At 44.7% G+C, this 70,192-nt stretch overlaps 5 protein-coding genes across 11 annotated transcripts; 4 read left to right on the top strand and 1 right to left on the bottom strand.

The window, feature by feature from the left end:
• On the top strand, positions 16,899-29,904 carry LOC8065535 (serine/threonine-protein kinase EDR1). 2 transcript variants are annotated; one of them, XM_021448701.1, is made up of 13 exons: positions 16,899-17,566; positions 18,224-18,661; positions 18,956-19,059; positions 19,234-20,597; positions 20,772-20,812; positions 21,835-21,903; positions 23,530-23,630; positions 24,874-24,952; positions 25,035-25,133; positions 25,222-25,290; positions 28,555-28,604; positions 28,678-28,854; positions 29,187-29,904. In XM_021448701.1, exons 1-13 carry the CDS (start codon positions 17,021-17,023, stop codon positions 29,299-29,301), a joined length of 3,252 nt encoding a protein of 1,083 aa, XP_021304376.1. In that variant the 5' UTR covers positions 16,899-17,020; the 3' UTR covers positions 29,302-29,904. The 2 variants fall into 2 exon arrangements, with proteins under 2 accessions (XP_021304376.1, XP_021304377.1); XM_021448702.1 differs by having other exon boundaries at positions 17,428-17,566; positions 18,205-18,661; positions 29,187-29,764.
• Positions 31,245-34,155, top strand: LOC8065534 (uncharacterized protein At5g39570). Its single transcript, XM_002438070.2, has 2 exons — positions 31,245-32,483; positions 33,755-34,155. The coding sequence occupies exons 1-2, from the start codon at positions 31,413-31,415 to the stop codon at positions 33,830-33,832; spliced, it is 1,149 nt and encodes a 382-aa protein (XP_002438115.1). The 5' UTR covers positions 31,245-31,412; the 3' UTR covers positions 33,833-34,155.
• Positions 35,386-46,912, top strand: LOC8065533 (aberrant root formation protein 4). Of its 5 annotated transcripts, XR_002448124.1 has the most exons (16): positions 35,386-35,604; positions 35,702-35,813; positions 35,915-36,106; positions 36,217-36,366; positions 37,352-37,424; positions 38,126-38,304; positions 38,420-38,476; positions 38,575-38,729; positions 38,825-38,892; positions 38,974-39,248; positions 39,326-39,397; positions 42,987-43,064; positions 43,303-43,497; positions 44,996-45,047; positions 45,638-45,773; positions 46,377-46,513. XR_002448124.1 is itself a non-coding variant. In XM_021448703.1 (15 exons), exons 2-15 carry the CDS (start codon positions 35,703-35,705, stop codon positions 46,589-46,591), a joined length of 1,872 nt encoding a protein of 623 aa, XP_021304378.1. In that variant the 5' UTR covers positions 35,390-35,604; position 35,702; the 3' UTR covers positions 46,592-46,912. The 5 variants fall into 5 exon arrangements, 4 of the variants coding, with proteins under 4 accessions (XP_021304380.1, XP_021304378.1, XP_021304379.1 ...); XM_021448703.1 differs by lacking the exon at positions 45,638-45,773 and having other exon boundaries at positions 35,390-35,604; positions 46,377-46,912; XM_021448706.1 differs by lacking the exons at positions 35,386-35,604; positions 45,638-45,773 and having other exon boundaries at positions 35,667-35,813; positions 35,915-35,988; positions 36,090-36,106; positions 46,377-46,805.
• LOC8057885 (NEP1-interacting protein-like 2) lies at positions 49,453-52,517 on the top strand. 2 transcript variants are annotated; one of them, XM_021448651.1, is made up of 5 exons: positions 49,453-49,945; positions 50,094-50,272; positions 50,854-50,937; positions 51,162-51,320; positions 51,452-51,761. In XM_021448651.1, exons 1-5 carry the CDS (start codon positions 49,819-49,821, stop codon positions 51,482-51,484), a joined length of 582 nt encoding a protein of 193 aa, XP_021304326.1. In that variant the 5' UTR covers positions 49,453-49,818; the 3' UTR covers positions 51,485-51,761. The 2 variants fall into 2 exon arrangements, with proteins under 2 accessions (XP_021304326.1, XP_002438113.1); XM_002438068.2 differs by lacking the exon at positions 51,452-51,761 and adding an exon at positions 52,178-52,517 and having other exon boundaries at positions 49,469-49,945.
• Positions 53,136-55,512, bottom strand: LOC110430743 (protein BOBBER 1-like). Its single transcript, XM_021448631.1, has 6 exons — positions 54,927-55,512; positions 54,161-54,333; positions 53,984-54,032; positions 53,684-53,850; positions 53,521-53,604; positions 53,136-53,432 (listed from the first exon to the last, which is right to left on the bottom strand). Exons 1-6 carry the CDS (start codon positions 55,348-55,350, stop codon positions 53,394-53,396), a joined length of 936 nt encoding a protein of 311 aa, XP_021304306.1. The 5' UTR covers positions 55,351-55,512; the 3' UTR covers positions 53,136-53,393.

The raw sequence follows: 70,192 nt of genomic DNA, 5'->3' as shown, positions 1-70,192 counted from the left end.
AATATAGGTATAAAGATAGATAGAAATATAGAAATACTTATCGAGATAAATGGGGGTGCTCTCCCCCAAGCTAAATTTTGACGTAATTTCTCTTGATGTAGGTAGCAGGTGGCAGAGGTGTATTTGAAAGTCAGCAGCATTCTGACAGCGATTAGAATGTCCTCCGTCTGCTAGTCTTCTTGATTCCTGATTTCTGTGGAGCTCAAATAGACAACAAAGCTTGTGGAACTGATTAAGTGTTAGCATAAATATCTAGCCTTCATCATGTTGAGACTCCTTAATAATTATTACTCCCTGTTTTTATATTTTTCATTTTTTATAAAGAAGAAAAGAAATATTTATTTTATTTTTATGCCACCACAGTGAATGTACTTATGGGTTTTATGCCACTCGTCTACTCACATGGGGCTTACTGTTTTTCATATTTTTTATTTTCTTTTTAGGATAGCATGAATATGATTAACTAAGTAAACTAGTTGAAATAATTGAAAGGAAAAAGATAACTACCAAGTTTACCTCTTGGCAATGCGTTCGGTATTTTTAAGTCCTCCGAACGGGACTCTCTATTTTCTCAATTGTCCTGAGGTTCGTTGGGTGGCGTAGTCGGTACTTCCGGCAGCGCCTCCTCTTCATGTATACTTATCTTCATTTTCCACACCTGACTTGGTGCTTCGATCTCCTCTGGATAATTCTGTTTAAACTCTACGTCTTCTGACCTTACAACTTCTCCTTCGTAGTCTGCCCATCCGTCCTTGATGATCTGCCTCCTCTGGTTGCGGTTGCGTCGTTTTCTTACCTGCTTAGATTCTTCAACGATATAGTTAGGGTCAGTAAAATAACGGCGTACCTTCTCTGAGGGGAAGTGCATATGGACTTCTCCGATTCCAATGTAGATAATTGCTTTAACGGTGCTGAGGAACGGTCTTCCAAGGATGATGGGTGGATCATACTCGTCTTCTCCCATGTCAATAACTTGAAAGTCTGTGTAGACAAAATGATCGTCTATCTTGACTGGAATATCAGTTATTGTTCCTTTAACTTCTCGAAATGTCTGATCTGCCATCTGGAGCTGAATGTATGTTGGTCTTAGGGGCATGGTTCCGAACAAGAGCCGATAGGTGACTGCGGCCATTATGTTGACGCCCGATCCGGTGTCACAAGTTGCCTTGTAGAAGTTGTATCCATTTATGGAGCAATAAATGCTTGGCATTCTTGGGTCATCCTTCTTGGTCAAAAACGGTGACTTAAGTTGGTGTTCTTGGCCTCCATGAACTACAGTGACCATCTTAGCTGACTCGGTCCACACTTGCTTGTTTTTATTCCTCCTGTTGGTCCTCTTCCTTGATTCACGTCTGGATTGCTCTGGAATTTGTGTAGTCTTGTTCTTGAAGAAAAATGTTTCCTTCTTCCCTCTGATGTAGAAACTGATCTTGGCAGCACTGGCGTAGATGATAGCTCCCGTGGTGTTCAAGAATGGCCTCCCTAAGATGATAGGTGCCCTCTCATCATTTCCGGTCTCTACCACTACGAAGTCGGCTAGAGCATATAAGGTACCAACTCGAACACAAAGGTCAAAGACGTAGGTCGTACCCTCGGCTCGCTTCTCGTTCTCCGCCGAGCTCCGATGCCAGCGGGCCACCTGACTCTGAGCAACAGCAAGGTCAGCCTGAGTCTGGTTCAGGGCAAGGTCTTTTTCGACGAGCAGAGCCTCAGGCCGAGCGACCTCGCCCTTGTACCTCTCAGCCGCCGCCCTCAGCTCCTCGGATTCCTAGGTAAGGTCACCGACCCTCTTCTCTAGGGGGCGACCTTTCCCAGGCCTCTCGAGCCTCAGAAACAAGGGCTGTGCACTTCTGCCGAAGCTCGGCAGAGATCTTGCAATCCTTCGTGAGCTCCCCCTCAGCCGCCTCCCTAGCAGCCCTCTCGTTCTCGCAGGTCGCCCAGGCGTCTCTTTCCCTGCGGAGAAAAACTGACTTCTCCAAGGATGTAGCCTTGAGCGCCTACAAAATCAGAAGTCGCACAGGGAGTCACTATTGCAAAACAGAACAAAAAAACACCTCACAACATGGGAAGAAGCCTTACCTGGGCCAGCTTGTACATGTCTCGGCTCACAAGCTCTGAAGCTCGGTTGATCGCCTCGACGCTGGCACGCCCGCACGCGTCCAGACCTTGCCAGAGGTAAGCCTCCGACGGATCGTCCAGAACAAATTTGGCCCCTCCCTCTGCGTCGTCGAGGTTAGGTAATGTGCTACATTTGGTGATAATGGCAAAGGGAAGGTCAAAGGGCTTGGTAAAATTGCTATATCCAATGACTTGAGCATTTCCAATGTGCTACTAGTAGAGAGCTTGAACTTCAACTTGCTATCCGTAGCTCAACTTTGTGATCTTGGTTTCAAATGCATATTTGGAGTTGATGATGTAGAGATCATAAGTGTAGATGGCTCTAACTTGATATTCAAAGGCTTTAGATATGAGAATCTATACTTGGTTGATTTAAATGCTAGAGAAGCTCAATTGTCAACATGCTTGCTCACTAAATCTAGCATGGGTTGGTTATGGCATAGAAGGCTTGGTCATGTTGGAATGAAACAATTAAACAAGTTAGTCAAGCATGATCTTGTTAGAGGCTTGAAAGATGTCACATTTGAGAAAGACAAGCTTTGTAGTGCATGTCAAGCCAGAAAGCAAGTTGGCAACACTCATCCAAAGAAGAGCATCATGAGTACATGCAAGGCATTTGAGTTGTTGCACATGGATTTATTTGGACCAACCACATACACAAGCATTGGTGGAAATAAATATGGATTTGTGATGGTGGATGATTTCACAAGATACACATGGGTATTCTTTCTTAGTGACAAGAGTGATGCTTTTGCAACTTTCAAATCATTTGTCAAGAGAATACACAATGAGTTTGAAACAACCATTAAGAAAGTGAGAAGTGACAATGGAAGTGAATTCAAGAATACAAGAGTTGATGAACTTTGTGATGAATTTGCCATTAGGCATCAATTCTCGGCCAAGTACACTCCACAATCAAATGGTCTTGTTGAGAGGAAGAATAGAACCTTGATTGACATGGCAAGATCAATGTTGAGTGAATACAATGTGAGTCATTCCTTTTGGGCCGAAGCAATCAACACGGCTTGCTACTATAGCAACCGACTCTATTGTCACCCAATGATGGAGAAGACTCCATATGAGCTCTTGAATGGAAGAAAGCCCAACATTGCATATTTTCGGGTTTTTGGTTGCAAGTGCTATATATTGAAGAAGGGCACTAGATTGAGTAAATTTGAGAAGAAATGTGATGAAGGATTCTTGCTTGGTTACTCAACTACTAGCAAAGCTTATAGAGTTTGGAATTTGGCTAGTGGTACTCTTGAAGAGGTGCATGATGTTGAATTTGATGAAACAAATGGTTCTCAAGAGGAAGAAGAGAATCTAGATGATGTGAGAGACACTCAATTGGCCGATGCAATGAAGAATATGGACATTGGTGATTTAAGGCCTAGAGAGGTGATTGATGTTGAAGATGACAAAGATCAAGTGCTTCCTACCTCTAATGTGCAAGCTAGTGGTTGTCATGATCAAAATCTAGCTAGTACAAGTGGTACACAAGTGCATGATCAACAAGCTAGTACATCATCTCATGATCAACCAAGTGCAAGCAATCAAGTGCAAATACTCCAACCAACAAATATTGCAAGAGATCATCCATTGGATCATATCATAGGTGATATTCAAAGAGGAGTGCAAACTAGATCAAGATTAGCATCATTTTGTGAGCATTTCTCCTTTGTGTCTCACATTGAGCCAAAAAAGATTGATGAAGCATTGAGAGATGTTGATTGGGTTAATGCTATGCATGAAGAGCTTAAAAATTTCAAGAGAAATCAAGTATGGGAATTAGTTGAGAGACCTAGTGATCACAATGTCATTGGCACTAGATGGGTCTTTCGCAACAAGCAAGATCAAGATGGGATAGTTGTAAGAAACAAAGCAAGATTGGTAGCACAAGGCTATACTCAAGTTGAAGGTCTTGACTTTGGTGAAACATATGCCCCGGTTGCAAGATTGGAAGCAATTAGGATCTTGTTGGCCTATGCTTGTGCTCATAACATCAAGCTATACCAAATGGATGTCAAGAGTGCATTTCTCAATGGCTATATCAATGAAGCATTTTATGTTGAGCAACCTCCCGGTTTTGAAGATGACAAGAAACCCAACCATGTTTACAAGCTAAGAAAGGCATTGTATGGTTTGAAGCAAGCACCAAGAGCATGGTATGAGAGATTGAGAGATTTCTTACTCTCTAAAGGTTTCAAGATGGGCAAGGTTGACACCACTCTCTTCACCAAAAAGATTGGCAAAGACTTGTTTGTGTTGCAAATATATGTTGATGATATCATATTTGGATCAACCAACCAAGAATTTTGTGAGGAGTTTGGCAACATGATGGCTAATGAGTTTGAGATGTCAATGATTGGAGAGCTTAGTTACTTCCTTGGTCTTCAAATCAAGCAATTGAAGAATGTCACATTTGTGAGTCAAGGCAAGTATATAAAAGACATGCTCAAGAAGTTTGGTATGGATGATGCAAAATCAATTAGCACTCCAATGGGAACAAATGGAAGCCTAGATAGTGATACAAGTGGAAATATGGTGGATCAAAAGTTGTATCGGTCCATGATTGGAAGCCTACTCTATGTGACCGCATCAAGACCGGATGTCATGTTTAGTGTATGCATGTGTGCAAGATTCCAAGCCTCACCAAGAGAAAGCCATTTGAAGGCAACAAAGAGAATATTGAGGTACTTGAAGCATACACAAAATGTTGGTTTGTGGTATCCCAAAGGTGCAAAGTTTGAACTTGTTGGATATTCCAACTCAGACTATGCGGGATGCAAAGTTGAGAGAAGAAGCACATCGGGCACATGTCAATTGTTGGGAAGATCACTTGTCTCATGGTCATCCAAGAAGCAAAATAGTGTTGCACTATCAACCACCGAAGCGGAGTACATTGCGGCTGGTAGTTGTTGTGCACAAATCCTATGGATGAAGGCAACATCGAAAGATTTTGGAATCAATTTCAAACAAGTGCCATTGCGATGTGACAATGAAAGTGCCGTGAAGCTCACCAACAATCCGGTTCAACACTCAAGAACAAAGCACATAGATGTCTGCCATCACTTCATAAGAGATCATCAACAAAAAGGGGACATTTGCATTGAGAGTATAGGCACCAATGATCAACTTGCCGATATATTCACCAAGCCACTTGATGAGAAGAGGTTTTGCAAGCTAAGGAATGAATTGAACATACTTGACTTCTCAAATATGTGTTGATGCACCCCCACTATATGACATGCATCTCCTTCAAGCAAAGCAAGGTAAAATTGTTTGACATGTCATCCATCCTATGCTAAGGACTTGTGTAGTGCATCTAGTCATTCCCTACATGTCGTAGGCTCATTCATGAAAATCAAATGAATTTGATGCTTTTATGGTACCACTATTGCTTTTATGCTTGACTTGATCTAGTGGTAGCATATGACCTGTTTGTGGGCTTGCAATCCTAGTGTTTGATCTAGAATATGAGCTATAAGTGTTTAACTCAACATGGTACAAGATAACCCTTATTTAGAGGTGTGAAGAAGCTTGTCCTTGGATCAAACCGAGTTAAATATCTTAGGCAAGTAATCTAGATTGAACCAATTTGGTAAAATGATCTCACTTCATATGGTTTCACACTAACTTATCTAAAATTTGAGCTCACCTTTTGTGGTCTTTGATGACAAAGGGGGAGAAAATTTCCCAAAGATTTAAGATAAGGGAGTAACATGATAAAAGAAGGGGATCAATTAAAATTTTGAAGCACACAAGTAGGGGGAGCAAGCTCATAAACTTGTATGTTGCATTTGTATGTGCATCACATATGGTTGCTTGCATTTGCATTAGCTTTAGAAGCTTTCTCTCCAATGCCTTATGAAAGGTCCAAATGGCTAGAGGGGGGGTGAATAGCCTATTTAAAATTTTCTACAAACTTCAACTAGACAAGTTGATTAGTAAAACAAAAGGCGAAGCTATTCTAGCACTAGCACAACTAAGCTAAGCAAGCCACCTATACAAGCCTAGCAAGAAGGCTAACCACACACAACAACAAGAGAAGGCTAGCTACACTCCTAAACAAGAAGATTAAACTAAAGAAACTAAACAACTAGCAAGGTTTACAAGTAAGTAAAGGAGTGGAGAGTGATTGTTATACCAACGTTGTAGAGTAGAGATATATCCAACCAATCACTCACAATCACAATCACAATAGATAAACCTCGGCAAGAGATGACACAAGATTTTTTACCGAGGTTCACTTGCTTCCCGGCAAGCTACTCCTCGTTGTGGCGATACACCCACTTGATGGATCACAAGCTAATTGGCAATCCAAAGTCAAACCCTTAGCGGGTGCCGCACATCCACTCAGAAGATGGGGATCCTCCAAGCCACGAGCAATCCACTAGAGTAGCCAATTGCAATCTCCCGCGGGGAAGGCTCAAGAACCCCTCACAAATCACTTGGTGAGGCTCGAAACAATCTCCAATCACGAGCTCAACACCACCGCTGCTCCAAGCCGTCTAGGGCGTCGGGAAACACCCAAGAGTAGCAAGAAATCCACAGCAAACTCAAGAATCAAGTGTCACTAAATGCAACTCTCAAAGCAATGCACTTGAATCTCACTCAATCTCACTAGGATTAGCAATCAAGCAAGGAGATGAGTAGAGGGAGTGTTCTCTAGCTCAATGTATGCCTCAAGTAATCAAAAGTGCAAGAGTTTTTCTCCCAAAGCCGGCCACCTTCTATTTATAGGCCCCTCAAAGAAACTAGTCGTTGGCTGTTTTCATTGGGCTGAAAATGGGGGCACCGGACGCTACTAAGTGGGCACCGGACGCTCGACCCCCTGCGTTCGGTGCACTGGAGATGGCCACGTGTTGAACTTGAATCTCGCGCGTCAGTTTCTAACGGCTACCTACAACACACCGGACGCTCTGCAAGTCCACACCGGACACGTCCGGTGCACACTGGACTCACGTGCAGAGAGTTTGTCAAACTCGCGACCTCACCGGACGCTGGGCACCGGACGGTCCGGTGCTCACCGGACTCGTGCGCAGAGAGGGTTGCAAAAACCCCTCACACCGGACGCTACCAGAGTGCGTCCGGTGCTCAACCCTAGCAGAGTCAAGCTCTGACAGTACACCAGACTCTCGGGCCAGCGTCCGGTGCCTCTGCACTGAGCGTCCGGTGAGTGTTTCCAACTGAGAAACACTCCCGCGACTTCTCCAAATTTCCCACCGGCACAATAGAAAAAATACACTTATTTTTCTCAAAAGTACCGGAGAGAGGAACCCACACCCCTCTCAACCCTAGGAACTCCACCTCCTTTGTAAAAGTGCTAACACCAACAAGTGTCCACCACCAAAGTGCATGTGTGTTAGCTTTTCACAAACATTTTAACCAAAGGAGTTAAGTTAGCACTTTACTAGATCCTAATGCATATGCTCAAGATGTAGACCTAGTAGCACTTGATTCGAGAGATGACCGTGATTTCCCCTCTTGATAGTCGGCTATCTATCCTAAACCCGGTCAATCACTTCTCTACTCATCTTAGACCGGCAAAAGTAAAACCCTATGTTTATACCTTTGCCTTGATAGCTTTTGCTCCTCGTCTATCACCATGATCTTCACTTCATGCTTTATCCCTTTGTGATCAAATGACCACCTTCCATACCACCTTGCACCTTCATCACTTGTGTTGCTATGCCTAACTCAAATCACTTAAATACAAGGCATTAGCAACTTGGTGTCATTAATTACCAAAACCAAACTTGGGCTTTTAATCTCCCCCTTTTTGGTAATTGATGACAACCACCACAAAGATAAGAAATGAAAACAAAAAGAACTTGAATTGCTTGTCCAAGGCATTTTAATCATGAGACAAGGTTGGACAAATATTTCAATTTCGGTTTTGGTAGTACTAACTCCCCCTACATATGTGCTTCCATGAGTTTGGTTCAAGTTTACACATATGCATGAATTAGAGTTTTGGGAGATTTATTACTACCAAAATGATGCTAAGGTATATAGAATGGACCTTTAAAGCGTGATACCAATCGGAGTTGCCAATATACCAACCTTAGCACCAATGTAGCTAGACATACATCAAAAACTCAAGATACCTCGTGAGATCACATTATATGTCTAGATACCACAAGAAAAATAAAACTCTATGCTAGAATTCAAAGCATCATTCATGTTCTATTTCTAGCAAACACCAATCAAACAAGAATAGTGAATTTAAACTTGCAATGCAACATCTCAATATGTTAGTGCACATTCAAATGCAACAAATGGTTCATGAGCTTGCTCCCCCTATTTGTGTGCTCAATCAATTTTGTGCTCAATCAATTTTCAAAAGTTATCTCTCCCCCTTAAGCACTTTTCTCCCCCTTTATGACTTTATCTTTGTTTCTCTCCCCCTTTGTCATCAATGACCACAAAGGTTCAAATTTTAGTGAGAATTAAGTCAATCAATGGGAGGGTCAAGTTATGGTTCAATCTAGATCACTTGCCTAGAATATGTAATTCGGTTTGATCCAAGGACAAGCTTTTTCACACCTTATGAAGTATAAGGGTTATCTTGACCATGTTGAATTACACATCATAAGCTCATATTCTAGATTCAACACTAGGCTCATAAGCTCACAAACATGTCATATGCTACCACTAGATCAATCAAACATAGAAGCAATAGTGGTACCATACATACATCAAAATCCTTTTGTTTGTCATGAATGAGCCTATTATCATGCAAACATGTCTATATGTTCTAAACATGTCCTTAGCAAAGTATGAATGCTATGTCAACCAACTTTACCTTGCTTTGTTGGAGGAGAGGCATGTCATATATAAATGTGGGGGTGCACTCATCTCAAGTTGGAGAAGTCAAGTATGTTCAATTCATTTAGCTAAGCGGGTTATCGAGTGCCACTAGGTGTCATTGTTCATGTGCATGCATTTAGAACCTAGTGAGCTAACTTAACTCCTTCGAAGAAAATGTTTGTGAAAATGCTAACACACGTGCACTTGTTGGTTCACACGTTGTGGTGTTGACACACTTTGAGAAGGAGGTGGAGCTTGAAGGGGGAGGGATTCGGCGCTTTTTGAGAAAATGAAGTGCATATTTTCTATTGCGCCGGTGGGAGTTTTGGAGAAGTCACAGGAGTGTTTCTCAGTAGGAAACACTCATCGGACGCTCTGCGCGGAGGCACCGGATGCTGGCTTTTAGCGTCCGGTGTGCTGTCAGGTGCAGCAGAGTGCACCGGACGCACCGGGGAGAGTCCGGTGCTCAGCGTCCGGTGTGCAGGCGGTTCGGCGACCCTCTCTGTGCATGAGTCCGGTGAGCACCAGACGCTTAGGGTGCGTCCGGTGGCTTGCGTCCGGTGACCCTGCAAGTTTGCGGTGCTCTCTGCGCACAGGTCCGGTGTGCACCGGACGCGTCCGGTGGAATCCTACTCAGTGCCCGATGCTCTACATGTTACCGTTAGACTCTGACATGCGGCTGACGTTGGAGCACCGGACGCGGGTGTTGAGCGTCTGGTGCCCCTTTAAGAGTGTCCGGTGACCCCGTTTTTCGCCCAGTGAAAGAGCCAACGACTCTATTTGTTTGAGGGGCTTATAAATAGTTGTTGGCCGGCTTAGGGCTTACACCCTTGGCACTCTAACATACTTGACATCCTTGTGAGCCTAAGCAAACACCTCCCATTCATCTCCTTCATAGATTATACATCTTTGTGAGATTGGGAGTGATTCTAAGTGCATTTGCTTGAGTGATTGCATCTAGTGGCACTTGGGGATCGTTCTAGCTGCGGTTTTCTTGTTACTCTTGGTGGTTGCCGCCACCTAGACGGCTCGGAGCAGCGGAGGAGGATTGCCACGAGTTGGTGATTGTTCGTGGCCATCTCTCGGTGATTGTGAGGGGTCTTGTACCTTCCCCGGTGGAGAGCCGAAAGGTAACTCTAGTAAAGTGCTCGTGTCATTGAGTTACCTCACTTGTGGGTGGGTTCTTGTGGTGTCCTAGTGAGGACGAGGTTCGTGCTACACCTCTTAGCCACCAAACCACCAAGTGTTTGTCGACACAACGGGGACGTAGCGTGCCGGCAAGCACGTGAACCTCGGGAGAAAAATCTTGTGTCTCCATTGTGTTTGTTGATTGGATTTCTCCCGGTGATTGGACTTCATAATATTGTGATTGGTTCATCCCCTCTACGTGGTGGTATAAAGATCAAACTCTCTCTCTTACTTTCTTGCAAACTAGAGTAGCTTACTTCTTGTATAGAAACTTTAGGTAGCTCTCTAGTGTAAGTAGAGACTTAGTTCTTGTGTGCATGGTGATCATAGCAACTAGAATTGTTGGGTAGGTGGCTTGCAAACACCCCATTAGAGCTAGAGCAAAAAGCTTTGCTTTATTATTTACTAACCTCTTGCTCTAGTGTTTTTGTAGAATTTTTAAATAGGCTATTCACCCCCCCTCTAGCCATATTAGGACCTTTCACCTTCTCCCCCTCCTGGGGACCCACGGGGACCGAGCCCTCTCGAGGGGCGCCGTCCTCGTCATCCATAATAATGTGGGGGACGGATTGGCCGCCCCTCGGTGCTTGAGACCCCTCGGGGGCCTCCGACCCCCCTCGGGCCCTTGACCCCTCTGGGATCTCGATCCCCCCACTGACAGGGGGGATCACGTCGTCCTCCTCCGCCAGCTCGTCGAGCCAGTCCACATTGCTTCCCCCGCCCTCAATCTCCGAGACCGAAGTCTCAGGAGAATCGGGCGGGGCAACCCCTGCCTTCTCGGCCTTGCGGTGGTTCTTGGCGGAGATTTCTCGCCGCTGCGCCTTCCTCGCAGCCTTCGCCTTCTGGTCCTCCTTGGCCTTCTTCTGCTCTTCGTTCCGGGCCCGATTCTTGGCCCGAATCTCCTTGTCCTCTGGGACAGGGGGCAGGGAATCCCTGATGATCCCCATCCTCTGCAAACAAGCAATAATCAAGAAAAAAGCAGGGAGAAAAAGGAAGCAGGCGCAGAGGTCAAGACAAAAACATCTTCTTACCAGTGAAATGTAGCCCTTTTCAGGGCGCATCGGCACCACCCGGGAGTTCTTCATATCCGGGTGCATTGTCTTCTCAACCTGGGCGGCGATGTCCGACGCCGATATCGGCTCGGCCAACATCTTCGTCCTGACCCAGGGGATGTCCCGGGTCATCTCGAACATGAACGCCCGCCGCTGCGCTAGCGGGAGCAAACTCTTCTTGTGGAATTTTGTCGCCACCGTAGCTGCGGTGACCCGGGCGTCGCGCAGCTTCTCAAGACCCGCAAGAAGCGGGGCGAGCCTCTTCTGCTCCTCTGTAGGAGCGCCCCACGCCCACTTCTGGGGGCTCTCTGTCACCATCTTCCCAGTATACGCCGGGAGCAGCCCACCGTCATTCCGAAGCCCGAAGGTAGAACCATCCGTTCTGCCATCCCCGGTTCGACGAGGGCATCGCACTCCAGATGTACTGGGAAGACCGCTGCTGGCGGAGCTGCAGCGTGCAACCACCGACTCGCAGGGGGAACTTCTCCCCTCCCACGTAACGGGCAGACATCTCCGCCTTGAAAAGTTGAAGCCAGAGGTTCCAATGGGGAGGAACCCCCAGGAACCCCTCGCATACCGGGGCGAAAACGGCTGCCTGCATCACCGAATTGGGGTTAAGGTTGTGCAGCTCCACCTCGTAGTAGTGGAGGATCGCCCGGATCAAGCGACCGGCCGGAGTTCCGAACCCCCGGTCTAAGAACGTCAGAAAGCAAACCACATAGCCCGGAGGCGGGTTTGGCTCCCTGTCATTCGCCGAGGGGACGATCCACTCCGGCAACTCGACGTCCTTGAGGGGACGGACAATCCCGGCCTTCACGTGGGCGTCCAGCGCAGACCTGGTCATGTTGCAGGGCGGCCACGCGTCGTCGCCGACCATAGCTTTGAGTGGAAGAAGGGCGTCTGCGCGGCGGAAGCAGAAAAGATGGCAGCATGAGAGAAGGCAGGAGGCAAGAGCTTTTTTGCGCAGGAGCAGGAGGAAAGAAACCAAGTCCCCCGCGGCTGCTTTTATAAAGGGAGTACGCCACGGCCGCACCGCCTGCGCAGAAGACCAAGGGGGAAAAAGAGCAACCGTCGCCCACTTCTCACCAGGTGAAAAATTCAAAGCGCCAACTCCCTCCGATTCTCACGCCCGCCGCACGCGCGCATTAATTTCGCAGGTGAAACGTCACGTCCGGTCAGAGCACAACGGCACAGCCGTTTCGACTCCCCACGCGCCGCGCCTCAAAAGCAGCGCTCTGAAAAGTTATGTCAGGGCGGTTCCTTCCAGGGCAAGCGGCGCTCGACCACCCGCTGACTAATGTCGTAGGGCGGTCTCCGTCGGGCACGGTCTCCGTCTCACCCGACCCCATGCTAACCCCGAGCAAAAATCGTAAGGCGGTTCCCGTTGGGCGCAGACCCTGTCTCGCCCGACCTCGATACTACAAACAAATCTAAGAAAAAGCCTTTCGAGGCCGAAAATCCCTAGGCCATGGCCACCTACGTTCCAGAGGTTGCGAGACTGACCTGCAAAACAGGTTCGAACAGTCACCTTAGGATAACTGAGCGAGGGATGATTGAAGATGAGCACAATAGAGGCCAAGGTCCGAGCCCCATAGGGGGTCGGCGCATCTTTACCAGTCATATCCGAGACCCATGCGGGTGTCGCGCGAGTGGGATCCCATCGAAGGAGGCACCGAGCCCTCGGAACCTAGCAAACGGTTCCGACATCCACCGTGACTGCCCTCGGGTATTTTAAGATGTGCCCATAAGGCCATTAGCCGACCCTTATCGAATAGGGCTCGGACATCCACTTGGATTTGCCCACTTGCAGCTCTCGGGGAACGTCGATACTCGCCCATCGAGGGTAGTACGGCGTGACCCACCCCTCCTCCGAGCGAAAGGATGAATGAGGGACGTAATTACTAAGACGAGAAAGAACCTGATCGACCCTTGCGAGGAAAGGGCTCGGGGGCTTCCTTGCACCATGGGAACAGGCACTACGTGTAAAGAGCACGCAACCTATCCCTCAAATACTCCCGAGTGTATCACTCAGGGAAAAAGCCTTTGAAGGAATAACACCATTCCTCCAAAAGGCTCGGGGGCTACAACCGGCGGGTGCGCTCGCGCGCACCCTCTGGAAAAAAGGAAAAAAAAAAGTTTCCGGTCAACAATGGTCCCTTAGAAGAGAAACTTTGAAGAGGTGACCTCACCCCTTCAAAGGCTCGGGGGCTACTGTTGGGTACCATAAAAAGGGATACCCAGATCAGAGCAATAAAAAATCGCAAAAGACAAAGCAAGCCCTCCATAATCACCAGGACGCGGGCTCCAGCCCATCTGCTTCCTCGATCTCGGGCCCAAAACACGCCTCGCCCGACCCCACTGGCCTCGGATGAAAGTTCCGTCTCGCCCGACCCTCCGGGGCTCGGACGCAGACACCGCCTCGCCCGACCCCCTGGGCCTTGGGCGTAAGTTCCGTCTCGCCCGACCCCTCCAGGGCTCGGGCGCCAAACGCCGCTCCGCCGGATCAGGGCAAGACTTCCAACGCGCGGCGCCCGTACCCACGACGTGACAGGCGCGGTTATAGTTGAAAACGGACGGAAACGAACGGAAAATCACTCTATCGTTTTCATTTTCATATTTTTAGACGAAAACGGGAGCGGAAACCGAACAGCCGGGAGCGAAAACGGTAGCGGGATAAACGGTAATACGAAAACGGGTAAATACGATCGAAAAATAAACGGAAACGAACCGGAACATGTAAGCCGCATATGAGAGCTCAAATATGAATTATCCATACATCATATGCTCATAAGTAGCTGCCCCTTTACAATGCTATGTGATGACTTTAGATGGTTCCTGATCCAGTAGTGCCATTGCTACACTCAGCTCTATACTTTGTATTGCAATTTGGGAAGTTGCAGAAACCCATAGCTGCTCATATTTCTTTCCATTCACCTCGACTACCACTGTTTTCTTGGTAAAAATAGTTCCACACATCTGATGTGCACTTTTTCTGCCTCTTCCCTTTACTATACTAGGGCCTTGTTTAGTTCACAAAATTTTTCATTTTTAGCTACTGTAGCACTTTCGTATTTATTTGACAAACATTGTCCAATCACGGAGTAACTAGGCTCAAAAGATTCATCTCATAAATTACAGATAAATTGTGTAATTAGTTTTTATTTTCAACTATATTTAATACTTCATGCATGCGACCAAAGATTCAATGTGACGAGGAATCTTGAAAATTTTTGAGAACTAAACAAGGCATAGGAGTAACTTCATCGGCCTCGTCACCATCATCATCAACAGAAACAATATCTGCAGCACGTTCCTGTGTCTGCACGTCGCTGCCCTGTCCCTGTGCTTCTGCTGGTGTCCCAGTGCCACTATCAGTGCCAGTGCCACTGCCACTAAGTGGAATTTCATGAATACTTTTTGCTGCTGAAGATGCAGATCCAGACATAACAAGTGCCCCTTACTAGCAACGTCAGTTGTTTTCCTCTTGGACCCTATCGATTCGTTAAACTTATATTAATTTCTACTGCAAGTCTGTAACCAAAATAACCTAGAGTAAAGACTAGATATAGATCCGGTCGTGCTCCCTTTGATAGAGGAAGGTGGCACTGGTGCCGGCGGTTCTGGAAGGTGAAGATAGCTCGACAGGCCCAGGTGCTTTTCAGGTGGCATGGAGCCACCACGGTCTTCTCCTCCAGCCCACGACATCAGCCAGCAGCTCGCTGTCGTGCCGCGTGGCGGCGCAGGGAGCCGTGCGCCCGTGCGCGAACGACCGAGCTCGCGGAGTCGCGGTCCTCTGCTGCGCGTCAGCGCGTCAGCGCGTGGGCGTGTCCACGCGTGTGCCTCCCTTGATGCAACGCCACGGCCAGGGGACGAGGGGAGCCGGGAGGACTGCTCACCGGTGCAGGCGTGCAGCGGGCGCGCGGCAAGGGAACGGGACAGCGGCAGCCGGCAGCCAGAGGATGAGAGGAAACAGGAAAGGGAGCGGCGGCCAGGGGGAGTCGAGTGTCGACTGGGGTGCTCAGGAGGATTGGAGGAGCAGACAGGGTTTGGTATTTTGGGCTGTATTGGGCTTATGGGCCATGCTGGGCTAGTTTTCCGGATTTATTACAAACGGGATGAAAACGGGATATCCTGGTTAAATACGGGATTTCGTAAAAACGGACGGAAAAATGCGTTACCCTTTTCGATCCCGCTCCCGTTTCACTCCGTCCCGTTTTCGGTCCCGTTTCCGTTTATCCCGTAAAAAACGAAAACGAACGGGAAAATACGGTATACGGAAGCGGACGGAACGGGATTTGTCCCGTCCGTTTTCAACTTTAGGCGCGGTGACTCCCATAGCGCAGCAGGGCAGGGTGGCGACTATTCCAACCACCCTGGTCACTGCAGCCTTACCTCCTTCACTGTGCGACTTTACCTTTTTCACTATGGTGTACCGCCTCACAGTGAAAAGGGAATGGGGGAGGTCATCAATATTTGCTGTCTTCTCCCCCTATTGACAGGACATACAGCAGTATCACCGATCCGACCCCCACGACTCCAACAAGGCTCGGTAACCCTCCACAGGAGCAGCCATGCTGTCAGCCATGCTTCAAGGACGAGATGGGCAAGCCCCTACAGGGTCGGGACTGTTACTCCTCCACTCGGCAGAAGGAAATCCCCAAGCCCTCATGTAAATACCTTACCTCCCCTTAGGGCTATAAAAGGGGGGCCAGGCCTCACGACCAAAGGAGAGGGCGACAAGTTCAATCACACAACATTTGTGCACTTCGTAGCCAGCTCACTCATAGAGTAGCAACTAGCATTCTGTCCACCACAAAACCGAGACTTGGGACTTAGCCCTCTCTTGCAACCTGCTTGTACCCCCTACTACAAGCACCTTTGGGTGCAAGGCAATACAGACCTTCGGTCTCACTGGACGTAGGGCATTCCCGGCCCGAACCAGTATAAATTCTCTGTGTTCCACTTGCATCACCATCTAGACTTAGGTAGTCACGTATACTTATACTCGTTTGTGTCTAGACCACGAGTCTAGACGCCGACAAGGGTGTTTGGCACTGCTCCACGAACTCTGCTCCCCAAACTCCACCATGAAGCAGCTCCATAAAAAACTAGAGTTCGTGGAGTACCTCTTTAGGTGCTCTCACAACTCCACCATTTTTTCTCGAACTGAGTGCGTAGCTGAAACTGTTTGGCTAAAAAACGTGGAGCGGAGCTGAAAAACGTGGAATAGAGAGTAGTCCAAACACCCCCTCAGCTCCAGCTTGACCGCAGCGCAGGGCCGGCCGGGGCATGGGACTGTTCGATGGCGCTCGGGTCCCACGGGCGCAGCGCGATCCCAAACCGCACATGGTGGTGGGCGCGCAGCTTACGAGGGGGCCTCTGGCTCTGGGCAAAAGCCACGCCAGTACTACGCCACACCAGTGGCCATTGGCCAACTTGCGCTGCCTGCTTGCAGAGCGACAGGCTGCAGGCCACCCGACGACGGCAAGTGGGCTGGGTTTCTGGTCCCACCAGCATGAGCCGAGCCGGCTTGGGGGAGTGGTGGGTTTCTGGTCCCACCAGCATGAGCCGAACAGGAGAAGCAGGCGCGACGCAACTGGCGACCAGGCAAGTTTTTTTTTTACATGAAACACATATATTATAGTATTATTATCACAGCAGCCAAATTACAAACAGATCCTAAAAAAGAGACCATTTTACAATTTAATGCGGCTTCGGGTCCACGCGGGCAGGTCAATCCTCGCACTCCACCTCCTGCCCGCCCCCGCACCGCACCCATAGTAGCCATGTTGGATCCACCGCCGCACCACTGGTAGCTGCGGCGGCGGCGGTGGCGGCGCGGCAGAGGCATGAAGAACTTCCTCAGGAAGCTGCACATCGGCGACTCCGCCGCCGGGGACGGCGCGGCCTCGTCGCCGTCGGCACCTCCCGCGCCGCCAACGAAGAAGGGCGGTAGCATCGAGCACAGACACTCCTCCGGCAGGTTGTCTGGCTGGCTCAGCTCCGCGACCGGACGGCCGCAGCACCCACCGCCTCCGCCTCCGCCTCCTGCTTCTGCTGCAACGGCAGCGGCGGCGGTGCCGGAGGTGGAGGAGGAGTCAGCGTTGGCTTCGTCTGTCGAGGAGAGGAAGGCAGCAGCCGAGGAGGACGAGGAGAGGGCGAGGCGGGAGTCCTTGAAGGAGGAGGCGGAGCAGCAGGAGAGGAGACGGGAGGCGGAGATGGAGAAGAAGGAGAAGCAGGAGGCGGAGCTGGAGGACTATCACATGCAGCTGGCCCTCGAGATGAGCGTCAGGGAGGACTCGGAGGCGGTGCAGATCGAGGTGGCCAAGCAGATCAGCCTCGGCTCCTGCCCGGTCCAGAGCTCGCCCGCGGAGGTCGTCGCCTTCCGATACTGGGTACTCAGCATGTCCACTCCCCTCCTGCTATCTTCTAGATTGTTTTCTTACCTCGATGGGATCTCACTCGTGCTGTGTTCATGCAAATTGGACGTTAGAGCAGAAATGGGGTCTGTCATATGTTAGCTTGGTCAAAGGTATCCATCATGGTGATGTTCTTCTGATAGCCGTTGAATTATATTCTGTAATGGAATGGGTGTGTCATGGGGTAGTGTAATTATATATATATATATATATATATATATAGTAACGTACTTATCTCGATATGGCATATATGAAAATTCCTTTTCTGGTATCTCTGAAATTATGTTAGTTGGGAGTAGGACACCTTGGATTATCTATCCTTCGTGATCTAACCTTTTCTGTTTTGACTGAAAATTTAAAATACTCCATAATTTTGCAGTGAGTTCAATTGTTTTTGAGCATAATGAACATCTGCCTTGCTTTATAGTAGAAGCTACTGGCTGCCCATACTTTTATAGAAGCTGCATTTGCAATGCACTGAAATACTCATTCTATATCCTAGATATAGCCAGCGTCCGATAGCCACCATAAGATGTTCTCCATCAGAGATTGTTCAGAAGTTAAACCCCCTATATATTTGACTCTTACCATTTTCTCACTCCCTCATATGGTAGATTTGTTCGTGCTTCACAGAGTTTCAATGCCCTTAGCTACGACGACAAAATCTTGGATGGTTTCTATGACATTTGTGCCGCTGAGGATGAGCACGCATTATCAACCATACCCTCTTTGATGGAACTGCAAGCACTGCCTTTTTCACATGGAAACAAAACCGATGCTGTATTGGTCAACAGAGCACTAGATTCTGAACTCGTAGCTCTTGAGCAGAAGGCATTTATCATGGCTTTGGAATTTCGCTCGCAAGAATCAGAATTTGTTGGCCACTCTTTGGTTCAGGCTCTAGCTAATTTAGTTTCCAACTACATGGGTGGACCAGTCACTGATCCAGAAAGCATACTGTTGAAGTACTGGAATATGAGCAGTGCATTGAAAGCTAATATAAGAAGTGCAGTTATACCTCTTGGGCAGCTAACAGTTGGTTTGGCTCGTCACCGTGCACTGCTTTTTAAGGTCAGTAACAAATTGCAATATGGCCAGCAATCTGAGGCACATTAATTTTGTAACTATGAAGTTTGCCATGAACAATAAGCATGAAAAATTGCAGTCGTGGATGTCAATCATTTATGGTCGCTTTCTTTTTTTAGTCACTTTCTTGTTTAGTTATTAGCATAAAACCTGACTTATTTTTTGTTATATACTCAGGTGAACATGACATATCGGTTCAACCCATGCTAATGCTCACAAGACTTGTTCTTTTGTGGCCTTTCAGTATTTTAATTCTTTTCTCTGCATACTTGCATCTAGGTTTTAGCAGACAGCCTTGCTGTTCCTTGCCGACTAGTTAAAGGAAGGGAGTACACTGGATCAGATGATGGTGCTTTGAACATTGTGAAATTTAATGATGGAAGGTACTTTGCTTACCAGTTCCTTGACAGTACAAGCTGTCTCTTTCAGTACTTGGATATTAGGGACTAGAATAGTTTTGTCTACTTTTCTGATTTCAGCACCTTGTATTAGCAATGGGTAATGAAAGTTGGCATTGCATTAATACATCAACATTGTAACATACCACATGTTTGCAGGGAGTGCATTGTTGATCTCATGATAGATCCTGGTACTCTTATTTCATCAGATGGTGCCAACCTGGGTAGAGAATTGGAAGACAGCTTAGTCATAGATAATCAACATGTTAACAAAGATGACACTAGCACTCAGTTGGTTTCCTCTTTCAGTGAAGCTTCAAGTTCCATGCATGGTTCATTTGGAAATGAATCGCTTGAAAAAGGATTCATTTGCAATGGTGGGCATTTTGGTCCAGATGGAGCAACAACTGCCCAGAGTGACAATGATGTACCTGGGTCTGGGGTATCAAGTTCATTTGAGGAGCTATCGGTTAGCACATACGCAAGTGAAAACATGCCTATTATTCATGAATCTAATACGGATCATACCATGACTGCAAAAGGCAAAGATAAGTCGATCACATCAAATAATTCATCATCAAGTTCTCCATCTTCTGAGATGGGCAGTACTCCAGCTGTACGAAGGAAGAAAGTCAAAGATGTCTCTGAGTATATGATTAGTGCTGCAAAAGAGAACCCTCAGATAGCAGAAAAGATCCATGCTGTATTACTTGAAAGTGGAGTTGTGCCACCACCTGACTTGTTTTCAGAAGAATCTAAGGAACAACCAAAGGACCTGATTGTTTACGACACATCTATGTTTCAAACAAAGGATGAAATGATAAGGACAATGAATGAGCTTGAGTCCACAGCACAAGATGGTTGTGCTGGCCTTGGTCCTTCATTACCACATCATCCTGGACAGGAGCTCCAAACAAAGATTGTTCCTTATCGGCCGCCTCCTGACCTCAAGCCTGTCCAGGGATTAGGTGTTTACCATCAGATCGATTTCCGGGATAACGTCAATCCCTCTATACCTCTATATGAACCATCTGCACCTCAGGAAAATCCGTTACAACTTATAAAGCAAATGCCTGTTAAGGCTGCGGCTGTTGCAACAGCTGCAGTGGTTTCATCTTCAATGGTCATTGCTGCCGCGAAATCTAACGGCGACATTAAACTAGATGTGCCAGTTGCAGCAGCTGCCACTGCTGCTGCAGTTGTTGCTACGACAGGTGCTGTTAACAAGCAATATGAATACTTGGATCCTGGTTGTCAATTGCTTTGCTTGCCAAGTTCATCAAATAAATTAATCCAAAAAGGTAGGCATGACTTGTTGGATGATGATCAGCTGGAAACAAATCATGGACAGGATAATTCCCTTGAGCATGAAAAGGATTCAGTTCAAGCACCTCAGGAAGCTGAGCGAATCTCTGATAGGTCAACTGGGACAGAGAGCGCCAGATCTGAAATTGCTCTTGATGAAATTGCCGAGTTTGAAATCCAGTGGGAAGAACTTACCCTTGGAGAACGAGTTGGGCTGGGTACAATTCTCTTGCTCTTAGCAAATTCAATTCCATAGCCCTGCCTGTATAATTTGACTCAGTTTATTTTGAGTATTAAAGCTAAAGATAAAACATACTGTGAGAAGTGATCATGCTTCCTTGTCCTTGTTTTTTCAATGCTGTTCTAACTCTCTTTTATCTCCAATTCTCCAGGATCTTTTGGAGAGGTATATAGAGGTGAATGGCATGAAACAGTAAGTTTTTCATCTACATTGTCACATAGTATTTGAAAATTGCTAAATTAGAAAAATATCGAGTTTTGATAATAAATGTAAACTTATGGTAAAATGGGAACCAGTGTAATGAAGAAAGATTAGTTTCTAATCTAATAGAATAATACGTGAAGAAACAGAATTATCCCCATTGTTTCACCTTGTCAAAATCTATAATGCTTCTCATTCATTGTTGCACATGGCCACATGCATGAGAACTTCTCTGTTTCCCTCTTTCTTTTATAGGAATGCCGCTGACCTGAAGGGTAGTGCTAAATCTTGTTGCAAGTTGTAACTTAGGCACATGGGTGCACTAAATCATATCACTTGAACTTAATATTAGAGCAATTAAGTACCACGCTCATGTGGGTGTGCGGCTACCTCTAGTGCTAGTGCATGGATAATTAGCTAATAGTAGTAGGAAGTGTCCTCAGCCACACATGTGGTTAATATAAAAACTAGTGCGGTCGGGGTTAGAGGCAGGCAGAAGTAGAGTTAGCAGATCAGAGCCTTCCAGGGAGTTCAATCCTCTCTACTGCTGCTGTTCTAGTAACTCGGCCATTGTAATCACCTTCCAGTCATCAATAGGATTCCCAGATTCCTAGCCATATCAGTGATATATGGATTCATCTGTAGCTCTGACACTAACCTCGATTGCCTGGGGGGTATTACTGACATGAGATCTACCTTTAAGTCAATCTAATAGTCACCAGGGTGTGTTTCAACAATTTCTTAGAGAATCAATTCTCTGTAAACAAAAGGTTTCAGACACATTGTGATAGTTACCACAACTATATGTATTGGGTGGTCTCATCTGAACTATAGATGCTTGGAATTATTCACTAAGTGATAATGTTAAAACTTAAAAGCAAGAGGCCTACAAATGATTGATTAGATAACTTAAACAGAGCTCATTTGTTTCCCCTGTGCATTGTGAATAGTAGTCTACCATTTCCATTTTGTGCTGCTTCTGTTGCATCATAGAAATTGGCTCTTCTGTGTAGGAAGTTGCGGTCAAGAAATTCTTGCAACAAGATATTTCAAGTGATGCTCTGGAAGAATTTAGAACCGAGGTATATGAATTTTCACACTTTAAATATTTGAAGTCTGCAAAATGGAAGTGCTAGCTTTATAATGTGATGATTTATTTTCTTAGTCTGAATGAACTAATAAGAGCAAATCACCATCAGACGGTTGAACCAATAATCTTGGGCCCATCAGACTGTTATATAGGTACACAGAGCTTTCATTTGGCTAAGGTGCATTTTGCCCTAAATGTTTTTTATTTGATTAGTAACCCCAATAGCAGCAGTTTATTATTAAAAGGCCTATTTGGCAAGAGTTTTTTTTTTCTATGACATCAAGTTTGCATTAGTGAAAAACATTTAAAGATTGTCTTGTATGAGCTTAAAAATGACACAGGGTCTTTATTAGTTAGAACTTAGAACAGTGAAACTAATAATTGGTGTTGGGCCATTTTTAACAGTTAGTATGATTAACTCAATAAATGGTTAAAATTTGGATGGGCATGTGTTACCTATTCAGTACAAGATGGAGTGGTATTAAAACATGCTGCATAACCTCATGCAATGCAATACTAATGCAAGTAACCAATCAGACCATATGTGGTTTTAGTTTATGCTCAGCAACCCTCAAAAACAAAATTGTTAGCATTTGACACATGAGAATGGAGTGAATTGGCCATGTATCATATGATATCCTTAGTAGTTTTTACTGATGAACAATCAGAAAGAATAATGTTTGACATATGTACCGGAGACCATGTGGGTTTTCAAAACAAGACAAAAGGAGACATTTGATGATACCTTCTACTCCTGTAGGGAGCCAGGAGTAGAAATTGAAAGTTTGAAACTTTTGATATGTTATGGGTAGTTTGACTTTCTTTATCTAACATAAAAGGACTTCTGGTAGGGTCGTTGTGTGGATTTTGGCATTGTTCCTTATAACCATGTGCACGTAGCCGCCGCCTCCACTGCTGTCGCCTTGCTCGATCTGCATATCCCATGGAGCAGCATTGTGGTAACATGCTTCTTGACGGGATTAGTATTTATGTTAAATTACAGGCTAGTTACTGCAACTGCCATCAGTCCACATGACGGCACCAGATTTGCTCCCTGTCGCCCATCTGTCTGGTCTGACATGGGATCAACATGGACGATGTTCATAAGATAGTTTACCTTGATGAGTGATTAGTGTTACTTCCTTAATTGTTACCAGGTTAAGCTTTCATTGGTAGGACCCGAAGAAGGTTAAGGAGCTGTTGGCAGAAATTAGGGAACAGCTAGAGTGGATATTACTTAGTTGCATAACCTAGTACGTGCAGCAAATTATTTGGGTCACAAATAAATTAATGCTTGTCTGGCACTCTTGGCATGGTATGACATGAAATTAACAAGCATGATAATTAACCAAGCTCTGTTGATCTGTGCAGTTTAGAAGTAGGCTCAAAAGTAAAAAAAAAAATAGTCAACAGACTTGAACACAAACTTTTTTTACGATTTGGTAAAATGCTTCAAAGTTCAAACACATTTTCCTCCTAAAATAAGTTAGTCCTTGTCTTACACCAATTGCATGGTATGTCATGAAATTATCTGTCAATGTGTTTACTTTGTTATGATTATTCAACTCTTCTCCAAAGATTTTCATGCTTATTCATAGCATTATTTATTTCTGTTTAGGTGGGAATAATGAGAAGATTGCGGCATCCTAATGTTGTTCTTTTTATGGGTGCTGTCACTCGTGTTCCTCATCTTTCTATCGTGACTGAATTTCTTCCAAGGTACCGATTTGCGTCGTTGTTCAAATATTATATTAGATTCTGAATCTTTGACTACTTCATGGATAATTGATAATGATAATGATACTGCCAATCTCTGTTAATTAATTATCTATTGTGTTTTCTCAAAGAAGTGTGTTCAATTAAAAACAAGAAGTTAATGAATGTAACATGTAGTTTCCTATAGAGATGCTGATTTTGTGGTTAAACTAATGAATCTTTCCAAAGTAAAAAATGTGAAAAGGTTTCACAAACCTCAAAGCTACTCTGTTGTTACTTGTGCTGGGCCTGTGGGTGTATAATCATCAAGTCATCTAACTGGACTACTTAACTTACAACCCTCAGGCAAAAATCTACACTCCTTCTGCCATCCTTCTGAGCTCCTCTATGAAGTGGCTTTTCTTCTCCCATGTTGATTCTTTGTTACTTTTTCTTGATAGTTGATTCATATCCATTGATTCTTTTTGACAAAGCTAATCCGACCATCCCTCATGTACAAATATGAAGCTCTCGATCGATGGCCTTTCAAGTTTGTGTTGGTCCATCTTGGTCAATGACAGTCCTGTTAAAATGACCAAAGTACTCTTCCTAGAAAGTTGTTATTGGTCAAACAATCGTTTAATATCAGCCTCTCACCTACACTGAATTTGCTCATATTTATGCAAAACTACTGATGCACTTTGTAAATTTTCGGAATAGCCCATTGATATGTTATTAAGGAAATGGGAAGTTGTGCCCATAGGGTCTACCAAGTTTACACTGCAATTAACAGAAAATAGAGAGTAGGATGTATAAGAATTAATTCAAAATGGGAATATATTGCAGGACTGTAGTGAGAGTACAAGATGTAGGCATTTGTAGTATGGTAAAGCATTATTCAGGTATAGGTTATCATGGCTGTAAATCACTATGTTTTGTCTTTACTCCCTATATCCCAAAAGAGTACATGTCTCACACTTCGAGGAGTCAATCAATCTCAAGTTTGACTTAAATTTGTAGAAAATATTATTAATATTTGTATCTCTAAATATGTTTGCTATGAAAATAAATAATGTGATTAACCTACTGATGTTTATTTGACATCATAAACATTAGTAATATTTTTGTACATATTTGGTCAAACTTAAGATTTATTGACTTCTTGAATTGCGAGATGTACACTTATTTTGGGATGGAGGGAGTATTTATTTATATACAGGTTAACTTGCGTAAATGCACGATTGCTAACTATATATTGGCAATGCAGGGGTAGTTTATTTCGGTTAATCCATCGGCCCAATAACCAGTTGGATGAAAAAAGGCGTTTAAGGATGGCACTTGATGTGGTACACTTAAGCTGCCTTTGGTTGTGTTAATTCATATTAAGAACTTCAACTATTCTTCTTTAATACTTGTTGTCTGCAACAGGCGCGTGGTATGAATTATTTACACAATTGCACCCCTGTCATAGTTCACCGGGATTTGAAGTCTCCAAATCTACTTGTTGACAAAAATTGGGTTGTGAAGGTAATAATTAGGTCCATTAAAGTGGTATGCTTTGAATTTTTGGGGATTTCTAGATATATATAACCATTATCACTTGTCTTTTGTTTAGGTTTGCGATTTTGGTTTATCACGTCTGAAACATAGTACCTTCCTCTCGTCAAGATCTACAGCTGGAACAGTAAGCTTTCACAATAATATTAAATCAAACATTTTCCATTTGTTATAATATAAGAAACTTGTTCTCGGAAGCACCAAGTTTATATTTACCATACCTCATATGTAAAATACATTTCTATCATGTGTGATGTGAATATGTATATAGGATAATACCATACATATATATAAGTGAATTATCCACTACTTCCCATCAGTTTAAGCTTTTGAGTTGAATTGGTTGGTTCATGCGATTGAATAGAGTTCAAGTTTGAATCCAAGCTAGTGCAATCAAATAAAATAATTGTTGCTCGCTCCTATTTGCATGTACGAGGCCTAAGAGAGCAAGTGTTGAACTATTTAAGTGTAACGGGCCTTGGTGGTAGCCAGCAGCCCAGGGTAGCCCAGCCAACCCCCTAGGCGTGCCCTCCCCCTATATATCAGTCTCTTTCAGACCCACCAACGAGTTGCCCTAAAGTATCTAGTTTAGGTAGAATTGATGATTCATTTGGTTTATGGAAAGTAGAGAAAGAATCAACTTTGATTCTAAAGGTTGATCATTGCTATAAGGATTCCATCCTTAGTTTGCTTATGAGTTATAAGTCTAAGAAGACTACAAAACTTAGAGGATGTACTCAATTAAATTGAGAAAGAATTAGAGGTTTTATTACCCTCACCCTTTTGTTTCTGTGCCTTCCTGTTTTCTTGCGACTGCTACTATTTATGTGACACTGTTTATCATGAATAGTATCACCGCCTCCCCCTTCTCCATGCCCTAGCCACCAGCCATCCCTCCACCGCAGAACGGGTTGCAAATGACATCCTGTGCCCCGTCCCACCATCTCCGGCTACAATCTACACTTTATGCCTCTCACCAATCAGCCCTCTAACACATTGGTGCCACTGTCTGGGACATTAAGCTTTCTACCTCTCACCAATCAGCCCTCTGACACATTGGTATCACCGTCCAAGACATCAATAGTTGGTAACAAGATCCCAATGCTCAAAGAAGTACTGGGCAGTGTTGAAGGAGAGGATGACCAGCAGGCCAAGCAGCTCGACAGTTTGCTGTCCAAGCTTTCTAGTCTCCCAGCCCTTCTGGAACAAGTGCAAGGCATGGAGACCAGGGTGAAACTAGTTTCAGCTAGATCGATGACACCGGCAAGCATTCAACCGAATCTGTCAGCCATTCAGCAGTGTTTTTCTCTCATAATAAATCAGCCAACAGTACTTTCTACCATGGCTTGTCAGCCAAACGAACAAGAGGGAGTCATGTTCATGGCGTCAGCGGACCAGCACTGACCTACTCCTTTGCCCCTCAACCTCAAGGACTTGACTTAGCCATAGCAGCCCATGACGACACGTTGCTACCGCAAGATGACCTTCCCCTCGCATGCCATTGCTCCTCAGGTGTCAGGATCTTGTCGCTAGGCATGGATGTCCTGGATAGTGTTACCAATTTGCCAAAGGCTTCCCACCAATCAGCCTTCTAGCAATAAGTGAATTGTCCAATGTCCACCACTCCCCCATCAGCTAAGTTTTTTTGTTTGAATTGTTATGTGTGGTTTGGGGCATGCAATCATGTTGGCCAGGTCTAGAGACATATATTTAAACTCAAAATTCATTTTATCTTGACATCAATGTAACTTGCACATTTGGTTTATCTATTGATCACACCATGGTTTACATACTATATTTGCGTTCATGTGGGTATGAGGATGAAATAGATCGGAAAAGAGTGCTAGATTTTGAAACATATGCAGAGATATTAAGTTGTGTAGCTTGAGGGGTTGGGGCCTGTCGGGCACCGTAAACTAGGGTACCCCAACTAGGAAAATAAAGAAGCCTAAAGCTGCCTTCCTGAGGCCCAAACATTCCAAGAAACGCCACCAAGATGGGCCGCAACTATACCCCTTCGGTCCAGGACAGCCCCAGAGTAACAGGAACTCCGCCTCGACTCGCCCGAGCCTCGGCTCAAGCCTCGGGCGAATTCTCCACCTCGCCCGAGCCCTGGGCTCGGGCAATTTCTCCGCTTCGTCCGACCCCTGGTCTCGGGCGATTTCTCCGCTTCGCCCGACCCCTAGTCTCGGGCGATTTCTCCGCCTCGCCCGAGCCCTAGCCTCGGCTCAGATCCCCTGTTCCCGGACTTCTCGCGCACGGTAACCGCGCTGCGGATGGGACGCAAGACACACCTTCACCCATACCGCGCCAGGGGATGGCGCACACTGTGCTACCTGCTCCCATCACTCCAACATCTGACGCTGTCACTGTGCGTACGGCGAGTCAGAGAGAACAGGGGAGATTAAATCTCAAACACTGTAGCCACGACACTTACTATCATCTCCGAGTGCAGGTCAAGGAAGAGGCCTCGGAAAGACAGGCCATAACGTCGAACAGGGCTCGACAAGGTGGAAACATGACCAAACATCAAGTCCACAACGTCAGGGATGGCCAAGCACGATCAACAGGGGTGACCACGCTGAGGCTACAGCCCCAAGAATGGGACACCCTGCCATGCCGACACCATCCCTCGCCCTGTGCCCAGGAATAGACTGTAACATCAAACACATGTACCCCTTCACTCCTCTTGAGCTATAAAAGGGGAGGGAGGGTCTCGTTTACGACACGGAAAAATACGCAGAGACACACGAAGAAGCTCAAACCCACCTACACGCCGAGACCTGGGTCACGAACCCTCTCTCGCAACTCGCTTGTAACCCCTATTACAAGCACCTCGGATGTAGGATAATACAAGTCTTTGCCTTCACCACTGGACGTAGGGCATCGTTGGCCCGAACCAGTATAAACCTCTTGTGTTCTTCTTGCATTACCGTCTAGGCTCCGGGGCACGCAGACTCGTAATCACTCGTTAGTGTCGGGTCACAGGTCCAGACATTGACAGGGCCTGGGGTAATCGTATTGGACAGGTCTGTAAGCATGTACATAAAAAAACTCATAATTCACTTTATCTTGATATCAATCTGAACTTGCATGTGTGGTTTGTCTTTTGATTATGCTATAGTTTACTCTACAGACTATATTTGCATCCATGTGGGCATGAGAATGAGAGAGACTGAAGAGAATTTTTAGATCCTGAAACATTTACCATTTACCATATTTAGCTGGTTCCTGATTTTTTTCTTGTTCCTGTTAGAACACGGAACTTTGATGATGCCATATCAGCATTCTTTTATAAGTTTTTGCATTTGTGATTAATTTGCTTAGCCCAAAACTCTGATTTAGGCTAAATAATTCTCTGCTAACTGCCTGCACGACACATCAAATGCAGGCGGAGTGGATGGCACCAGAAGTACTTCGAAATGAACCATCAGATGAGAAGTAGGTTTTAAATGTCGCTGTATTTGATTCCAAATGGTTTTGTGATTGATGTGCATTATGTGCTTGTTTTCAGATGCGACGTTTTCAGCTATGGGGTGATATTATGGGAACTCTGTACAATGCGGCAGCCGTGGGAAGGTATGAATCCGATGCAGGTTGTTGGAGCTGTTGGTTTTCAGCAACGAAGGCTTGATATTCCAGGCGGTGTGGATCCTGCTGTAGCAGAGATAATCAAGAGATGCTGGCAGACGTTAGTATCCTTTAACTTGCAATGGAGTTTGAAATTTATACGATGTTAACTCATATAAAATTGTTGAGGCATCAGTTGTGTAGTTATTTACATTACATCATAATTTGGTAAAGTATGTCACGTTATTATTACTACTGTGAAATTGTCGAAGTAAAGATTGTGTGTGAAGAGATAAAACAGAATAGTTCTTTATTACTTAAAATAATAAGTAGATATCCAGAAAAACTTAATTTCATTCTCTTCAAATTGAACCATATTTTTTTTTGTCTTTACCAATCTTTTATGCACCCTACTTATTGTCTCAATTATGTTTTGTTTATTGTTTCCTGCAGTGATCCAAGGATGCGGCCATCATTTTCAGAGATCATGGGCACTTTGAGACCATTGTTAAAAAACACGCTTGCCAACCAACCTAATAGGAAGCGGGCACAGCAAACAGATGATTAAGAATATAGTGGTCAGTATCAGCTGACAACACAAACCAAAAAAGTGTGCATTGGTTTGTGTTGGCTTCCCAGCTTCAAGCAACTGGCCATCTGTAACTATTACCATTGGTTTGTACAGTACGCCAAATGCGTATTTGATGAAGAACAGGTGAAATTTTGGCCCTTCGCCTTCAACATTGGTTCTCTGTTGTAGCCAGCGGAACCTGTCTGTCTGATGAAAGCCAACCCAAATAACACAGATCCATGAAGCCAAAGAAAAGAAATTGAAAAGGAAACTTGCGAACATAATAGTGTTGCAGGCACAATGGTGTACTGGAGTCAGAAGTTGACATGTAGAGCGGGTTCATCGTCTTCTATCAGTGAGGCCATATTTTTGTTAGTCCTCGGACTAATGGCAAAGTATTCCATCTTCAAGGCCCCTTCAAATTGTAATGTTTTGTGATGAAATTGTTGGTTCACTTGCAGGCCCTTGTGTATATCAAGTCTCAACAAATATGTTGTAATTGACAGTTAGATTACAAAAGAAAAAATATGTCCTTTGTACTTAAAATCATCATTCTTTTCTTTAGAAAAATGGCAGAGCATCTATTCTTTCCCTTTTTCATTATTTTGTTGGTGTGCAATGAATGTCATATTCTGCTGCGCAGTTTTTAAAATACGTTGCTCCTTGACAAATCTTATGTCTGGATCACAATTCATGGAACTTTGGCTGAGATAGCCAAGAGTTGAGATTTGCATTTGCTTCCAGTTATTGTACGTTGTCGGCTGTCAAAAACCAATGGCGTCGCAGATGGTTGTAGTCCGGTTGAAGTTGCCAAATGTTAATAGCTTGTTTATAGTTAGACCCGTTTAGCTAGTTAGTTTCTCCTACCATCAACATTTGACATCTTGATGTTTGTGCTAGTGCTCTGTTGTCCATATAGTGTTTTATCAGAGTTCATAAACATTAAATATACTGATGTGGCACTGTATTAATAAAGAAAAGAGACGATTCAAGTTTTATGAGAGTAGAAAGAGTTTCATAGGTGAAGAAAAAGGTAATTAGAGTTTTATGGAAGTAGAGAGAGTTTCATAAAGATAAAACTCTTCTATATTATTTTCAAAATATGAATACATTAGAAACTGAGTCATAAAACGCATGACCCTTTAAGCACAGCTGCACAACGCAACGTTGTGGTCTTGGTTCAAAAAACAATGCAATTCTATATGTTTTTAAAAAGAAAATATTATTAAAGGTTAGAACTATAAATAAATAAATTACAATTAATTTAATTCATAAATATTATATATGTTTTTTATTAAATATAAACTTATTAACTTGTACTTTCTCCGTCCACAAATTAATACACATATTATTTTCCAAGGAGTCAAATATTTTTAAATTTAACCAAAATATATACAAAAATATACTAATATTTATCATATGTAATATGTATCATTAAGTTAAACATAAAATATACTTTCATAATATACTTATTGCACATACAAATATTGATAAAAGTTTGACTCCTTAAAAGACGAGACGTGTATTTAATTTTGATGGAGGGAGTACAAAGTTAGAATTGTACCGTTTTTTTTTTTGCCTTGTTTAGTTTTAAAATCTTTTAAAATTTTTCGTAACATCGACTTTGACCGCATGCATAAAGTATTAATATAAATTAACAAAAATAATTATATAATTTATCTATAATTTTTGAGGCAAATATTTTAAACTTAATTAATTTATAATAAATAATAATTAACAAATAAAATCAAACTGTCAGACCCAGACTGGCGCCAGAACACCATTGCCCCGCGCAGCGCCCGCGGCCGTCGCCGACGCCGACGCCGCGCATCCAGCGTCCCTGTCTTGCCGACACCACAGCCCACACGGGCACACGGCACAGTGGCAGTGGCACACGCACCCCGCACCGGCCACCGCAGGACGGACCACGTGCCCTCACGTCTCCCCGGATCCCATCCAGTCCACGGAGCAACAAGGGGCCACCCACGCGGGCCTTCCCCTTCCGCCCACACTCCCAGAAGTCCACACCAAATCCCCCCCGCAAACCCTCGAGGGAAGCTAGCCACTTGCCATCTGATCAACCAGCCAGCCGATCTCATCGATCCGCCATGGCGACCGCGTACTACGAGAGCTCCAGGCCCCGGGGCGGCCCCGCGGAGGAGGCGGACGACTTCGACGAGTTCGACCCCACGCCGTACGGCGGTGGGTACGACCTCGCCGTCACCTTCGGCCGCCCGCTGCCGCCGTCGGAGGAGACCTGCTACCCGTGCTCGGCGCCCTCCACCTCCTACGACGCGCCGCACTACTCCGCCTCCGAGCCGTCCCCGTACGGCCACCACGCCAAGCCTAAGCCCAACTACGGGTTCCGCCCCCAGCAGGAGCAGCAGCCGCCTTACGGCGGCGGTGGCGGCTACGGATCCACGCCCGAGCCCCCTGCTGAGGAGGGCGGTGGCTATGGATCTGGCTACGGATCCGGGTATGGTAGGAAGCAGCAGGCGGAGGAGAGCTACGGCTCTGGGTACGGGAGGAAGCCGCCGCAGGCGGAGGAGAGCTACGGGTCCGGCGGGTACGGATCTGGCTACGGCGGTCAGACCCGGCCGGAGGAGAGCTATGGGTCAGCAGGGTATGGATCTGCCAATCCGCCAGCTGAGAGCTACGGCTCTGGCTACGGGAGGAAGCCGCAGGTAGATGAGAGCTACGGATCGGAGTATGGGTCTGGGTACGGCAGGAAGCCGCAGGTAGAGGAGAGCTACGGATCGGAGTATGGGTCTGGGTACGGCAGGAAGCCACAGGTGGAGGAGAGCTATGGATCAGGGTACGGCAGGAAGCCGCAGGTAGAGGAGAGCTATGGATCAGGATACGGCAGCAGGCCGCAGGGTGGGGAGGAGTATGGCAGTGGTGGGTATGGGAGGAATACTCAGGAGGAGTCCTCGGGGTATGGCTATGGCAGGAAGAATGAGGAGCAGAGCTATGGTGGTTCTGGATATGGGTATGAGAAGAAGGCATCTGAGGAGGATGAAGGTGCCTATGGCTCTGGTGGTTACCGGAAGCCAAAACCGTATGGCGAGGAGACACAGGGTTCATATGGTTATGGAGAGGAGCAGTCCAAGTATCAGAGTGGTGGGTATGAGAGGCCAAGCTATGGTGGGGGAGAGGGGTACTATGGCCGCAAGAAAGATGTAAGATCCTTTCTCTTTGGTTGAGATGTGTGAATGTGAATTCTTATCGTGGTTCAATAACCTCTTATCCTACTAATCCTTGAATAGGATGGCCTTTTGAGGTAGTCGATTGTTTAGCTAGTAGAGCTTGTGAATCTAAAAAACAATTCACACAAGCCTTTTAGATGGTAATAGATAGCTTGTAGATAAATGATGCTGATATAAATATAGGTTTTAGGTGCTGGGAGAAGTTTATCACTGTGTCAAAAGGTGTCAACAAGATATTAGGAGCATGCTCTATTAAGTTGATCCTATATGAACTTCTTGCCAGTGCTTAATGAACTATATATATGGTATTTATGGTGCATAGCTATCATATCTTTGTGTACATTTGATAATACTGATTTGCTTATGTGACTATGTGTAGTGTTTCTAGTTTCTAGAAATCTATAGTATTACTGTATTCAGCTCAACCTAAACCCTAAACCCTAAAATACTGTAGCTAAATGAATATCAATGATGGTTATTCATTTGGATTCAGTAATCTGTTGTAAGAATGCAACCTTGTGCTTGAGGCTTGAGCTGTTGACTTAACATTATGTATAATGCTTCCGGACTTAACATTATGTATAATGCTCCCTCTGTTCCAAATTTTAAAGACGTTGTGGCTTTTCTAGGTGCAAAAGTTTTTCTATGTGCCTAGATTTACGCTATGTGTAGGTACATAGTAAAATCTATCTATGTATCTAAAAATCCAAAACGTCTTACAATTTTGAATAGAGGGAATATATATTTTGTAAGACATATCTGGGCAGCACAAATAAGATCTGCAAATTTACATCACCTTTTGAACAAACTTCAATCCACAGTACAAACTTGATATTTGGATATACTTTATTTGTTCACTTTGTTGGCAAAAGTAGTTCTATGCTATTCAATCCATCCCAAATTGTAAGTCGTTTGACTTTTTTAATATCAAGTTTGACCACTCGTCTTATTCAAAGTTTTGTATAAAATATAACTTTTTTTGTTGTGTATTGGTTTATTAATAAAAGTTCTTCAAGAATGATTTAAATTTGACTATATTTGCACAAAGTTTTTGAATAAGACGAGTGGTCAAACTTGGGATAAAAAAAAGTCAAACGACTTATAATTTGGAATGGAGGGAGTATTTCGTTAAGGAATTTTCTGTTTCTAGTGATTACATGAATTGCAGAAACACAATCCAAGTGCTAAAAATATAATAGCATATTTCTCTCCAATTGTAACCTTTTCTTGTTGCCACTTTGTAGGATGATGACTCGGATGATGAGAAGAAGCAGCGTCATCAGAAGCACCACCACCATCGCCGCCACGACTATGATGATTAAGCACCAGCGCCTTCTGCTGGGTGTGTTTGCATAAATAAAGATGGGTGTACCTTCTGGACATTGGACCATCGTTGTGACGTTGCCTCCTCTGCATTGTTACTGCTCAGTCGTGAGTGTGCTGTGTGTTTTCTGTGTTCAAATCGTGACCAAATAAGTACCGGCTGTATCATTTGTGATGAACCATCGCCCACGCCTGCTGATGCCGAACAGAATGTCTGAATTCTACTTTGTACTTGTCCTTGTGGTGTTTCTTTCAGTGACCGGGACTTTGTTTGGCATCAGGCACCACTCTTCTCGTACATTTTCCTTTGCTGTTGCTATCATCTGCACTGTGTCTGTGTATTAGGACCATAAGTAGCACTTGCTGGGCGTTGTGCATATATATAACATAAAAATATCTGTTTATCGCCTTCCCGACAAGTTCTATTGGAGAAATTGAGTGGTTTCTCATTAAAAGGATTGTGAGGGAGAGCCTGCCGAAGATGACCACGGCCAGCTAGCCACACGGCCAGCAAGGAGACGGTAAGGCCAGTTGATGAGGTGACACATCAGCCAAAAGGAAATCTTTACATGAAATGGGGAGGAGAGATGAAAATCGCGTCGTTTTCCAGGCCTCGGTAACGCGGTGAAACGGCTATTGAGGGGGGGTTTTCGTTTCATTCTCGATCCCGTGCGTAGAGGGAACTGCCAGCATCGCGAGCTCTCCATTCGCGCGCGCGTGATCCTCCCGACCATCTTCCCGCCCCTTCCTCCCGCTTCCTTCTCCCCAATCCTTTACTCCCGCCACCATCAGCAGGTCGGAGCCGGAGGTGGAGGCAGGCACGCAGGGCGGAGGCGGGCGCGCAGGGCGGAGGTGGGAGCGGGAGCGGGCGCCGCGGCCCCGTGGACCGAGGCCGCCACTGTCGAGGAGGAGCGGTACGCGAATGCGACGATCGGGACGTCGCGCGCTGGTAGGAGCAGCAGCCTCCACCGAGTCTCCAGCCCCGTCCTGTCCATGGATCCGCAAGGCAGATGAGGGAAGGTTCGTGGGGGCAAGCAGCTGGGCAAGTGTTTCCATGGATCCGCCGATTCTGCTGTATGAGTCAATTTTTCAGTCAATTTGCAATATTTCGGTATATGAGTTTGTCTAGCAGGGTGTTTTTCTATGATCTGAGTATTTTTACATTTGATCTGGACACACAATGGCTACAGAGTTTATGCTAGTACATTTGATCACAACTAAATACTAGTATTTAATGCTACAATGAACATGTGAAACGCTGCAATGAAACTCACCATTGTGAGAATCAATTTCGTTTGTTGTTTCACTGTATTTTGACTGATGTGGCGTTTTGGTAACTGTGTAGAGACTGGCCTAAGGCAGCAAACCAGCCATGCCATGGTGACTTTTTTTTTCTTGTAATGGAGCTGCCCTCACGATCTAATGACTGAGGGTAAAAAGATTACTTTTGAAATAAATATATATATTTATAGATAAGAAAAAAGATTAAAAAGACACAAAATATTATTATAGTTTAGTCCAAATGTTTGGCCTATTATAGAGAAAGCATTTTTTGCTAGCCAATTTCCCCACACGCGCACTCCTCGCGCAGGCAAAGCGCCGCCGCCGCTCAGCACCGAGAGGAGCAGCCGCCGGCGACGAGCCTCAGCGGAAGCCAGCGGCCCTACCGGCGAGGCGGATAGTTCTTCCTTCTCCACCGACGGGACAGCGCGTGGATCCCGCGACCTCTGGGCTCCGGCGAGGCGGTGACGGCGAGTGGTGACTCTGATAGGTGGCGAGTTTATTTGTTGCCTTCTGTCTCAGCAGTCAGCACTTCCTTAGTTTTTTCCCCTAGTTTATTTGACTCGATTTCTTCTGCCGCACCGCAGCATGGCCGCCGTCGAACCCTCCGCTGCCACCACCGGCGACGCCCCCATCAGCTATTCCCCTGCAGCCCCGTACTCTGCCCGCCTCCGCGAAGCACTGACCGCCCTCTCCGAGGTAACCCATTAACCCACGATCTTAGTACACTTCAATCTCTCGAACCACCTGCTGCTTTCCGGAACCCTTCTAAACTCTCCCCATCTCCGTCTCCACCACAGGCTTGCGACTCCGGCAACTCCAATGCTGCCGAAACCGCCTCCTTCACCATCTCCGACATTCTTGACACCGCAGCCATCGTAAGTGCCGAGGTCGATGACGGGAGCGAAGACGCGTCAAGGCCAGGGGCCTCCGAAGAGCTGCTCCGCGAGGTGCTCGAGTTTCTCTCGCGCCCGTCATCGATCTCGAACCAGGTCGGAACGCGCTCTCGAATTGATGTGTCTTGCGACTTTTTGGTGGGCTTGGGAGAACGGAGAACGATGGATGTTTGGCGTACTGATTTGGTTGTTTTTTCTGACAACAGATGGCCCTTGATGCGCTCTCCCTTGTGCTTCCCAAACCCGTGGCTAAGCTAGGGGCTCAGATGGGGAGATGCCGGGATGTTGCCGCGGCTATCCTCAAGTTCTTCGTGTCGAATTGCAGTCCGAGGGACATGCTCTCCATCCTCTGTGAGGTTTGTTATACTTCAAATTATATGTGTTAAGTTCTTGACTTCTTGAGCCTGTTCGCTTGTCCGAAAAGCAAAGCCATGACTGAAAGTACTGTTCGCTGATTTATTGTCTTAGAAAAATTGGCTGGCAGAAAAAGTATGACTTATAAGACAAGCGTTGTTGTTGGTTGGTGTAACTGTTGTTTTGCAATGATGATAGAAAATTCCTCTGCTCTTGGGAATTTGAGCTTGTTAATGCTTGCAAGTTGTGGAGAAGGTCGTGTGTACATTTGCTGATAGGAAATTTCTCCACACTTAGGGCCCATTTGAATTGCAGGAATTTCCTGGAAATTGTACAGGGATTTCACAGGAATCAGTTCACTTTCACAGGAAAAAACGCAGGAAACATGAAGAATTTCCTTGTTCCAAAAGGGACTTAAAATGCTGTCTGCAAACATTTTGCGGGGAGAAGCTTGGCTCCTTTCTCACCCAGATGTACTTGTATATGTGCATGCAAAGGCTTATGACTGAGGTTCATTTGGGATCTGAGATGATTGATATGGTTTCTTCTCATCTAATAGATCTGGATTAGTCTTACAATCTGATGTTGTCTTTGCCCAAACTAAGAAAAACTTGACCAGTAGGGGGTAAGACCCCAACCCCTGCCGCACCCATACACAGCGGCACCGTAGTCCATGTGAGAACGGTCATGACCGGGGCTGTGCCTTAGATCGGTGCTTTGGTTTTGGACAGACGAAGGGACTTTTTTTTAACCCCAGACTGAAATTCGTTCCCACATGGAGTCGAACCCAGGTTACTCAATCCACCTACTCAACCCAGCTAGAGGCCCTTTCGCGTCTTAGCCCAGACTTGTGTAGTGCAAGTGGTTCCTCATTGATTCATTCTGAAGTTATAATCTTGTGTTTTTTCTGACTCTGAACAATTGATACTTGGCTCCTTTAGGTATTCTGATCTCTTTTGCTTAACCTATTGTATTTGATTAATGCAGGCATTAGATGCACCAATGGAGCTACCAAATGGCTTATCCAGTTTTGTTCTTCTACTTGATGCACTTGCTAAAGGTATGTGCACTATTGTCTTGTGAAAACTTCTACAAATATCTTCTCATTTCCGTGTTCAATATTTGTAAAATTGTTGTGCCCCATCTTATCTGAAACTTGGGCCTATTATCTTAATATCCACCTTAATTTGTTCCCCAAAAAATCCGATAATCTGACATGTATACACTATAGTCAGTTTTCACCTAAATGACTTAAACTGCCATTTGAACAGCATGTAAACAGTAAACAAGAGGTGTCTGTCTTGTTTAGGCCATATACAGCTAATTAGACGGCCAAAGCGTTTAAATGGTAAAAAGTGTTGAAATATGGAGTAAACATGATTAATTTGCTGAAGTGAATTAGATTCAAGAAATGCCTGTTAACTTTAGTTTCCATCATGTTGAAAGTGGATACATAAACTGTCAATGCGCTAGTGGAAGACATAGTATATTCTGTTTTTCCGTCAGATGTCAATGCATAAATATGTATACTTGCAGAATACAAGGTTTTGTTTCATAAGTATGTATATTTTGGTGATACAGTAGAAAACTGTTTACGCCATTTAAACTGTCTAAACTGATTAAATGTTAAACATGACTGTTTACTATTTAGGATAACACTGCATGCTGTAGATAAACTCTACAAATATGTTGCTCACCTGCTGTCTAAAAGACTAGTATCCATGTTATTCAATGTTTGTGAACTAATTATTCGTTGGCCAGTGCTTACTTTAATTCAGAGGCGATATATCGAGCAAGTAAAGGTGGCACTACCTGTTGTCCTTAAAGTTATGCATACTGCTGTATCAGAATGTGTTGAGGAACATGGAAGTGCTGCTGTTGATCTCTTCAATGCAGCACATAACATTGGCAATGCCATTCAAGAAATGTGCAAATCAATGGTTTGTTGATTTAAGTACCTATTGTGAGCTGTTTAATGTTGAAACTTATTTTACCATTTTGTTTATCATTTCTATGTTCTCATTAATTCTGCATTATTGTTCTGTCTACTGAAAGCTCGACAAAAACAAAGATCTCTGTGCAATTCTTGGTTTATACTCCCTTCAGAATATAGTGAGTACATGAGATGGCGCTTTTCTTTACAGTTTATTTTCTTCCTTTACCCTAATACGATATATATAATGGTGCAATGCATGCCATCTTACTTTCAGGCTCTTGTATCACAAAGCAGACAGCAGGATATTCTCTCTGCTTGTGGTTCAGTTATTTTTCAGAGTTTCAATTTTCTTATATCTAGTGGATTCACCTATCTTGGTCTGCTAACGGGCAGTGATGTCACAGCGGCAATTGATAAACTTTCCAAAAGGTGTCTAACTCATCCAATTTATTTCCAGTTTCTTTTCTGTTCATTTCTTCACATTTGGTTTGCTTTAGTTTCAGCTGATAAATTTGTTTGCAAAGTGATGCAGAGGAAGATGCTGATTTTGTGGAGTATTTTTCCTTTGCTATGGATGGTGCAGCACTTTCAGGTGGTGATAGTTTCTACTACAGCAATTTCTTTCGTGTATCGTTTATATGCTCATCGGTTACCTGTATCACCTGTTCTACAGTTGTGTGGACACATATGTATGATGATAATGATATGTCAAAGTATGCTGGAGAACAGTTGGAATTAGCACTGAAGGAAGTTCAAGGCAACCATATGAAGAAATGGGAAGCAATTACCATGCTTAAACATGTCCTATCCTCAATTCATTACCCATGGATAATCAAATCCCATGGTTTAAACTTAATGCTGATTCTAGCTGGTGAAAATCATGTTGAAGAGATCAATAATCATGTAGATTTCACATGCTATGCTCCTCGTATTTTTGCAACACTCAAGGTATCACTCTGCCTTTTACAAAAATGTGGTAATTTCTTATTGTACTGCATAAACATTTTAATGACATTGATTGATAGGCCATTGAAAGTGTTATGATGGCTGCCCCTGCGGCATTGGTGCGGAAAAAAGCTTTTGTTGCTTTGAAAAAGGCAAGTACCTTGAATTCCTCTCTCCTATGTGTATGGATTAATTAGATCCATGTCATTATAATTCAGCTGTTTCAGAGGCGACCACTAATTTTCACCTTATAGGACGTGTGCCATTACAATTTAGCTTCCCTTTGAACCATGCCATCTTATCTTATACGTCTTTAGTGACATTGGCCCCACATGTAGGTCATGTATGTATTGCATAGACTTTTCATATGGTCCAAAATAGAAAATACCCATCCTACCCCTCTCCCACTTGACTTACAACCTTGCATCTTCCCCTTCCTCTCTCCCTAGTCCATCGTCACTTGTGGCATCTGACGATGAGCTCATGCATGCCGGTGTCTGAAGCTCGCGCTTTGAGTAGCACTTCCGGTACTCCATCCTATGGACCTCTGTAGTTGTGGTCTTCTACGAGGATGATGTGCCCATGCGCAAGATGCGGCGGTCGACCGCCATGGGTGCGAACTTCCGCTCCAAGGCCATGTCCGTGTACGCCTCCACCTACAGCCGATACCCCGCGTCAACTACATGTACGTGCCCTTTGTGGCCTCCTTCATGGACCTAGAGCTCCTTGGCTACCGTGTTGGCCCCATTTAGTAGATGATGGCGGTGGGACGGTGGCCCTCAGGGCGTCGGACGTCATGACGATGTGAAAGTAGCAGGCCTTGCGTCACTTGTGGGAGTGCAACATGATCTACTACTAGTAGGACGCGCGGTACCCCGTGACGTGCCCCGAGTGTGGATGGAGGCGGATCCATCCTTCTCTGTCGTGAACCCTGCCCCTCTTGTCATGGATCCAGCTTCTTTGTTACGGTGCTGCTTGCCTCTGGCTGCTCCCGCTGCAGATGGCGGTGGTGACGAGTCCTGGCTTGTCACCGTCATGGATGGGCCACTGGAGCCCGAACTAGAAATGTCGCCGCTTGGAGGCTCGGCTTGAGAACTAACTCAACCATCGCCTTGAGCTTTGGTACCACTTGCCAGAGCATCTCCTCTGCTGCCGCCTCCCTGGGCATCATGATCGCGCACCTCCTGCAGCTCATCCTCACCATCCTGCCCCTCATCTAGATGTAGCTCTTTGAGGCCCTCCATACTATGGTGGCCTCTTACTCCCCTTGTCATGGAGGCTTCCACCCTACGTTACACGGATACGTGAGGTTGGCCACGTATCCCGTATCGGATACGTATCCGATACGGATACGCACTGGATACGGGATGGATACGTATCCATGAAGTATCGGTAAAAAAATAAATAAAACAAAACTCCGATACGTGGACTGATACGTATCCAAGCTATTTGGGTGTTTGCGATACGGCATAGCATACCCAACAAGCCAACACTGACCTTGGTGCGCTAATCGCCGGCCATGCGCAGTTCCGCACCCGCACCCCGCGCCGCACCCGTGCCGGCGAGGTCCGTGCTGCATCTGCACCTGGCGGGCTGCCCGCCGGCCACGCACCGCGCCGCACCCCGCGCTGGACGAGGTCTGTGCCGGCGAGGTTCGCGTGCTGCATTCGCGTCAGATGGGCCGCCTGCTACCCACGCGCGTGGGGTGGAGTGGGGCGCAGCCATGGTCGCTTGGCCGCCTGCGCCGAGAGGGACCTCGTTCACCAGCACGGGAGGAGGAAGGCATGGCGCCGATGGAGGAGCTGCGAGGAGCAGGCCAGCAGGAGCACAGTCGTGCAAAATGGTGGGGAAGAATGTTGGGGAGAGAAAGAAGATTAAAAAATCTTATCTTGGGTCCAGCTAAGCACAGGCAGGGAAGACGTGTTGTACATTTACATGCCAAAAATACCCCTCCAACTACCACTACTCGGAGAAGTAGTAATTAGGTGTGAAATGATTGGAGTAGTCTAGAGATCATCCATACATACCGATCGGCTGCAATAATTTTAATGTCCTTTATTTTTTGTAAAAATAATAAAAAAACGTATCCACGTATCGGGTTTTTTCAAAAAATGGCGTATCCGTATCCGTCCGATACTGATACACGTATCCGTATCCGTGCTGCATAGCTTCCACCTCCTCTAGTGCATCCTGATGGAGCGTGCATGGCGGCATTGAGTGTGATGCTGGGCAGCACCAGTGCTGGCTCAGAGAGGGGGGGGGGGGGGGAGTGTGACGCTGGGCTGCTAGCGCAGAGAGGGGGAGTCTGCCTTGTGGGAAGACAGGAAGAGAGACGTTAAGTATGAGGAGTAGGACCCATATGTCAGTGAGTGGAAGGAGAGGGGAGTAGCAGGGGAATTTTGACCTATGCGGAAGTATGAAGCTGTACGTATGCCTACATGTGGCCCAAGGTTGCTCTCATCGTGCATAATGGCATATGTCAAGTATGAGCTGAATTACAATGGCACTTATCCTATTTGGTGAGAAGTAGTGGTGCTGATAGGAACCCTAGTCCTACCGGGGACTGATCTTAGGCTGTATGAGTACGCGAGGAGGAGGTTGTGGCTTGAGCACGCGAGGAAGACGGCGAGGAGGCGCCGTGGCTGCTGCTGCGCGTGCGGCTAGGGTTAGAGGTCGGAGGAATCCCAGCTCCCTTCAGGAAGCCGGAAACAAATAATGTTTCTGCTTAATTTGTCCCATAGAGTTTACAAATATTTATATCTCTAATAATAGCAACTATAAGAAAACCCCCTAAGAATATTAAAAATAGCGGTGTATATGGGCTAAACCCCTAATTCCACCGCCTTCTCCTAGCCACTATTGGGCTTACGGCGCTGGTATGTTACAATGATTTCAGGTCGACTGGTCGAAGCTGGTCGCTCTAGGACCGACCAGGCGATTAATCGAGATTAATCGTCGACCAGGGCGATTAATCGCCCTGGTCGGCCCTGGTCGTCCACCTGGTCGTCCAGCTATTTCAGGGCATATATGCCTATATATATACCCCTATATATACTATATAATATACACAATCAAGCCAGCATCAAGACTACATTAGTGTTTAGATAGTGAATTACTTGTGGGAGTTGGTTTCTTCTCTTTTCTGCACTGTCCAAAAGGTCCATATTGCTGTCCCAAACCCCCCTGCAGCCCCTCTATTCTACCTAAACCCTAACAGGCCAAAAACTTAAAGCCCATTAGCCCAGTCCTAGTTAGAAAAGGCCCAAAAAAACAGAAGCCTGGTCGTCCATCTTACCTAGTCGTCCGATTAATCGCGATTAATCGACGATTAATCGCGATTAATCGACGATTAATCGGGCGACCAGCTTTCTGGTCGAACTAATCGAGTCGGACCTCCTAATCGAATCCTAGGAGCGACCTGGACGATTAATCGCGATTAATCGGACGACCTGAAATCATTGGTATGTTATGCCCGTCATAACAGGTGCACTTCAGAAACAGCTGAATTATAATGGCATGGATCTATTTTTTTCTTGAACTTAATGGCATGGATCTAATTAACGTATTTTTTTAGTTTGCTCCTCACTTTTGGTGCATATTTTTGCAACAAGTGTGAAAATTATAATTGCCACGATTTCCATGATGATAGCTTGATTTTGAATGGCATCTCTACGTCCTATGTACTGTTTTGCCTAGCTTTTTTTTTTAATATTGCACTAATTTATGACATGAAATTGTCAGGTTATTTCAATGGTGCCATCATCTCAGAGATTTGACATCTTACAAGCTCTTGTAAACAATAGTACATCTCCATCCTTGGTAAGGACACTGTTTTCTCTAACACTATGTTCAAGTAGTCATTCTTTATGTTTTGGTAACTCCATCTTATGTATGCTCGTAATATATTGGAGGACAAAGAGTTATATGAATGTTACTGCCCTTAACCACTGACCTTAATCTTCTAAGGCACTATGTTGAGAATGGCAAACATGGCTCTTAAAATTTGAGTTTCTGTTTTAGCGTCATCAATAAAATTCTGACTTCTGGTTACTGTCAGACTGCAATTCTCCTTGATCTAGTGAGGGAGGAAGTTTCGAGAGAGAGTCGCCGAGCTGACAATGATTGTGTTGAAGATGATGGATTTCGAGGTAGCGGGTTGCCGCGCTGGGCATCTCATGCACTTGAGTTAGTGGAGCTGATTTTGAGGCCTCCAGAAGGTGGTCCTCCTTGCCTTCCTGATCACAGTGAACAGGTATATTTCCTTTTAATGATCTTATTATTGCACTTAAAGTAATGATAACTTGTGTATAGGCAAATGATTTAGGAAATTCCTTTGACTGATCATTTCCTTCCTAATCTAATGAAATGGGATCTGGTTCGGTGATCAAATTCTTTGCGGCTATGATTGGTTGGCCTCTTTGATTTTTCTTCTTGAAAACACAGGAGAGCTGTGCCTCATTATATTAAGAAGAGAAGAGGGCAAGAGCCCAAGCAACCCCACAGACACCACAAACACCCACTTTTACGCCCCAACAGCTACAAGGATTACATTCGCACCCGTGACAAAACTACACAAGGCGACCACTGCTGAGCTAGACACTCAACTACCGAGGAGGAGGGCAGTCAAGAATGATAGCCCTAGAGCCCCTGCCATAGACCACAAGTGGCACTCCTCGCCAGCTATGATCAAAGCACAAGCTAAGTTTGGAGATGCTCCATCAAAAACACACCCACTGCGATTGTTCCATATACTCCAAGCTCCGAGTATAATGAGCGAATTAATTCCTTGCCTCATCAACCCATCAACAGTGCTGCTGCTAGTTTTCTCCCACCTAGCATGGAAGGAATTCTGTAGGCTGAGGGGACAAGGTCTTCTTGGTCACAAAGGGGACAGTACTCCGGATGAGGTAGCCCACGACGTGCTAGGCGATCAGCCGTCCAACACTTACTGTGCGCGACCACGAGATGGCAACGGGTACAAACCCGCTGGGTTTTGCCAATCCAAACCTATGCCCATGAACATAAAATCTTCCCGCTAAAAAACCCATGACCCATCATGGGTTTGATTCTATGCCAAACCCATGCCCGCTCGAGTCACGGGTACCCATCGGGTTGCCCATGTACACAACAGCACAAGAAGAAAACTGGACCAAAAAATTCGTTTTGGAAGGTTCCTGAATTTTCAGCCCACAAATACTGTATTTTTTAGGATTGCAATATATGGCACTAATATTGCATATTATATTGCATATATTGCACAATGAAAAATAACGGTAGCAAAGCAGGCAGCGCCTTCATTATTCTATAAGCATGGCACCTCCTGTCGCTCGCTTGCGCATGCGAGGTGGTGCTATTGTGCTACAACTAGCTACAGTTGTACAGTATTGATCACCGTGGCCTGTTGTGCGCCTAAGCTCAGGCCAGCGTAGCCTAAGTTCCTCTACATCACCAGCACCTCACCCACTGGTCATCACCTACCACAGTTATCACACCTTGGTTAGGCCATCTGCTTATCTCCAGTAACCTTTTTTCCTTTCATATGGTTGAGCAAGGTGGCCTTCTGGTGCTATGTGTTCGCCACTCTTTGACCAATGGGTTCTTGGTTCAGTGGTTTCTATTTAAGGTGCTCTGTTATTGTAAATTTTACTTGTCTGCCCTACTAATTGTGTTGTCAGTTTTCACAACATTGTGCAGTTTTTGTCTGGAAATAACTTCCTAGAATATTTCACGTTTGTCCTATTTCTATGCAGGTAATATCAGCTCTAAACTTGCTAAGATTTATTCTGATAATAGATTCAAGAGGTAACGTCCAAAAACTTAACATTAACAATTTATCTTCAGATATTGATAATTTGTCACAGCCGTGATGTACTCTTGTTTTTTCAATTCATGCTATGCCTGTATTTGCATCCACTACATTTCGACTCCTGCAATATTTTAACTACTATTTGAAATATGGTTCAAAATTTTGCAGGTTTTTTTTTCCATCAATGTAGATTTCTTATTTTGTGGTCATAATTAAGCATTTTGGTTTAATATTATATAACTTGTGTCAAATCCAATGAACTTTGTTGGCAAAATTGTTAGATTTTTAAAAACAATCTTACCAAAAGTTGAAATTAACACTTGGGGGTCTGGCATCGGTCCTTATTCCTAATTTATAAGTCATGCACATACATGTCCTTATTCATGTCTGGAAGTGGTAATGAACCTTTCCAAAGATCCTTATTCCTAATTTTTAAGTCATGCACCTATATAACTTTCCAAAGAGCAATAACCTTAGAAGCATACCCTCCATTTCAAATTATAAGATGGTTTTGGCAATTTCTAAATACATTACAAAAGTAATGTAGTCCTTTTTTTTAAGTGTCTTATTTGGCTTTTGTGCACAGACCAAGGCAGAGATTAACTCTGAGTTAAGTCTTCACATTTCTGTATTCTGTTCGATTATGCCGCTTCGTGTACAGCGATTGGCAATTACTCCTGCATGGCAATTACTTCTGCGGATCTAGAATTTCAATCATAGGGGTACAGACCTAAGTGGCCCAATTCTCATATTTATCTTATACTTATGTTATGTTCATGTGTTCATTCTGGTTTCTAGAAGAAAGAGCTATAGTACAAGGTTGCAGACTATTATCCCTCTTGTCTAAGTAATTGAGCTCAAGAGATTGCTATTTGATAAAGTGTTCTAGATAATAATACAATATAGGTATATATACTTATAGTGTTTCTACAAAAATTTTGGGGGTACAGCCGTACCCTCATGCACCTATACTGCATCCGCCACTGCTGCAAACCAAGCGAACGGTGCGGCCAGACAAAATACGACACTTATTTGCGATTTTCTCCCAAAACCAAATACGACACTTGAAAAAAAACAGAGGGAGTATTTAGAAAAAAAATGTCTTATAATTTGGGATGGAGAGAGTACTGTGCAATGGAATTTCAAATTGGTAATGGAACTGATAAGATGTGTGTTTTTTTGTCAATTTTTTCCATTCTTGTAAACCAGCAGAATGTAGGAAGGATTCCTCAGTTTTGCATCATCGCCTGATTAATGGATTAGAATTTGCATGTGCCACAATGGATTATGTGTTTGATCACCTTTTGTCTTCCCCTTTTGATCAGGAGAAAGATCTGGAAAATTGTTTCAGAAAGAGACATTGCACAAGGTGCACTTGGAGTGGCTGACCCCATTAAGACCAATCGCGGCGGAAATTCAGTTGGAAAATGAAAAGGATGCTGGTGAGGTTACAAATGAGATAGTGTGCACGTTAAATCTTGTTCAATTGGTGTTATACCGCTGCATTGAGTTGGTGGAGGAAAAATTGAAGGGCTGCTGAAGTTTTTGGTACCTAGTCATTTCCATACAGTGCCGAGTGCTGTATCTAGATGGAATGTTCTCGTGGATACTAATTCCTCAGCTTATGGTATACTGACGTCCTTTACAGCGACTTGGCCAGGAAGTCTGGTTTTACTTAAAGTGTGTCTAGTGTGTTCACACGAATTTATGTGTTACTATCATAGATAGACTAAGCAAATAGAATGTGGTTAACCCGTGACCAGTTGCGCCGGTTGCCTACAACGTGCGACACCCCTGATTGCACATAATGAATTAACGTGCGTCTATGACCGTGTGTGATGAGTGCCTCTTGTGTACTGTACATTCATTTTGGATGGCAAAATTGGCTGCCCGGCCTGGCAAGGCACGGCTTGATATTATTAGGCTAGGCATGGCACTAGTGTGCTTGTTGGCTGTGTCTGTTTTTGTGCTGTTTTTTTTTTTAGAAAGCACGGTACGCCTTGTAGCGGGGCTATCTCGAAGCTCCTCGCACGCTTTGCATACTTCTGTTTCTGTTTGGTCTCGGGGTTTTTTTTTTTTTTTGAAACGTTCTCTCGTGGTGATCTATCGCCATTTCTGCCAGCTACCCTGGTCGATCTTCCACCAAACTAATCATATCATCCGTTTGGTGCTCCAAATGTCTCCACCTTGGCCACTACAATCCAAACGGCTGCCCCTGATGTAACTGCAAAACGGGTGCCTCTGATGCAACTCCGGTTGTTAGACCGTGTCACTATCACCTCGGTAATGAGCAAAGTGATGTGCCTAAGCAATGAGGTAAGCGATGTACGCTTCCCCTTGGGTGGTCAGTTATCTAGTTTTGCAAGTGAAGGTTCCGCTAGGAGTAAATCAAAATTTCCATAGATTCTCCAAGGGCAAATGAGCTAAACTTTGAGAGGTCTCGCAAAAAAGCAGAAGTTAAACTTTGAGAGATTGAGGACAATTCTTTTGTAGTTCTTGTGTCAAGTCTGTAGGGACAATCCAAAACGGTTCATTTATTGACGTTTTCTTTTCACCAACATACTTTGTAAATTATATTTGTGTTTATATATTTTCCCCAACAATGTAATTTTACTAACCTCTATTTTTATATAGTCCCTAGCACGCTCTTATTCTAGCCTCTGATACACGTAGTCCGACATAGTCTCTATTCAAGCCTCTAAAGTAGGGAGGCCACCTGGTCTGGCTCTACTGACTCCCCCAGGCCTCCATCGTGTGGCACATCCCCGCAACAAAATTCTTGTTTAGTTTCTAAATTTTTGTAAGATTTCTTGTCTCATTGAACTTTTAAACGTATGCAGATCGAATATTAAATATAGATAAAAAATAACTAATTATATAATTTATTTGTAATTTGCGAGGCGAATTTTTTGAGTCTAATTAATCAATAGTTGAACAATAATTTTCATATACAAACGAAAGTGTTACATTAGCCGAACACAAAAAATTCCGTGAACTAAGGCCTTGTTTAGATGCAAAAAGTTTTTGGGTTTTGACACTGTAGCATTTTCGTTTTCATTTGACAAATATTGTCTAATTATGGAGTAACTAGGCTTAAAAGATTCGTCTCGTGATTTACAGGTAAACTGTGCAATTAGTTATTCTTTTTATCTATATTTAATACCTCATGCATGTGTCGTAAGATTCGATGTGACGAGAAATCTTGTAAAGTTTTGAATTTTTTGGGCGTAAACAATGCCTAAACAAGGCCGAAGTGGCGAAGTCCTCCTGCCAAGGCCCTCTCCGCCATGTGCCTCCCCGGTGAGCCCCTGCCCGTACAACAATAGAAGATGGGAGAAGAAAAAGAAAAGAAAAGAAAAACACATGAAATTGACATAAGGATCACTTTCAAAAAAAAAGTAGAAGCTCAAAATTGAGAGCTATTGCTGGAGATAGCGTAGAACTTTAAAAGTTGAAAAATAAGAAAAACTCTCAAATCCCATGAGGCGTCCTGATGTAGGGCAATTGCTGGAGATGCTCAGTACTCCTGCTTGCTAACTTTGAGCGCAATAGTAACTAAGGTAAGCCACATTTTTTATATAAAAAAGTAATTCACATTTGTAGAATAAAACCCAAAATACTCTTATGCAGTTATTTTTAAGTATTTCTATTCCATAGTAATTTTAAGATAAACTAGATAAAATGTGTCTTTCCACAAACTTTAGAGCATCTCCAAGAGTCTTTGCTAATCTCACTCTCTAAATCATCATTTAGACAACTATTTTCATAAGAATCGCGTTCTATATTTCTTCACTCTACAACAGATTTTCTATCTCTCGTGCGCATTCTAGAGAGTCATTCTCGTTTTCTATTTGTGGCTAGCAAAAAAATCCAGAATAAAAGATGACTATATTTGTATAACCATTTAGATAGAGGGTAATTTTCACCAAAAATCTCTATTCGTAACATTTAGGAAGGCTTTAAAGAATATCTTGGAGTTGCTCTTAGGCGTCAAGTATTTGTATTCCAAAATTTTATACAAATAAAGTGGCAAAAAAAATGCCAGCATTTAGAAATAGTGGTTCACAATTTAACTGCTATATTTCTTTAGGCCTTGTTCAGTTCCAAAATATTTTGAAAAATAGGCACTGTAGCACTTTCATTTGTATGTGACAAATATTATGTCCAACCATAGACTAAATAGGTTCAAAAGATTCATCTAACAAATTACAGATAAACTGTGTAATTAGTTATTTTTTATCTATATTTTATGTTCCATCCATGTGACGCAAGATTCGATGTGACGAAAAATATGAAAAATTTTACAAAATTTTGTGGGAACTAAACAAGGCCTTATTTTTCTTATTACCTTCTTGGCTTCTTGTACATCCCGGTTGCGTGTAGATTCAAAGATTTCGTGCATCCCAGCTCCAGCACGCCAGATGCTACAGTTCTGAGCAATTTTTCTCGAAACCTAGACCCGCGAGAAGGAAAACACGCGCGGAAATGCGGACTGCTTTGCTTCTGAATGGTTAGCGCAGCAGCAAGGCAGCAACCCATCAGCCGTTCCAAGCCGCACATCGTTTTCAGGCGGCGTCACGCGCTCACGCCTGTCCCCCCTCTCCCTCCTCGCTGTTCTCCCGGCGAGCTCCTCCACCACGCGTGCACCAACCAACCACCAGTTGGACCCAGGCCAAGCTACCGTGACGCTCGATCGGCTTCGGCTCTTAGTTTGCGGAGGCGTGGAGGCGGACCGCCCCGGCCCCGTACCGTGAGGCTGGAGGAGTCATGGAAGTGCCGCCTCTGCCAACGGCGGCGGCGGAAGAGGAGCGCCGGAGCGTAGCGACGGGGCCGTGCCTCCCCAGGCTGCTCTCCGGCGTCCTCTCGGGGGCCCTCACCGGCATCTTCGCCGTCGGTAAGCAAGCGCGCACCTGCGCGGCTGCGCCCCACATAGCGTTGACGCGGCACCTTAATTGTGTTGCTTCTGTGTGTTTGGTTTGCGTGCTCTGCCGCCTCTGGTATTCTGTTGACGCGGATTTCACTGTTTTGCCTGCCTGGGGTAGCTGGAGGCCTGACGGGGGCGTTCACCGGCGCATTGGCCGGCCGAGCTTCCGACAGTGGCGTCCTCCGGGGAGCCGGGCTGGGGGCCTTTGCGGGGGCGGTGCTCTCCATCGAGGTTCTCGAGGCTTCGCGCGCCTACTGGAGGGCGGACCGATCGAGCCCGCAGAGCACATCCTCCATGGTCCGTGACCTACTTCTTCACATTCATCCGGCATGATTACTTGTGCAAAATCAAACAATAGAGTGTATCCGTCTTGCTTTAGCTACAGAAACTCCATCGGAATTAGTTTGGAAATTCTTATATGCTCCTAGTATTGTTCCTTCAGCCCAGACTATGGAAATTATATAGTATTGTTAGTTCATTCAGCCCAGACTATGGAAATTATATAGTACTCACTCCGTCCACGAAAGAGTCAATTTCTAGAGTTGTCCTAAGTCAATTTTTTTTAAACTTTGACCAAATTTTTAGAAAAAAATGCTAAGATTTATAGTATCAAATTAGTATTATTATATTCATCATAGAACATATTTTCATATAATGTGCATTTTATATTATAGATGTTGTTACTCTTTTCTATAAAGTTAGTCAAACTTTAAAAAGTTTGACTGACACGGATCCTAGGAATTGATTCTTTCGTAGACGGAGGGAGTATTCTTAGTTCATTCAACCCAGACCACGGAAATTATACTTTTGCAACCACATTATTTTCAGTGATCCATGGGGGACATGCATTTAAGAGAATCACCTGTTGCATTTTCCAGGGGGACTTCATAGAACAACTCCTTCATGCTCGATTTGTGCAAGAGCAGTATGAGCCATCAGCATATATGGCATATCGTTGGCAGGTCTGTTTGTTGTTTTAGTTACCACTGGTAGCAGCATCCTCTTTGACAGAAAGCACATAAACGCATTACAACATTACATTTTTGCAAGTATTTTTAATACTACAATGCACATGTAATTTACATGTTCTCAAACTGGATAATTTGAAGTTGTTGACCTCCTGTAGTTTTAAGGTTTTGCTACATGGCATGTTTTTTTTATCAGAGTAGTAGATATTTTCCAACAGGTTGGAATTGCGGACAATGATGATCTGTTCGATGTCCTTGAAGATGTTTTATCTGAAGGGCTATCACAAGATACTCTAAAGAAGTTGCCACGTCATGTGGTGACTGAACAGAAGCAGGAATCGATTGGTGAAAACGTGTCTTGCGCTATTTGCCTGCAGGTACTAATAATGTCACATTACATATTTTTCTAGTGGAAAACTAACCTGCGTTAAAATCATAATTCTCTGGGAATTTTACTGTTTAGGAGCTTGCTTTGTTTTGTGTTGATAAATTAATATGATGTGCATAGGGCATTTCCTTTTGGAGGTTGGCAGTTGATTAATCATGGGGAAAGTGTGATTTGACACTCATTAACATGGCTGAAACTAAGATGGTGGGAGTTGAATCAGGAGTGCCCATCACTCCAGCTCATAGATTGATTATAGTTTACTCTGGTGATCACTTTTGTCCACCTACTGGTTGCTTGCCTTACATTCCAAAGACTTTTTAGGGCAAGTTATCTTAAGTGCCGTATGCATTGGTTCTCTGGTTAGATCGCATAGCTCAAACTAGCTTGTGCGCAATATATTGAACAAAATTGATATTGCTTTTCTTTTTAATTTTCTCTCTGGTCCAAAAATATGTGTCACATTTGACTTTGAATGGTCACCATTATCTTCTAGAATATATATTTTTTAAAATCTTTCAAAATTATGAAATTTTGCAAGTATTTTCCAATATAAATGTATATATATCTTGCATGTATCCAATCTAAATAATTTAGAAGTTATTGAAGTTTATAGTTTTTTTAGGTTTGACCAAATCTTGTCGTACACATCATATTTTGATGACAGGAGGAAGTATTGAAGTATTCACATTTTGTTTTGTATGTGTCTGATGCTATAGTTAGCCTTCTTTTTTTTCTCTTGAAATGACATGCTTCGGTTAGGATTCTTTTGATGCTGATGTAGAAAAGGCATTTCTACTGTTTCAATTAAACTTTATCTGTTAGTCCTGACAGTTTACCTTCTCCCAGGATGTTGTTAGCGGAGAGACAGTGAGGAAGTTGCCAAAGTGCTCTCACACCTTCCATCAGCCTTGTGTGGACAGATGGTTCATTGACCATGGTTCATGCCCAGTATGTAGGCAGGATGTGTAGGTTAGATCATGTTGGATTCTGGGTTATCATCATGCGGTCATGCCTTTGCAAAGTTGCTACCATAGAAAGAAAGATACATAGCATGTAAATTAAAGTCCTGCATTTGTCCCTATTGTGAGCAAAGGTTTACTCATAAGTGATTGAGTTTCATGTATTCTCATTTTATTTGAGCATATATAATAATGATTATGAGCCTATTTGGATCGGCTAAAGCCAATAGTTAGCCCTGTTCGCTGGTCCGAAAAGTTGTCCCTTTGTTCGCTGGTTCGAAAAGTCATGACTGAAATTACTGTTGACTGATTTATTGTAAAAAAAAACTATGCTGGCTGGCAAAAAAAGTACAACTAATAAGACAAGCGAACGGAACCCGATCCAAACACCAAAGGCCTTGTTCAGTTGGAGAAATTTTTTTGTTTTGGGTACTATAACACTTTCGTTTATATTTGGTAATTATTATTCAATTATAGACTAACCAGACTCTAAAAAATTTTGTTTCACAAATTACAGACAAACTATGTAATTAATTATTTTTTTTACTCTATATTTAGTGCTTTATGTATGTACCGCAACATTCGATCTGATGGGAAATCTAGAAGAAATTTTTTGGAACTAAACAAGGCCTAAACCTAAAATTTCTTTCACACTTCAAAGCAGCGAATTAGTAATGTCTGAAATACAGAAACTTGTCTAAAACTTCTCAATGAAACCCTTCCCCAAGGCTTATCAACTGATGTCTATGTGGCGTGAAGAGATTGGAAATTGGAGGGCAAGGAGTCGAGCATGGCACCAAGGTGTATGGGCTGTTAAGCCGAATAGGCAGAGAGGACAGAGCCAATATTTGAGCCAACAAACAGAATTCTTTAGTTCTATCGTGAGCACGCTACAGCAGTGTAACTTCATTTAACAAGCATAGCAAGCAGCACAGAGCGTACAAAAATTGACACAATCCAGCCATTAGGTTGGTTCTAGACACATGTCACAGTTCTAAATGATATTTCTGACACATTACAAAAGAACTGATCAAAATTTGTTTCACACTAATAACGGACTCAAAGACAACCTAATGCAGACTGGTAGAAGCCCGAACAAATCCTCAAGCTAATTTTGCTCTAGAGAAGTCCATCTCCGGGTGCTGCCATGGAAAAAAGAGAAACGAATCAGATGCACGAAATAGGATGGAAAGCCAACGTACATACATAATGGCTTTGCTGCAGACTTACCTCAGACATGAACTTCTTGAGAATTTCTTGCTTTTGCATTTCATCACTAGTTGGAAGGCCCATCTGCTTCTGGCGCTGGTCAAACTACAAACCAATTGAACGATTTTAGCTATTTCCAAGCAGCATTTACGAAATCATATGAACATCAGGTTCTGTGTCTTACCATCATCTTCTCCACGGTTTGTCTAGTCTCAGGATCCAAATCAGAGAGTTTGCTGCTCTCGGGTTCCACCTTTTGGGTATCAACTTCAGGGTCACCCTTTATAACAGACTTCCACCACTCCATTTGGTTGTGCTTTGTAAGCAATATGGATAGAGTTTTTCCATCCTCTACAAAATGTTAGGCAACCATACTTCTATCAGTAAGGGGCTTAGGATCAAAGAAAAGTGAGCTCAGATTAAGCAGCTGCAGCAGCAGCCATATATAAGTGCAGCCAAGCAGGCTGAAACCCAATTGACTTACCTATGCTCCAGAAGCAGTCATCAACCTTAACTGGCTTATGGAGCTCGCCCTGGTAATAAAGAAAGCACCAACAGGAAGTTAGAGCCCAGAATATGTATTTTGTAAAAACACATTTGGTTCACCAGAAACGTTGTTGTCTCATAAGACAAGATGAAATTTATTGCAGTAGCAACTTACATCAATGATAGGTGGCTGGCCCTTCAGACCAACCTTCAGATGATTCTTCTTTATATCAAAGACCACAAATCTTGATTTTGTTCCTTGAGGAACAGGAATGGTGATGTTAACCTCTGGCAACTGTTGAGTCCACGAGTACTTCTCCAAATCAAGACCATTTCCAGCATTTGGTTCTGATTATTAGGAATGAAAACAAAATTAGATATTATATTAGGAGATCCCATAAAATGCAGAAGTAGAAATCACATCTGAAGAATTGTCTTAAAGATGCAATAATGAAATAAAACGGTTATTAGGGCATCATGTTAGCAATTTCAACTTATATAGTTTCACATATAACGCAGCACAGACCCAAGCCTCAGCAGACCACTACAACAGAGAGAGAACTTTTGTCGGACTGCAATCAACAGTGGACCAATGGATAATTTACTCTAAGGTCAATGAGAAGCAAATAAAGGGCAAATTAATGTAGTTTTTTTTTCCTAACAAGTTATATGTTCTAAGCATCTTGTTGCCTATTAATGTAGTTTCTTTTTCCTAACAAATTATAAGTTATAAGTTCTAGAGTATAGATACCTAAATCAAACCACATACGCTAATCAGAGTATCAACCCCAATCTATCTAGCTTGTCCTAACTCCACAAGCCTAATCACCAGAATATGCTAGATCGGGCTTATTCCACATAGCAACAAAATCCCTAAAACGCAGCAGCAATATAACATTTTCAATTTTCAAAACAGGGCAGCAAGGGAATAGAGCACTCACGTCTCACGTTGCCTTCCTCCTTCTTATCCACTTCCATGCTGTCCTTCTCCACCGAGCTCTCTGGCTTCTCCACCGCCGCCGCCGCCGCAGCCGCAGTCTCCTTGGCAACCTTCTGCGCCTCGGCGGCAGCCTTCCTCTCGGTCTCCTCCACCTTTCTCTTGGCCTCCCTGGCCGCCCTCTCCTCGGCCTCCACCTGCGCCCTGACGGCCGCCGCCATCGCGGTGACCTTGCTCACCGCCGCAGGGTCGCGGAACAGTCCGGACCTGCGGTGGGCGACATCGATGGCCGCCTCGAGGAAGGGGAGCGCGCCGCCGCTCCTCTCCAGCGCCGCCACGAGGGCCTCCTCGACGCCGGGGCCGTTCGCCGGCGCAGCCGCCGCCTGCTGCGGAGCCTCGTCCTCCTTGAAGTCGGAGATGATCGCCATGGAGCGATCCGTCAACCTAGGGTTTGAGTGGCGATGCGTCTGGATGGATCTCAGAACTTCGCGAGGGTTTTGGTCTTTTTTGGATGAGGGGAAACGGGGCTTTTGGACTTCGATTATATGGAGGCGCCGAGGGGGCGACCGCAAGCCCGGAACGGAAGTGGAAACGAGTTGGAACTTGGAATTGGAACTCGAGACGTCTCTGGTTAGAGTCAGCAAGGCGGTCGGTGACAGGTGGGGTCGGAGCACATTGCTTCCATGTTAGGGTACCTTGTTTAGTTTTCAAAAAAATTTGCAAAATTTTTCATATTTCACGTCACATCAAATCTTTAGACGCATGCATGGAGTATTAAATATAGACAAAAATAAAAACTAATTGCACAGTTTGGTCGGAATTGACGAGACGAATCTTTTGAGCCTAGTTAGTTTATGATTTGACAATATTTGTCAAATACAAACGAAAGTACTACTATTCCTATTTTGTAAAATTTTTTGGAACTAAACAAGGAAAATAGACCACTTTGGTAGAGGCTGTCTTCAAGAGGAGACTCAGGCCTTATTTAGATATATTTTTTAATTTAGACACTATAACATTTTTCATTTGTATTTGGTAATTATTGTTTAATTATGGATTAATTAGGCTCAAAAGATTTATCTTGTAGATTACAGATAAAGCAATTAGCTATTTTATATCTACATTTAATGCTTTATGCATGTGCCGCAAGATTCGATGCACCGGAAAATCTTGAAAAGTTTTTTGTTTTTGGGTGCAACTAAACAAGGCCTTATTGCGGAATATAAATTTAAAATAGGTCTCCAACATAGTACATATAGTCTTCAATAGAGTACCTATATCATAGGCGGCGCCAGGGGTATGCCCCTGTATTCCGGTCCCTTACCCAGAGGGCACTGCAAACGCGCAAGGACACCGGACGCACCCTGAGCGTCCGGTGCTCTCAGTCAGAGACACCCGTAGAAGTTAGGCAGCACTGGACGCACCAACAGAGTTTAACCCGCGTCCAGTGCCTGGAGTCCGGTGCCTAATCCTAACAGAGCCAGGCACTGATAGCACACCGGTAGACTCAGCGTCCGGTGCCTCCGTCGCCAGCGTCCGGTGCACTCCCGCTACTTCTCCAAACTTCTCACCGGCGCAATAGAAAATATGCATATCATTTTCTCACCGGAGAGAGGAATCTAAACCCCTCTCTACCCTTCAACCTCAACCTCCTTCTCAAAGTGTGCCAACACCACCAGGTGTGTACCAACAAGTGCACGTGTGTTAGTATTTTCACAATTATTTTCTTTGAAGGAGTTGAGTTAGCTTACTAGGTTCTAAATGCATGCACATGAACAATGACACCTAGTGACATTTGATAACCACTTAGCCAAAGAATTCCCCTCTTTATAGTACGGCTATCTATCCTAAATGTGATCACACCCTCTATGGTGTCTTGATCACCAAAACTAAAACCCTAAGCAATACCTTTGCCTTGATCTCCATAGGGTTTTGTTTTTCTCTTTCTTCTTTTCTAAGTTGAGCACTTGATCATCTTGTGGTCATCACCATCATCACCATGATCATCACTTGCTCTATCACTTGGTATGTACCAACCTCATTAAGTCTACACACACTTAGTATAGAGGTTAGTACTAGGGTTTCATCAATTATCCAAAACCAAACTAGGGCTTTCAAAGCCAACTTCCTATTTTACAAAAATTAGATAGCATATTAGTTGGAGTCTACTTTTTGTTATACAAATTCTAAAATAGCATAAACAATAAGAATAGTTAAACTCTTAAAGTTGCTCTAAGCCTAGTAGAACAACTAGTAGCGGCAACCCATGAACTCATCACAAAGAAACCCCACATCGATGGCATTCCTCCAGCGGCGGTGGCGGCTCAGTGATCTTTGTAGGCTTTCTCATATACGGCTCCCTCTCAACGCCTTTCTCATATACGGCTTGAAGCAACAACAAGGTGAACACAAATTATTCTTCAAAGTAAGAATTGAAGGTTACGTTTTCTTTTTTTTGTTGCGTTCTGATTTTTTTAAAGAAATATTGCATTGTGTTCATGTAACATAGATAAAGAATTTATATATACTTTGATTATTACTAGGGGCGACACTATGCCCACTTTGCCTGATGCCTTGTTACCAGGATAAATAAATATTTTACCTAGCATATATTTTAAGAAAATTATATGTACTACTTAAGCTGTGCACCAAGATCAATTTTGTATTGATTTTGTCCCCTATTACTATTGCACATATGCATTGAAAATTTTTTATAATTCTACCCAGCTATGAAATCCTAGATCCGCCACTGACCTATATGAAAGGCCTACTTTGGATGTCAGGAGAGACATAACCAAAATCTAGGTATTCACTCATCCGAGATTTATTTGCAGAAAGGGTTTTCTTTTGGATCTTATTGTTGGAGAAGACCAAAAATAGGTATTAAACCTTTTATTTATAGCGCTACCTAAAGGACAAGTGAGTCTTATATTTTGGGTCATGGTTGTTGGAACACAGTCTTATGTGTGGCTTGGAGCCTTGGAGGCACACAGTCATGAGAAGTGGAGAATCGGTGCAGCACACTTTTCAGCAATTGCTGCGGCAAGCAGTCCACAATACGATTAAAGTCTTGTTTGTATATAGGTAGATTCACATAAATTCAAATATGATGTGGTGAATTAGAGTGAAACTTGAACTAAATTCTAGCCCAACACATGTGGATTAAGGTAAATCCGACAACATACACACAAAGCCTAAAAGCGGAACCAAACAAGTCCTAAGCTAGGTTAGCTCAAGCCAGACTTGTTCAATGCAAAAACTTCTTGTTAAGCATGTACTGAATAGAATTTTGTTTGGTTGTCTTGTTTGCTATGCCATAATCATCTTGTTTTTCTCATGTTGATTTTTAACTCAATCGCATCCTACATCTCATCACCTGCCCGTGTTGCCATTTCATCAAACAGCTAGCATACGCCACCGATCCGCACCATGCTCCTCCAACACCCTTGCTTCTTCGTGGAAGGGAGCCCTAGCCTCAAACGCGGTGGTGACGTCTTGCATACTCACATGTCCCGCCGATTGACGCTAGCCGCCATAGGCGTCGCTAACAAGGGGCTACTCCTACTAGTCTCCATATTTATCTCTTTTTGTCTCGCATCTGCTATTTACATTTGCGCCCTCGCTCTTCTCCACCTCCTCCGCACACGTCGCACACCTCCGGGGATCCTCTGACCTCTGGCGAGCTCACCAACGTGCCAGACTTCGACCACTCTTACCATCACGCCTTCAGGAACTCTATTGTGTGCACACAACGCTCAAGTCATGGAACTACGACGGTGACAACACCACGCGGAGCTATCGCTGAGGAGTCCTCCAAGGCTCCTACGACGGTGGGGTTAGATACACTCGGTGGTGAGGAGGTGACCTGCGTTAGGGGAATGCCTTAGACGAGTCTGGCTTTGAGACAACGACCCCCCCTCTTGTTTATGTGGAACCTGACAAAGGGCCTCTAGTTGCATTATCTAAGTCTGGATAAGAGCATGCAACAGGCAACCAAACATGAAGAGAGTGCATGCAGGGAGTCTGGTTGGGGGCTAAGCCACCCAATCAAACCGGCCCATACACAATTACACATAACAATGGTCAGTTTAGCTGATCTCAGGCATCCTTGCTGCGTGGTAGCTCGTGTGCGACCTCGAGCGTGCTAACTCTTACTTGTGTGTGACTCAATTCAACATCAACATGAGCCATACACCTGCAGTCGTGCTGTCATATGTTGTGCAGCCAAGACATGACTGATGCAATGCCAAAAAAAAGTTTTATGGTTCCAAACTCAAGAAGAAAAGGGAGAGAGTGAGGGATCTCAGACCAAGTGACAAAGAAAATGAGGGACGAACAAATGATTTAGAGTGTAATAGGTGGAAGAAAGTAATTTCTGTTCTTTGATATTAAATGTAGGAGAACTGTGTGGTATTCCTCCTTTTAAAAATTAAACATAGATCTCAAAGCAGCACATCTAATTAATTAAGGACTTGTTGAGATCCAAAAAGTTTTTAGATTTTGACATTGTAGCATTTTTATTTTTATTTGACAAACATTGTCCAATTATGGAGTAACTAGGCTTAAAAGATTCGTCTCGCGATTTATAAACAAAATGTGCAATTAATTTTTGTTTTCATCTATGTTTAATGCTCCATGGATGTGTCACAAGATTCGATGTGATGGAGAATTTTGAAAAGTTTTTGGTTTTTTATGAACTAAACAAGGCCTAAAACATTTTTCTTAATTAATTTCCAACTGGGTCACGTATGGGCTAGTCCGCCCCTCTGAACCGAGCATAAACCTTGGACTAGACTCATGGTAAATACTGTTTGCCACGGTTTGTGCAAGTATGGATTTATATAAGATAATTGAAAGAGCATCTAGGCCCCTAAGTGATTTTGGTGATTAATGACATTATTGATTACTATGACTAACGTGTGTTTTGCAGAGGCAAAGTCATAGATAAGGTCATGGTAAATAGGTACTCGATGGACAGGGACGTACATGCCTACTTAATAGTGGAAATTGTTTCGGTTTTCAAAGGATGGATGGACATCGTCAAGACTAGACTAGGTCTAAGTGCCATATGGTGAAGAAGGGCACTTAGAGTAGTTTAGGACTTTGTTTTCCTTTGACCGTACTATTAAGAGGGGCTTTGATCTAGTAGCTTGACTTAGGCAAGGCTTTAGGTTTAGGTGTGGTGCACACTTGGTAAACCTAACACTAGGCAGCTCAGAGATAGTCCTTAGATCGAGAGGAACCAACTTTGTTTTGGAGCGATCGCGTTTCGACGAAGTTTGGGTGCTCAAAGGGGCACCGGACGCTGCACCGGACGCTCTGTGAGTGCGTCCGGTGAGGTCCTTAGCCGTTGGAACAGTGTGGTGCTTAGGGTTAGGCACCGGACGCTAGCACCGAACGCACCGGGCAGCGTCAGGTCCCATACCCAGGGAGGTTGCAAGCCTTCCCTGAGCACCGGACGCTAGCACCGGACGCAACGGGTAGCGTCCGGTCCCATGCGCAGGGAGCTTGTAAAGTTCCCCCGAGCACCGGACGGTGCACCGGACGCTGGGAGTTAGCGTCCGGTGACCTGTCAGAGAGAAGTACAGGTAGCCGTTGTGAAGCACCGGACGCTCGGTGCAGTGCGTCCGGTGCAACATAATGTGCGTCCGGTGACCCCGTTTTCAGTGGAAAACGGTTGGCCGACCTTTGGACTTCGTGGATAGTATTTATACCTCTCCACCTCGTCCATGAGAGCTCTCTTGCCCATTTGAACATCAGAGAAACTTGTTGTGGAGCAAGAGAGTTGCAAGAGCCTAGAGAGGATTGAAGTTTGAGTGATTTCTTGAGAGAATCCTTCTCTAGTGAGTTCCAAGAGTCAAGTGTGCATCCACCACTCTCTAGAGCCTTGTTTGGGTCAAGTGAGAGTTCTTTGCTTGTTACTCTTGGTGATCGCCATCACCTAGACGGTTCGGTGGTGATTGGAGGCACGAAGACCGCCCGGAGTTCTTGTGGGTGGCTCGTGTCAAGCTTGTGAGCGGTTTTGGGCGATTCACCGCGACGGAGTGTCGAAGAATCAGCCCGTAGAGAGCACTTGGTCCTTGCGCGGACCAAGGGGGAGCAAGACCCTTGCGCGGGTGCTCCAACGAGGACTAGTGGAGAGTGGCGACTCTCCGATACCTCGGCAAAACATCGCCGAGTATTTTCTTCCACTACTCCTTTACTTTCTAGCATTTACTTTGTGCTTTTACATTCTTAGAATTGCCATGCTAGAATAGGATTGGAACTAGGTTGCAAAACTTTTTATCCGGTAGCTCTCTAGGTCACACTAGGCACAAAGGGGTTGAACTTTTTAAGCCTAGTGCTCTTTTTTTTAGGCTTCACCGCCTAGAGAAAGATGTCTAACGGGGATGGACCGCCACCCATGTTCGATGGGGATGACTTCCCGTATTGGAAAATACGGATGGAGTCATACCTTGAGGCATGCGATGTAAAGTGCCTAAAAGCCGCGACCGAAGGGTTTGCCCCTCCGAAAAGAGCCACCGCTCTTACTCCACAAGAGCAAGAAAACGAGAAGTGGAATGCGAAGGCCAAAAACCACATCTTTAGAGGCCTTTGCAAGGAGGTGTTCAACCGCGTTCGGAGCCACAAAACCGCCAATGCTCTTTGGAAGGAACTTTGTGCGCTCCATGAGGGATCAAAGAGTGAACGCGAGGAACGCTATCACTTAGTGATGAACAAGCTTAATACATTTGAAATGCTTCCCAAAGAAAATGCTAATGAAATGTATTCTCGCTTGAATGTCATTGTAGAGGAGCTAAATGGACTTGGACTCACTCAAATGAGTGCGGCGGATGTAGCAAGGAAAATACTATGTGTGCTTCCCATTGAAAAATATGGGCACATAGTAACGGTGCTTCATCAAGGAGATCTTTCCACCGCTACACCAACCACCATATTGGGAAAGATCAATGCTCATGAGATGTACATGCACATGAACCCCCAAGATGGCTCCTCATCGGCCAAGAAAGAGAAGAAGGACTTGGCTCTCAAGGCTTCTCACAAGGGCAAGGCTAAGAAGAATGAAGTTGAGTCATCAACTTCAAGTGATGATGATGCATCTATTGCCCTCATGGTGAGAAGAACCACAAAGATGTTGAAGAAGCTCAACAAGAATGGAGTCAACTTTGACTCCAAGAAGAAGAAGTTTTTCACAAGTAGCAAGAGGAAGCCCATCTCCGAGATGGATTGCTACAATTGTGGTGAGCTTGGTCATCTTGCTCATCAATGTCCAAAGCCCAAGAAGGACAAGTACAAAAAGAAGAACAAAGAGCAAGATGACTCAAGTGATGATGACAAGAATGAGAAGAAGCAATACAAGAAGAAAGGTGGCAAGAAGAAGGAGCACTACAAGAAGAAGAATGGCAAGGCCTACATTGTTGGTGATTGGCTCACCGACATTGAAAGCTCAAGTGGTGACTCCTCCGGCAATGAAAGTGATGATGAGAAGGTTGCCGCCATTGCCATCGATGCTCCATCACCATCATCTTCACCACCATCTACATCCTCTACACACCTATGTCTTATGGCTAAGGGTGACCGGAAGGTACAAAGCGAGGATGAGAGTAGTGAAAGTGGTAGTGAATATGAATCACCTTCTTATGATGAACTTGTAAAATTGCTAAACAAGTACACAAAAGTCATAAGAAAAACTAGAAGTGAAAATGAAAAGCTTGAACTTGAAAATGACACTCTTCTAGCAAAGCTTAAATCTAGTGATGAGCTTAGAGACCAAAATGAGATCATGACCACCAAGCTCAAGGAGCTCAAACTCTCTCTAAAAGAGCTCAAAGAAAACATGATAAACTTGAGAGTGTTCATGATGAGCTTATCACTAGATATAGAGCAATGAAAGAAGAGCTAACAACTCTAAAAGCAAACTATGACAACCTTGAGATTGCTTATGAACTTGCAATTGATGAAACACATGTTGCTACTAACAATATTGCTAAGCTTGATGTAGCCACATCTTGTGATGACTTACTTGTGGAGAGCACAAGCAAATGTGTTGATTGCAAGGGCAAGAAAGTGGTAGTGGCCGAGAGCTATGAGGACACTATCAAGCTCAAGGATGAAATTGTCAAGCTCAAGAAAGAGTTGCAAGAACAAGTCAAGCACAAGACCATTGTGATTGAGTCACTTGACCAAGATAAGAAGCTTGCATATGAGAACAAGTTGCTCAAGGAAGAAAATCAATATCTCAAGCTTGGTTTGATGTATGACAAGCAAGAAGAAGATGAAACTTTCATCTTGAATGAGTTAGCTAGCAACAATGACCCAATCATCAAGAAGCTAACTCAAGAGAACAACAAGCTCAAGAAAGAGAAGGAACATTTAACCATGGGGTTAACAAAGTTCACCAAAGGGAAAGACCTTCAAAGTGAGCTTTTCATGAACACCGTCATGAAGATGGACAAGAGTGGGATTGGCTATAAAGCTCATCAAACAAAGCTCATCAAGTCTCTAGCCACTCATGATCAACCAAGCAAGCCAAAGCCAAAGAGATGCTTTGAGTGTGGTCAAGAAGGACACTTTGCTCATGAGTGTAAGGCACCACTACCACCACCCTTGCCCAAGCATGCCAGACCATTTGCCTTCAATGCTCATTACATTGTAAGAAAAGACAAGTGTGGCAAGGTCAAGGTTAGCTTCATGGGGCCGCCCAACAAGCAAAGGCCAAAGAAGATTTGGGTGCCAAAGCAACTAGTAGAGAAGGTCAAGGGCCCTAAGCAAATGTGGGTCCCTAAATCTCAAGCTTGATCTCTTGTGTGTAGGTGAACTACAAGACCGGTGGATCACATTGGGTAATTGATAGTGGTTGCACTCAACATATGACCGGAGATCCCCGGATGTTCACCTCTCTTGATGAAGATGTTGACAACCAAGAGAAGATCACATTTGGTGACAATTCAAAAGGCAAGGTCAAGGGATTAGGAAAGGTTGCTGCATCAAATGACAACTCCATCACCAATGTGCTCTATGTGCAATTATTGAGTTTCAACTTGCTCTCGGTTGGACAACTTTGTGATCTTGGATTTGAATGTCTATTCAAGAAGAAGGAAGTAATTGTGACTAAGAAAGATGACAATGAAGTGATATTCAAAGGCTTTCGGCACAACAACTTATATGTAGTTGATTTCTCATCCGATGAAGTTGATGTCAAGACTTGCTTATTCACCAAGACTTCACTTGGGTGGTTGTGGCATAGAAGGTTAGCACATGTTGGAATGGGCACACTCAAGAAGTTGATGAAGAAAGAATTGATTAGAGGCTTGAAGGATGTGACATTTGAAAAAGACAAGCTTTGTAGTGCATGTCAAGCGGGCAAACAAGTTGCAAACACTCATCCAACCAAAGCCTATCTCTCCACTTCAAGAGTGCTTGAGCTACTTCACATGGATTTGTTTGGACCAACCACATATGCTAGTATTGGAGGCAACAAATATTGCTTGGTCATAGTTGATGATTTCTCCCGGTACACTTGGACATTCTTCTTGCAAGACAAAGCCGAAGTTGCATCAATATTCAAGAAGTTTGCAAAGAATGCCCAAAATCAATTTGATGTGAAGATCAAGAAAATTAGAAGTGACAATGGCAAAGAGTTTGACAACACCAACATTGAAGAGTATTGTGATGAAGTGGGAATCAAGCATGAGTTCTCCTCAACATACACACCACAACAAAATGGGGTTGTAGAAAGAAAGAACCGGACATTGATCACCTTGGCAAGAACAATGCTAGATGAGTACAACACTTCGGAGAAGATGTGGGCCGAGGCAATCAACACCGCATGCTATGCTTCAAACCGGCTCTTTCCTCACAAGTTCCTAGAGAAGACACCATATGAATTGCTCAATGGGAAGAAGCCCGATGTCTCATTCTTTAGAGTGTTTGGATGCAAATGCTACATCTACAAGAAGCGCCAACACTTGGAAAAATTCCAAAGAAGATGTGACATTGGCTATTTGGTTGGCTATTCATCAAAGTCCAAGGCATATAGAGTCTTTAACCATGCCACAAACATGGTTGAAGAAACTTTTGATGTTGAATTTGATGAAACTAATGGCTCCCAAGGAGCAAGTGATAATCTTGATGATGTAGGTGGTGAACCATTGAGGGATGCGATGAAGAACATGCCCGTGGGAGACATCAAGCCTAAAGAAGATGATGATGATGTACAAGTCATTGAGCCACCATCCACCTCACAAGGTTCACAAAATGAAGACAAGGATGTGAGAGATGCTCATGAAGACACACAAGTCACTCATGAGCAAGCGGTGGCACAAGCACAAGATGTTGATGCTCCCCAACCAACCCCTCAAGTGGCACCAAGAAGAACATCACATCTCCTCCAAGATCACTCTCAAGATCTCATCATCGGGAGTCCATCATGTGGTGTAACTACTCGTTCTAGACATGCTTTATTTATTGAACATCACGCTTTTGTGTCTCTTGAAGATTATAGAGGAAGCTCTTCGTGATGCGGATTGGATCATGGCCATGCAAGAGGAGTTGAACAACTTCTCACGCAATCAAGTATGGACACTTGAAGAGCGACCAAAAGATGCAAGAGTGATTGGAACAAAGTGGGTCTTCCGGAACAAGAAGGATGATCAAGGCAAAGTGGTGCGCAACAAGGCAAGACTTGTGGCAAAAGGCTTTTCACAAGTGGAAGGTCTTGACTTCGGTGAAACCTTTGCACCGGTGGCAAGACTTGAAGCAATCCGTATCCTACTTGCATATGCATCTAGTCATGATATCAAGTTATTTCAAATAGATGTGAAAAGTGCCTTTTTAAATGGTTATATTAATGAGCTTGTCTATGTTGAGCAACCCCCCGGTTTTGAAGACCCTAGGTACCCCAAGCATGTCTACCGGTTGTCTAAGGCTCTCTATGGTCTCAAGCAAGCTCCTAGAGCTTGGTATGAGAGGCTTAGGGACTTCCTCATTGAGAAGGGCTTCAAGATTGGGAAAGTTGACACAACACTCTTCACCAAGAAAATTAATGGGGAAATATTCATTTGCCAAGTTTATGTTGATGATATTATTTTTGGCTCTACTAATGAAGCTTTTTGCAAGGAATTTGGTGATTTGATGTCCAAGGAGTTTGAGATGTCCATGATTGGCGAGCTATCTTTCTTCCTAGGATTTCAAGTCAAGCAAATGAAGGAAGGGGTCTTCATCTCTCAAGAGAAGTACACTCAAGATCTTCTCAAGAGGTTCAAGATGATGGATTGCAAGCCAATCAAGACTCCCATGGCATCAAATGGGCATCTCGACTTGGATGAGGGAGGTAACCCAATTGACAAGACTCTCTATCGCTCCATGATAGGAAGTCTACTCTACCACACCACATCTAGGCCCGATATCATGTTTAGTGTGTGTATGTGTGCAAGATATCAAGCAATGCCTATGGAATCTCACTTGATTGCGGTCAAGAGAAATCTTAGGTATCTAAAATACACACCTTGCCTAGGCTTGTGGTATCCCAAAGGTGCAAGATTCCAACTTGTAGGCTATTCCGATTCGGATTATGCCGGGTGCCGAATTGATAGAAAAAGCACATCCGGAGGGTGCCATTTCCTAGGTAGATCACTTGTCTCTTGGATGTCAAAGAAACAAAATAGTGTTGCCTTGTCAACGGCCGAGGCGGAATACATTGCCGCCGGTGCTTGTTGTGCACAAATACTCTACATGAAACAAACTTTGCTAGACTATGAAGTAGTACTAGACAAAGTACCTTTGTTGTGTGACAACGAAAGTGCCATAAAACTTGCAAATAACCTGGTTCAACACACCCGGACAAAACATATTGACATCCGCCACCACTTCCTTAGGGATCACGTTGCTAAAGGTGACATATCTCTAGAGAATGTGGGAACAAAATCAATTGGCGGATATCTTCACAAAACCCCTAGATGAAGCTAGGTTTTGTATGTTGAGAAATGAACTTAATGTGCTTGACCTATCCAACTTCACTAAAAGATAAAAAGTTGTGTGTTGAATCTTGTAAATAACTTTTGCTTTGCATATCATGCATACTAAAACTAAAATCCAACTTGCATATAGGGCTTGTCTAACATGGTTAAGATAACCCCCTTGTGTGTGTGAAAAAGCTTAACCTTGGATCAAACTTGACAAGCATTAGTTTACTTTCAAGTATTGCATTACAACTCATATCATATGCATGCTTGTTAGTTGACTGTTTCTTTTCAGTTATTCGTTGAGCATCCGCTGTGTTCGTCCATAGATAGGGGGAGCATTCAAAGCTCATTGTGATTCAAACCCCTAGCTTTATGGCCATACGATGCTCCTTGGTGATTTTCTCGAATTAGTTTCATAAAAACTACTAAGCCTATGGCTAAATATTTGTGAAAACTTTGAGAGTTTGACAGAAGTCACTCATACCAGTTCCATTTGGTATTTATTTGTGTGCTTTTGGAAATGGAACTTGGTTGGGTCAAAATCGGACGAGGTGCTAAGTTGAAAAAGTGCTCAGAGGAGCACCGGACGATGCACCGGACGCTGCCTCTGTGCGTCCGGTGCGGTGAGTGTGCCAGACTGCACTCACCGGACGCAGGAACAGTATCCCTGCTGCGTCCGGTGCCGTGCGTCCGGTGCTCACCTAGTGTGACCTAAAGCACCGGACGCTAAGACCAGCGTCCGGTGCCCATCGTCCGGTGCGATGCAAATTTGCAACCTTCTCTGCGCATGAGTCCGGTGGTCACCGGACGCGTCCGGTGCCACATTAAGAGCGTCCGGTGACCCCGCGGATAGCGCATTTAACCTGCGCCCCCGGATCTTGACCGGTTAGTTTTCTCTCTCTTCTCGCGAAGTCTTCCGCAGCCGAGCCCTAAGCCATCTCGCCGACTTCGCCGCCGCCGTCGTTGACGCCAATCTCCGGCGTCTTTGGAGGTTTCCCCACGCCAGATCCGCCGCGGACTCGTCCCCCTCCCTCCTCTTCTCGCGTGGATCTGATTTCGCGAGATTTCAAGGGTTTGGGTGAGTCCTTTGGTTCATGCCCTTAAGGTGTTTGTGATTTCGTTTCATTGGATTAAAAAAGGGTTATTGACCTCGATCTTCTTCGTTAACCCTGTACAGCACCTTAAGGAGAAGATACGCGTTCTCCGGCAGTTTCCGATCGTGATATTTCATCCAGAACGCGTCTCGTCCGTGGATCGTAAGCTTTTCGCTCCCGTTCCTCGTCTACTCTTGCGATCTATAGGGTTTACTCACCTCTAGTTGTTATAATTTCTTATATATACCCTATCTTGTCTATTCTCTGCAGCGCGTTGTTCTCCATTGTCAGTCGGTTGTTTGTCGGACGCTTGTTGGAGGACAGAGGATTAGGCTTGTGGTCAGGGATCCAGCTCAGGAGGATCCAGACACTGAGACAGAGACCCAGGCAGAGGGTCCAGCACAGGAGCAGGAGCAGGAGCAGACCCTCAGGAGGTCGACTCGCGCTCGTACCCAGGCCACTCCTCGGACTGGTACGCAGAGTCAGTCTACCTCCACTGCTCGTGCCACACCAGCCAGAGGCACTCCAGCTTCACGACAGAGGCCAGTCAGGATCCACAGGGATCTTTCTCTTGTGTCAGCCAGAGAGATCCAGCAGCTGCGGTTTGTTCCATTTCCTACATGGTTCCCAGCTGCTCGGGATCCCAGAGCCGGTGCGAGGTTCTACACAGTAGTCCAGGAGGACATCTACGAGGCACTGGTTCGCTCTCAGGCACAGTTCAGGGAGCACAGAGTGATAGACCTAGAGATATTGGGGAACGTGGTTGGAGCAGACATTCGTCAGTATTTCACCTACCTCCACGGACTTCCAGAGTTACTAGCACTCCCCGGCACTTACTGTGAGCAGTGGGTCAGAGAGTTCTACGCGTCAGTGTGGGTTTCTCCAGATCACAGTTATATCCACTACGCACTGGCGGGGACAGACTACAGAGTGACAGCTCAGAGGGCTAGAGAGGTGCTTGGACTGCGAGCCTCTCCCACCAGGATTCACCAGCTGTGCTACGGGAACGTGGATCCCCCTCGTCGTCCTCACGGTGGTGAGATACCACCGGTTGACTTCGTGGCTCCCTGTTTCCGTCCACCTTTTGGGGAGGGCTCCAGCAGGACAGTAGGAGATTTGACACGCCCAGCTAGGATCCTCGACTTTATGTTGAGGAAGACTCTTCTCCCCAGGACAGGCTACAGCGACGGCTTCACTCGTATCCAGCAGTGGCTCGTCGCTCACCTCATCTCCCAGACACAGTTTGATTTGTGGGATCTGATTGTCTCAGAGATAGTGGACACCATCTCAGAGAGCTTCAGGGGCCGGCATCAGTTGCCCTACGCACATTGGATCACCTTGCTTATACTTCGTGCTAGGCCACTGCCCCTGCCAGCTCACTTGCAGAGGGAGTTGACAGAGTCAGACACCGTCTTCCCCCACTACGACCCCAGACAGATGTTGAGAGCACACCACGACCTTCGCACTGCACCTCCTCCTCGTGCACCACGCGGACCGGTGCCCCCACCTTCTCCTAGGGGCACCCGCAGTTCAGCAGCAGTTCTAGAGACAGAGGAGCAACAGGATATAGCCATTAGGGCTTTCGCAGATGCAGAGGCAGAGGGAGAGTTTGACTTCGCCTCACACAGTTCTGATGATGACTATCAGCCGCCAGTGACAGATCTCCCTCCCAGAGCACACGACCACGAGGCAGGCGGGTCTTCGAGTGCTTCAGACCCCGCCCTGCTTGCTATCTTAGAGGGGATGAGGGTAGACCAGCGCCGCGCAGCTGAGGAGCAGGCGAGGCGAGACAGGGATCAGGCTGCCATCAATGCAGCCATGCAGGCCAGGCAGGATGAGCTCCAGCGTCAGCTTCTCACCTTTCAGGAGCAGCAGCTTGCCTTCCAGGCCCAGCAGACAGCGATGATGGCCGCTCTCATGGCCGCCTCAGGGATCCAGCTACCGCAGATTCAGCTCCCAGGCACGTCGACTGTCAGGCCGCCTACTCCGGCGCCCCAGACTCAGAGCCCGTCTCAGCAGCCTCTCCCGCTACCAGCTCAGAGTCAGCCGTTTTTGACGCCACAGCACCAGGTCTCTCAGGGTGCTATCTCCTCAGGCTTTGAGCAGGTACCTCAGTTTACTCCTCTCCACTCAGGCTTCACTCCTCAGTCAGCGTCAGCGTCACAGCTTGTGTGGGACTCGCAGACAGATCCGCACCTCAGCTTCACCTACAG

Source organism: Sorghum bicolor, chromosome 10, assembly GCF_000003195.3.
Source record: "Sorghum bicolor cultivar BTx623 chromosome 10, Sorghum_bicolor_NCBIv3, whole genome shotgun sequence".
NCBI lineage: Eukaryota > Viridiplantae > Streptophyta > Magnoliopsida > Poales > Poaceae > Sorghum > Sorghum bicolor.
This window is presented reverse-complemented; position numbering and strand designations above follow the sequence as displayed.

Bases quoted from the DNA above. Each gene is read 5' to 3' on its own strand.
- LOC8065534 (XM_002438070.2), top strand. From the start codon at position 31,413: ATGGCGACCGCGTACTACGAGAGCTCCAGGCCCCGGGGCGGCCCCGCG. The intron at 32,484-33,754 runs GTAAGATCCTTT...GCCACTTTGTAG, and splicing joins ACTATGGCCGCAAGAAAGAT to GATGATGACTCGGATGATGA.
- LOC8065535 (XM_021448701.1), top strand. From the start codon at position 17,021: ATGAAGAACTTCCTCAGGAAGCTGCACATCGGCGACTCCGCCGCCGGG. The intron at 23,631-24,873 runs GTACCGATTTGC...TTGGCAATGCAG, and splicing joins GTGACTGAATTTCTTCCAAG to GGGTAGTTTATTTCGGTTAA. The intron at 25,134-25,221 runs GTAATAATTAGG...TCTTTTGTTTAG, and splicing joins ACAAAAATTGGGTTGTGAAG to GTTTGCGATTTTGGTTTATC.
- LOC8057885 (XM_002438068.2), top strand. From the start codon at position 49,819: ATGGAAGTGCCGCCTCTGCCAACGGCGGCGGCGGAAGAGGAGCGCCGG. The intron at 50,273-50,853 runs GTCCGTGACCTA...TGCATTTTCCAG, and splicing joins CGCAGAGCACATCCTCCATG to GGGGACTTCATAGAACAACT. The intron at 51,321-52,177 runs GTACTAATAATG...ACCTTCTCCCAG, and splicing joins CTTGCGCTATTTGCCTGCAG to GATGTTGTTAGCGGAGAGAC.
- LOC8065533 (XM_021448703.1), top strand. From the start codon at position 35,703: ATGGCCGCCGTCGAACCCTCCGCTGCCACCACCGGCGACGCCCCCATC. The intron at 38,730-38,824 runs GTGTCTAACTCA...TTGTTTGCAAAG, and splicing joins ATTGATAAACTTTCCAAAAG to TGATGCAGAGGAAGATGCTG. The intron at 38,893-38,973 runs GTGGTGATAGTT...CCTGTTCTACAG, and splicing joins GGATGGTGCAGCACTTTCAG to TTGTGTGGACACATATGTAT.
- LOC110430743 (XM_021448631.1), bottom strand. From the start codon at position 55,350: ATGGCGATCATCTCCGACTTCAAGGAGGACGAGGCTCCGCAGCAGGCG. The intron at 54,033-54,160 runs GTAAGTTGCTAC...CTTTATTACCAG, and splicing joins GCCAGCCACCTATCATTGAT to GGCGAGCTCCATAAGCCAGT. The intron at 53,433-53,520 runs GTAAGTCTGCAG...TTTCCATGGCAG, and splicing joins TCAAGAAGTTCATGTCTGAG to CACCCGGAGATGGACTTCTC.